We start from the raw sequence: 72,089 nt of genomic DNA on the forward strand, positions 1-72,089 counted from the left end.
CAAAGTCAGTGGAGATACTAGACAATAATTCGGTAAAATCATCGAAAAAATTTGCTGAGTATTTAGGTGGCCTGTAAATAATTAACAGAAGAATTTTGGGAGAGCATTTCAACACAGCACACAGGTATTCGAATGATGTAAAATCACCAAGTGACATCTGTTTCCCCTGAAATATGTTTTTAAATATAGCAGCAACCCCTCCCCCCCTTTTCCCAGATCTACATACATCAATAAAGTTATAGTTGGGGGGTGATGTCTCGATCAGAATGCTTGCACTGTTATATTGCTCCAGCCATGTTTCAGTTAAAAACATAAAATCAAGTTTGGAAGTAGTAATAAAATCGTTGACTAAAAATGATTTGTTATTCAGAGACCTAACATTGAGCAGACCCATCCTGATGGTGTTATTGACAGGCTTCGATGTTGACTTTGATTTGGAGAGGATAGGAATGAGATTGTTCAGGTTAGCAGTGTGTCTACGTTTCCCAATGTTCACTCTCTCTGTCGTCACAACAGGAATGCAGAAGGTGCCAAGCTTTGACGTAGGCAGCCTTGGGCCCAGCTGATAATGTGGTCTACTGCTGAACCCTGTTTTGTATCAATAATATTCAGGACTGCTGTCAGGGCGGGGCGGGGGTGGCCATGAGGGGGGGGAGGAGGAGTGGGCAGCGTCAGAGCTGGAATGAACTACTGGAAGTGGACGTTGAGGGAGTAGAGGGGGTTTACGTAAGAGGGGCGGAGTAGGGCTGAGGGTTTGTGAAGCACACTTTCGTGGAGGGGGGGGAGGAGGTGGGAGGGAGGTGCCACTGAGATAACGCTGAGGGGGGGATCGCTGAGGTCGGTCAAGGGGAGTAAAAATAGGAGTAGGGCGGGGAGTGGGTGGGGGTAGCTCCCGGAACTCCAAAGGGGATAAGGGGGGAGAAAGGCTTACTTGAGGAAGGGAGAAGGATGGAGACCTGGATTTAGGCTTGGGGGGTGTGGGGGAGGGATCTTCACGCCCATTTGAAATGAGAGGGGAGGTAGAGGGGGATGGACACGTCTCCTCTTTGCTCCGGTGTCTCTCATGGTCAGCGCTCTCCTTTTGCAATGGCGGTCCTCCTTCGACGTTCATGATAAGCTGTGTTGTGTCTGTCTTTTCCGTTGGTTCCTCTTGTCTCTTGTCCTTGGAAGTGATGATAGATGGATGACGCAGGAAGTAAGACATGTTGGTCATAAAAAGCTTTACTCCCAGCTTATTTAGACAAAGTCCGTCTGCCTTAAAAAGATGCCTGCGGTCCCAGAAAAAGCTAAAATTGTCAATAAAATGCATCGAACTAGCAAGAAAAACGCTGGAGAGCCACTCATTCAGCGAGTAAAGTCGACTGAATCTCTCAGCTCCTCTCCTGATCGGAGGTAGAGGACCACTGATAAACACCTCAGCATTCACAGCGCTGACTGTTTCAAAGAGTTTATTGAAGTGCTCTCTCAGCTCACTTGATTGTTGTTTTTCAATGTCATTAAAACCAATGTGCAGAATGATATTTTTCACATTTGGGTGTGCAGCCACAATATCCAGGATTCTTTTTTCCAAGTCAGACACCGTATCCTTCGGAAAGCAGAGTACTTTGGTGTTATTATTGCTTTTCATATCTTTTACAGAAAAGTCACCCACAATCAGATTTTCAGGCCCACTTGTTAGCTTTCTCGGTGGTTTTAAGTTAGCAGGTCTTACCCTTCTGCGTGGTGATGGTGGGTTATTCAGGCAATCAGAGGGGGATCCATTGTCCGACAACAGTGGAGCAAACCTGTTCTTTAGTTGAACACTTGCTTGCTGGGGAAGTTTCTTGGTACTTTTCCTCTTCTCAGCTGTCCGCTGCTGTGTCCTCCGTGGCAGGGGAGTTGATGAAGCGCTATGCCTGGATAGAGATGGTAGCGCGGGCCAACCGGTCAGATCAGAGATATCGGGGCGCTGGGTCCTCCCGGTTATCCGTTCTCCCTTGTCGCAGGGAGGTGGTCTTCTCTTTGGCTTTGCCCCAAGTGTGTTCCAGGGAGGATTATCGCTGGTAGATTTATTACCCTGTACAGGGACCTCCCGTTTCCTCGTAGCTTCATCGTTGCTAGTTAGCTGGGCTCTGGCCTGCCCCTGTCCACTGTTTTCAGTCAGTGCTAGGGTGGTATTGTTGTCACAATATCCATTCACTTCTATAAATACTTCTAACCGATTGATTTTTGTTTCCAGCAGCAAAATCTTCTGTAGTAGTTTGTGGTAATCTTCCATAGAGAAGGGAGGCATCTTCTGGTGATTACCTTTAGCACTGTAGCACAGGCTCAGGCTTATCTTGAATGGTAGGCCTCCCTGCCTAGTGTTGAGGAAGTCGTAAAAATATTGAAAAATGCCTCTGTTATCTAAAAGAAATATAATCCCACTGGTTTTGTAAGTATCCAGGAGCTGTTGCTCTTTGTTTCTTATTGAGGAGAAGCAAATAGTAGCAGATAGTAGCAAAAAATGCAAGCAAAGGCGAGAGCAAGCAGAAAAGCGTCCGCACTGTAGCAAAGCAGGAAGCAGTCTTCTTTAAGGGCGCACTCACACTGTCCTTCCGCACCGGGCCTAACCGTTTTTTCAGCTAAAGCCTAGTGCGTTTGACCAGTGTGAGTGCAACCGCTCCGCGCATAACTGCGGCCAGCGGGCCGTCCACAGCCCGCCTGAGAGAGGTGGGCTTTTGTAGAGCACATTTGCACATGTACGAGCGCGCGTACGAGTACGAGCACGAGCACGAGCACGAGCATGATGCCTACGGCGGTTCTGCCGTCATTTATGTGCGCCTGTTCGGACATAGAAAATAGAAGGACGGACAATGCGCGGACATTTAACAACAACAACAATGGCGGCGAAAGGTTCCCGTTGGTGTGATGCGGAGGTGGAGTGTTTACTGCAGATTCCACGGTGCGGAAGGGCAGTGTGAGTGCGCCCTAAGTAACAACTGCAGGTGTGGGGTTTGGCAGAAGTGGGAAATTAAGGAGGGGATAGGGGTCTAATGGAATAAATTACCACATTTCATTATGGTTTTTGGAGCTTGGGCTATACTAGGAACTATAAGTCACGATATCTTAACATTTGCTGCTTTGATTATGTCCTTTATTTTATTAGCCTTTATCTTGCAACGCCCCACATTTTATCAAAATGCATTACCAAATCACTGGAGAACCTGTTTAACTAAGATCTTGCTTTTGGGCTTTGAAAAGTCACTCTAGTGACATAAGAATTGCACCATAAATTCTCCCTCCTACTTTCCTTTGGACCAGTTCTAAAAAGATGGTTTGCCTGAAAGTAGATGTTAAAAAATTTAAAAAAGAGTTGCATTTACTCTCCATTCATTCTCAGTATATTTTACTGCAGTATTTTCAGATTTGTGAACAACTTTTCCAAATGTTCACTTCATGATGACCTTGTACACATCATAACAATGGTCGTCATAGCATGGAGTGTTTATGCCACATAAGGAGGTGTTTTTTTCATTTGGTGCGGTGAAATAGTAGCATGGGAGCTTTATTTATGGGAGCCATATTTGAAGTAATGGCTAGGCCTTTATAATCACATTTTCTCTATACGTGTGAATGAAATGAAATATGATGCATATGAAAGACCACTGCAAATTTCATCATTCTCAGTTATGTATTTACTTGTAAAAAAAAACCAAATGTGGCTGAAAAACAGATTTTTTTCCAAGCAAACAGACACAGCATATTTTTTTTCTCTGGTAATCCCTGCACTATAAACCCTGGAAAATTATCACGAGGGGGGATTTGACTGTGAAATTTTCATGATAGTGTCATTTAAGTTAATGAAAGCAAATGTATTGTCTGCTGAGCACTTCCATAAGTAAGTGTTCACAGATTGAGTGAGCTCTCATCAAATTGGCTGGGGCAGGAGCATCTTTTTGTTTTGTTTTTTTGTACCAATCATCATCCAGCACTTACTACACACCACCTCACTCCCCAGGAGTGTCACTGTACATTAGTGAGAATTTAGTGAGAACCAGTGATGGACGTTTCCTCTAAACTAAAATCAATTGCTGGGGGTTATAAGTTAAATTATGGAGTAAATTGATTTGGTCACTTGAGTACAAAACATATTAATTTGGGCAATACTGCAGCTGTACTGAGCACACTAGAAAGTAGAAAAAAATAAAGAGTAATTTTTGCTGGCGGCTTACTTAGGTAAAAAAACGAATGGTTCATCTAATGCAACAAAGAAAGATTCACTTACTGGAGAGCATTGTAGCAAGCAACTAAGGTTTAAAATGACTATGCAAGAGAGTATCCATTATTACTATGGACGCCTACAGACACCTGGAGAAATTGCTATTCCTGAAAAAAAATAAAATACTGCAGGGTCTGAAGAACAGTGCTACAAAAGTACCTGCAATTTATTGAATTGGCCTAAATTCAACCTCCATTTTTTAGACTCAGAGCTCAGGTGCATAATGAAATACTAACAAGGAAAAAAAAGGCAAAGAGGATTTTCTGAATAACCTTTGAGTAAAAAAAGAAAAAACCCTTCTTAAACACTGGGCTGGGCTAGTGGTCATAGGGCCAAGATTGTTCAGACAGGTTCATAACAGGTTCAGTCCCTGTAAGAGCCAACATGTGTCCATTAAGAGACATGTGCACTGAGTGTCCTTGAGAAAGGACCTCAACCTTACCCTCTCACCCCATGTTAGTAGGTCTGAGTGAGAGCTTTAGTTGCAGTAAATCTGTGAAATGTATGTAAATGAAACTAAGTCATTATGGAGACTCAACCTTTCAATTCTGCCAACCTTGTGAGTGTAATTATGGAGTCATTTTATGGTCCTTGCAAATACCTCATACTTTTGATTTTGTCATGGACACATTGAACCACAACTTATAATTCCAGCTCAAGATAAGATATTCAGACAGACACACACACAAACACTTAAAGGAATCATGGTTATGTGTTTCTTTTATAACAGCGGTCAATATAACAAACGGGACAACAATTTGAAGTGCACATTGAACTAAATATCGGAACATTTCTATAAAAAACAGAGATATTTTTATCTGCTTTTCAGGTGGTTGACATATTTTCTGTGTGCTGACACGTGTGTGTGTGTGTGTGTGTGTGTGTGTGTGTGTGTGTGTGTGTGTGTATGTGTGTCTGTATGTCTGTATGTGTGTGTGTGCGCGCATGTGTCTGTGTCTGTGTGCGCTGAAATGACATAGGGTTGTGTATAGATAAATAACATAAGGCTATTTAGTTTGTTTAATAAAAGGAGCATAGGATCACAACATTCACGGTTCAGATCATGTTGTGGTTTTTGATTCATGGATCTGATCGACAACAAAACAAAAAGGCAAAGATAACAAGAGAAATATATATATAATTTATTTTGTTATATTATTGTTAACATGAACAGTGAATAAAAATAGCCTATGTCCATCATGAAAGAAAAACTTAATAAAGTGGAAATTGGAAACCACTTTTCTGATCCTCCCTAGGCGTTGGTCCCTTAGTGCTGCTAAATTGATCTCATGTGCAAAGCACCTGATCTGTTGCTGCAGTCCAGTTTCATTCATTGCATTAACTTGGTTTTTAGCATTATCCGTGGTGACTGGGTTGTTGCTTTTGTTCCACTCTGCTACTGCTCCTGCCAGTACCTGCGCCGCACTTGTGCCAGTGTGGCTCTCGTAGAGGGGGCGTGTCTGAAGCCCTGGACTCCTCATCTCCCACTCCACTGTGATGTAGTGAGAAGTCATGGTCACATAGCTTTTAGTGGCTCTGGAGGTCTGCCCATCTGTGGTGAGGGCAACGGAGAGTGCCTTGGATAATTCCTTTTTTAACATTTATTTTACATAAAGTTCTGCTAAGAGGATGTGCAAGGGTAATTCGTACCGTGGCTCAAGTACCTTTACCAAAAATAACATTAAATAAAACCGTTGTTATCCACAACAGAGTATGGCCTATATGCAGGTATTGGCTGCTTAAATGACCCGGGGAGAAGTTGTTGCGAGGCTTCTTTCCTTCCGCTCCTGTCACTGACACACCTGGGTGATGCCTCTTTATGTAGAGGGCCGTGCTTGATGTGTTATCGTAATGTGGGAATTTCTGGTGCCACGCTGCTGACACACCATGACAGTTTTGTCCACCACCCTTCCTCCATTATCATTGTGGTGAAAATAAACTGTATATAATAGAGATTAAACATGCAACGTTTATGTGAACACACAACAGGCTTTTATTCCCGTACATCGGCGGTTAGCAAGTGTGCCAAACCGTGATCGTCTGTGATCCATTGCACCACTAGTATAGTCATATTCTATAGGAAAGGTATCCTTCAATGACTTCTGTTTCGATCTGGTCGCTATAGAGAAAATCTAAATTAATTTGACCTTCAAGAGCCCCCTAATATAATGGACCTACCAGAGGTTTGCGCCTTGGCACCACCGACTGCTTCTGTCTGAACAAGCAGACACAGGATATGGCATGAGAGAAAACATAAATGCAGTAGATGAGCCAGTATTCATGGCTGGTAGGCTAAAGGATGCGTGGAAAGTGTGGAAAGTATGGAAAAGGGTTCATAAATCCCAGAAATTAACATTTAGCTCCTGTTTATCAGTCATGGAGTGGCTTCTTCATCCATGTCTGCTCCATGGGCCTACAGATTAAACCATTGGCAATGTTTGTCCATGACGTTTTGCAGATATTGATGTGTCGGGGTCTAAAAGTCGGACAGAAAAGACAAACCAAAGACTAAATAAAATAAAATGTGTCAATATTGGCAAAGCGTCATGGACAAACGTTGCTAATTGTTTAACCTTTTGCTAATGGTAGCCAAAAGCATACGGCTGTGGCTAATTCAAGTCAAAGTTTATGTAGAGTTTGAAATCACAGTATGACATAAAAAGAGTTGCTATATAACAGTATCAGGATGGAATGAATGACAAGTAGTCATACAGGTTGCTGTATGAGGCCCATGCTCCTGTTGTGGGAGGGGCTCAGTACAGAGAGGGGAGAGGGAGAGCTGCAGGAGGATGTCTCCCTCTACATCCAATAATGGATTTATTATTCTGCCTTTGCAGATTTAGAGGAAAGACAGTGACTTATGTAAAAAAAACAAGAAAACATTGTATTTCTGAAAGGAAAATATAGCCCGCTGTAAACATCCTTCAACCTACACATTTTGCTAGTTTGTGAGAGATTTTCATGTGGCCGCTAAAAGCCGCATGGAGACAGGGTTTGAGTTTTCACTGCTCAGTTCATGTGGTCTGGTCATTGCCATACATTTGTGTCAGCAGTTGTGGCAAACAGTGGGTAGACATCAACACTTGAGCGTTCCTTTGGGAAAGTAAGGGAAATCAGAGAACTAATCAGCGGCAGCTAGGACTGTGGAGGTGAATGCAAGTGCAACACGAAAGTGATGCTGATGGGAGCTGACACTGAAAATTGGGAGAGGATCAGGAGACACCCTTACTTAAAGAAGCTGTTTCCTCAGCCTGGAAAACTTTGATTTAATGCTATAGAGTCCTCATCCGGAAGAGAAGAAAAAAAACTAAAGGAATCTTGAAATTGTCTCCACGGAGGAAGTGGGAAATAAAGATGAAAAGATTGGAATTTTTGTGTGTAAAGTATTAGAGAACTTTGGCCCCGGAAACATGTTTCTATATTTTCTGAAACAGTTGTTCGTGTTTCCTTGATGTTTGCAAAGAGTTGTTTGGGTTGCGTAACAACAGCGTTATTAACATCCCAGGGGATTAGATAGCAGGTAAATTAATACTAATTCTATGCAGAGGTGTACAAATTAGCCTGCTTTTTTCCCAGTGGCTTGTTAGTGAGGTACACCGCACACAAACACACGCATACACACACACACGCACACACACACACACACACCCACACACACACACACATTTGCATCCATCCCGTACACACAGGGGTATAAGTAAACATGACAAATCTTCCCTCCCCCAGTCATACGTACAAACAGTACACAGGCCAACATATGCACACATGAACAAATACAAACACACACCTACTTCTTAATCTCGCAGCACCATAAACACAACGAGGGAGTGAATTATGAAGTGTGAGGACTTGGCTTGGTATCAGAGGGAGGCTACCTCGCCGCTTGTTCGGATGTTAATTAGTTTGGCCTGTTTGCATTTTTATTTATCTGGTGCAGAGAGCTTGAGCTGATAATCTATTCACACTGATATCAGGAGATAAAACTTGAGCTCAGATGAGGTTGGCCAGTGAAACTGCTGCTTTTCTTAAATTATTCATCAACAGTGGAGCTCTGAGTGGCATCCCATGCATTTCAAAGTCACTTCAACCAACCGTTTATCTGCTCAAGGTACATGTTGGGGACAGATATCGGCATCTAGTAACGTATTGCTCCTCGTGCCTCTTCGTCACTCTCTCCTTAGTATCAAACACCTCCGTGATATATTATCCACCACTCCATTCCCTTCAGTTGAATTAAAATGCTATATCACCCACAATAGGCACATAGTATATGGAGACATATTGATATGCATCCAACATGGAGCACGTAATGAGAAGAGATGACAGAGTGCCTGGACTGCATGTGCACCTGCCACACGCTACAGGCCAAGTCAGCGGGACGAAAGATGAAGATGAACATAGAAACCCCCCTCCCGTCCTTTTCTCCACTCTGTGTGGCTGATTTACAAGTTATGGCCTTTTTCTCCTTCATCCCACTGTCATTGAAAGAAGATTAGATGGGGCAGATTGCTTTAGACATCAAACATCTTACGGTCGATTCGTCATAGCAGTCTCTTTCAGTGCAGCCTCTTATGTAGAGAGCTTTCTGGATGCATTCACAGTGCAAAAAAAGAAAAGAAAAGAGAGAAAACACTCTTTACCTTCCCAGTGTCCAACCTCGTCTCCAGCCTCTAACCCCCCCACCCCCACCCCCCACCCCCTTCTCCATTCCACAGTCAACTGATGTTCACTGGGATGTAAGGGCACCATTTTTTCCCTCACCCTGCCCCCTCCTTTTTGCCTCCCTTTGCTTTTCTTCCAGTTTTCTCTCTCCCCTTTTCTTTATCGCTAACTTGTGAATGGCAACCAATCAGGGGCAGAGTCGCCTCGGCTTCAGCCTCAGTGACATCCACCGCTGGAAGTGATGCACTGCTAGAGAAAGAGAGAGGAGGGGATAGCGAGAGAGCGAGGGGAGGGGGAAGAGGAGATGGGGGAGGGAGAGAGAGAGAAAGAGAGAGATGATAGAAAGAAAGTGTAGAGGAGGAAAGGGAGAAAAGCCAGAGAGCGGGGAGGAGAAATGGAGCGAGGGAGGGCAGAGAGAAAGATAGAAGCATAGAGCACGGGAGAGAGCAGGCAGGAAACTCTCTCTCTCTCTCTCTCTCTTGCACACACATACACACACTCTCCCATACACATTCGCACCAGCTGTGCTGTTGTCAGTCTTGGAATGTAAGCACTGCCGTGAGGAGTCAGATCCTCCGCCGCTAAGCACTGCTAAGGAGTAGGAACACAGTACTGAGCACTCAGTGACACAGATGGATGCTATGCTGTGAAAATCAAAAAGGTAAGGGCTTTTTGTTTTTGGATAAATGTTTAAGGATATATTTATATTTTGTCTGCCTCCAGACTCATGGGGATGATGTGTTTCTTGCACTGTGACAAAGCCAGACTAATGCAGCAGTGTGGGTATCTCATGCAAAGAAGTATTGCAACTTCAAAGAGGTTGATAACAGCTAAATCGACTGAACCAGTGGATGATTTGATTTGCTGTTCACAACTCTAATCTTGAATTTGTCTTCAGAATTTATTTGTGTAAAAGGTGTGCTTGCAAATGAAAAAAACTGTACATGGCAATAACACCATATAATTTTTTTGGGACAAATGGGAACTTAAAGCGTATTATTGATGCCTGATAAAACAAACATAAATATGAGTACAAGTAAGTATTTTTTGTGCATATGTTCATCCCCTTTAAACTAAATTCAAATTCAGGCCATGACACCTGTCACACAGTGAATGACACTGCATAATAACTTTAAGGTACATATATTGTGTGCCATATTGTCTAAAGATTAGCATTAACTTTGTCACCCAATGTGCTTTGATATGTGAACATATGCAATTTTGTCAGTAGTAAGTAATGTAGTGTGTTTGCATCTGCATTTGTCTGTGCACCTGTGCAAGTGTCCGTGCTAAGCTCTAAGCGTGTGTGTGTGTGTGTGTGTGTGTGTGTGTGTGTGTGTGTGTGTGTAGACATATTTCTCTGTCTGCTGAGATGCAGTGAGGGCGAATCATACTTGTGATGTGCTCTCGGCAGATTTGATGGAGAGGCACTGTACCATTCATATCTCTAAAAACGCATGGAGGTGTTTATCACGGTGTTGGAGCGGCGCAACTAGAGCAACCGACAGTGTTGCTGAGTATGTACATGTGCATATCCTCCACAGCACAAACTTAATCCACCCCTTACTCTGCTTTGCTCTCTCTAACCGCCTAGTCTTCGGGTGTGAGCTGCCTTACGCGCCGACAGCTATATAGTAACCAAAGTGCTATATTAGGGTACGGCATGTGCACAGGGTCATCCATGTATTGCCATTAGTGTTTAATGCAAATTAGCCACTTAAATGCAACCTTAATTATTGTCAGATATGGAGTGACCCATTCAGTTTTGAGATGGGGAAAAAGGCTGGAAATACATTCTCCCACACTTGCCCAGATGCTCTCATGAGCATTCACACAGCTGTTTTTTAAGGATCAAAAATGAATATTTATTTGGAAAACACTGTTTGAGAGGAAGCAGGGAGGGGGGAATCAGGCTATTCTCTCAACAAAACAATGGAATAATAATTTTAGTCTGTTTTAATTCAATCTCAGCATTTTTATATCTTTGCGACAAGAGTGTATTTTCCTTTTGGTTTGGCTAACCAGGTTCTCTTTCCTACATATAGACTTTATATAATATATCCAATATCAGCATTTTTTGTGAATACAATGAAGTGGATTTAATGTTACATTTTCACTCTCAATATACCCTCTCCAAAAAGGAAGGCCCTCCCTTTTAAAGTAGCTTTTCAACAAGAACGTGTGCACTATATCACAAATTGCTTAGAGGATTTCAAAAAATGAGTAAAGCTTGCTGAGGTTTGCCAAAGACTGCAGCCAGTGGAGGCAGACTTAGGAAGGTCTAGGGCTCCACCAAGTGGAGGTTTGCACAGGTGCTGTGTCTTGGTCCATCAACGCCCCTCATGCTAGATTTACACTCTTGTCTGTTCTGCTCTGTCAATACCAGCAAGCAATCACTGGAGCTACTCAACCTGCCAATCACAAAACCCTAGTTTTTTGCACCCAACTCACATATATGCTTAGTATTTGTCCACCAAAATGCAGCATTTAGCAGCCGTAAATAGTTCTTACAGTAGTCGATGAAGGGTGCAGATAGAAATGATTGAGACTAATCGTGGCACCAGTTTTGTGACCTTGCCACCGTCCTTTGCCATCTCTCCATGTGTGTCTTTCCCTTCTCCCAATTAATAAACCTCTGCCTCTATTTATTCATGATTCTCATATTTCATAGCCACTTGATGAAGTCCTCAAAAGACCGACATAAGACTACAATCAAAATGGTGTTTGAATGCCAGCAGTTTCTTATGCGGTTGATATTTGTGTAATGGGTGGGAGGCTTTCGATGGTAGACGTATAATTATGTTGCCCCACCCTTATGCAACTCTGCATTAATGTGTTGCTTGGTTCTAGGTGTGCTTCTACGATAATGTGCAGTAAACCTAAGAAGTGATGATGATTTGATTTTCCTCATTTGAATATGTCTAAAGCAAGTCCACCAAGTATGCGCCTTATGCGTTAAACAGCGAAATCTTTCATATTCAGGAGCTTCTGGGTGAACGTACAGCGTTTCATTAAAAACGCAAAAACAGTATGATAAAATAATCTCTGTGCCAAAGGTTGAAGCAACATAGAGAACAGATGGTCAATTTAGGTGTTTATATTATCCCATGTATGGAGGATTATCAATTTATTATGCAAGCAAGACCTCTTGAAAAGCTTTGCCAACCAGACTTCTGCTGCACATAATTATTGTCCTACTAAAGTGAGAGAAGCCATAAAAGTGCTTAGTTGCAGTGCTCAGTTTAATGTTCGTGGGTAAGCCTGCATGTTCAATTTTGGGATGCATGTGCACACAAATTTACACAGACTAATATGCAATGCTGTGCTTTTCTAGGAAGAATATCCAGATGAACAGCTAGTTTATATCTGATCAAAGATATTCTTATTCAGCAAAACAAGAATGTATAATTTTGTAGATTATAGAAATGGAGCACAGCGGAGCTCTTGCCAGAATGTGTCTGAGCCAAGATTAAGGATAACAACCCAAGACAACACTTTAAAAGCATATTTAACAATTTTGTCCCTTCATATTCCCGTTTTTAATGCCAAGCCATATACGCTGTCTACAATTTAATCTCATCATAAACAACTTTTTTATTAAACCCCACTATTTAATAGGCTGAAAGAGTTGAGATAATTTAGCTCGTGTCCATAGGATCTGGCATTGATTCAGCATGCTCACTCATCCTGTAATGGAGTGTTTGGAAGAATTCTGAAAAAGACACATTGGCCTAATGCTTAATAGGCACACCACATCAAAGATTAATATCCAGAATGCTATTAAAACTCAAGGACAGGCTGGAATGATAATTAGAAAATGCAATCACAAGCATCAGACTAGATTAATTGCAAGGCGGTGTTTCCGGAACGCACGATTCACACGCTCATGCCACGTTATGGGCATGCACAAAAAAATAACGTAAAGAATGAGGCAGTGATCAGCAATTTACAACACTTTATATTTTATCCATTCTCCCACTGAAGCAGTACTCTGACAGAATGAAAATATCTGCCCTGGCATCAAAGAAAGACAAACTGTTGTAATTCATATTTACATTATCTGGTTCAACATGTTTATAGATTATTAAAAGGTCAGTTCTTCCATGCTGCTGTAGCTGGTACCAAGAGATAGCCCATTTTGTTGTGCTTTTTTTGAAGCCCAAATGGTCATCCAGAGCCAACTTTGATCAACTCATTCAAAAAGTTTTCAGAAGACTTGAAAACCATTGCTGATTAAACAGATTCAATTGTGTCAAATTGTCTCAGCTCTCTTCAACTGAGAGAGTAGAATGAGCAATGATTTAGGTTGCAATCTCATTAGCTAATTTATTTCCTATTCAAAGGATTACATTAATTTATATTCTGTACTTCAATTCCATCAATGAGACCGCAATAGTCATTTGTTTATAGAAAGTAACAGGCCCCTTTGTTCCTGTAAATACTTCCCCTGACAAAGTTCTTATTTAAGCCCTTCAAACAAAAGCAGAGGAATTGATAAACTAGCCTGTGCCTTTACATAGCATTCCCAGAGGTGCAGAGTGAATCTCTAACCCTCGTACGGGAACCCTACTAAATGGGCTACTTAAGAAAGAGAGGCAAGATTTATTAGGAATAACTTCCATAAGACCATAAATTATGCATGCAGACCCAAATTACCTATCAGGACAAGTCCTGATTGGGACACAGCCTAAGGGAAGGTTTAGGAGAAAACTACCAATAACACAAAGTACCTTATCGCAGCCACAAAGCCTGACAGACACCTATGGGTCATTTTGGTGGTTCCTCACATCTATGTGGATTTATCTAAATTATGAGTAATTTCAACTATCAGTTGGAGCTGCAACTAACAGTTATTCTAAAGATTATTTTCATGCTTGCTTAATCTACCAATTATTTTCTCAATTCATCTTTTGGTCTGAAAATAAGTCAAAAACATGAATCTCTTCGCCAAAGGTGATGTCCTCAATTGGTGTGTTTACATGCAGAGGAGTAAATCTACCTCCGGTACAGTAGGTGGCAACGCCTTTCTACAACCGGTCGGAATATGGCTTTTTCTTCCAGTTGACCTTTGTAAAAATCACAATGACTTTGAAAGCAAGGAGAACACAGGCGACTGTTCTACAAAATTACGACAGAAATAGGTCTTCATGGTAATATCGTGACTTGCCATGGCAAAGTCCTCAGACCATGTAAAGGTAAAGCTCAAGTTCATACTGTTGTTTTTTGCGCTGTTGCCTCCTGATCTTTTCTATTTCCAGGTCAAAAACCACTGCAGCGTAGTAGGGAGGGGCAGTTATAACCTGTGGCTTATGCGCAGCCACATAACCCAATCTTACCCCAGTTAAAGTATATACATGCACAAATACTCCAGTTACTAAAGGAGTAATCTAGGTCTGTTAACCGGTGTTTGAGAAACTGAGGTATTGCCTAAACCCAAATATGCTGCATGTAAACACATTAAATGTCTTGTTTTGTCAAGTTCAAAACACAAATATATTCAGTGAGTGATTAAACAGAGAAAAGCAGCATTTTCTGCCATTTGTGTATGAAAAATCCCTTTAACAAATAATCGATTATCAAAATAGTTGGCTGTTATTTTCTCTCAGCTAAGTGCTTCAGCTCTCATCATAACATATTGGGGGATATGCACATTTATGGAATACACCATCATAAGTAATGCTTGCAGAGGCAGATTGGAGTTATAACCTTGGAGGAATTAGGTAAAAAAGTGAGTAATAAAGTGAGCTCCAGTCCATTATTTTACAGTCGTGACTTCCTTCTTCTAGAGTTGCCCATATTCTGTTATATACTCACCAGCTGTGAAGCACTGTTTGTGTATAATCAGCATTGCAACTTATAATTAGTGAAGTTCTGCTCGATCTTTTAATGCCCAAATGCAAGGGAACAAAAAGGCATGCCAGGGAGTTGTAGCTGCAGTGAATAAAACTTAATTTGACAAATACACTTTGATAACTGCAGGCCTTGATGATACATTTACGTTGCAGTAAGGATGTCGCAAATATCAATAGTTAAATACTTATCAATACCACTTGTTTCAAAAATGACACAATATCCACAAAGGCACATCACAATCAGATTTCAACCCAAGGCTGCACAAATAAAACAACAGGGAAGGGAATCAAGTGGGTTGGTATGTGTTCAGTGACTATTTCTGGACCAGCACTGTCTGCAGGATTCTACTTAAATAAAAAGGAAAAAAAAAATCCTATTTTGTGTGCCAAGGACTTTTTCCTTTGCCGTGGTATCAAAAGAGTGTTGTTGATTTTTTATACTAGTATCGTATCAAAGTCTATAATTCAAGTGTTGTGACATCCATAGACTGCAGTGGATTTTTATTTCTTTCAATCATGAATCACTCCCTTAGAAGTTTGTCTAATGGCACATATTGCATTAGTGTTGCATACTTTCTCATTATTAGATTATTTAAATTTTTATGAAATAACAATTTGACCCAAATAGGTTTCTAAATTGGTTTTCTAATAGTTTTAGAATGTTGTTCATGAATGTGTATTATTAATTTAACAACCACTACATTTTAATGCATATTTGAGTTTACTGATCTTGGACAATTTCAATCACTGAATTAGGACGTCTAAGCTCTCCTTCACTTGCACAATGCAAATTTGCTGATTGCATAATTAGCTGCTGCCCTCGTAAAGCACAAATTAAAAGACAAACGACATACAGAGTTTTTGTGTACGTAAGTGTTGCTATTGTAGTCTGCAATCTGCCTCAGTGGTTCTTCCCTCGCTAGCATTTAAAGCCTATTGTAATGGAGATACGTAAGTGTCCTCAAAGTGCTTTTGACTAAAATTTCCTCTTTTCACAGGGATCTTAAGGACATCAAAGAGAGGAATACAATGTCTGTTCTGTTGACACTGCCTTCCAGTGTTCAGCCTATCAGAAGCTTATTACCATAATTCAGACGTCATCCAGAACATTTCCCAGCTGATTGGATACCATGATAACCAACCAGGTTCTTCTCCTCCTGATGCTCTCTATCCTGTGGCCCAGTAGTGCCCTGCCTTTCTCACCTGGGAATATTGGGAATCTGTTTGGGATGCCAGAGAGTGATGGGAGGATTCTTCAGCGGTCCAAACGTGGATGGATGTGGAATCAATTCTTTCTGCTCGAGGAATACGCAGGAAATGACCATCAATATGTCGGCAAGGTAACATGTCCAAACACATTGTCTGCAGACTAATTATAGAAGGTTTAGCTTGTTGAAGTTGTGTTAGATGTAATTGGCTGAAGACGAATGGGCTGCCAGAAATCTGGCTGTTACAGGCACAGTTAACTGGAGGTATCAGTAGTTTATGTGCTCTCACTGTGTATCTCCCTTATCTTCCAGACTTCCACAGTTCAGTACAGTACTTACTATCACATTGTTTGCTCAGTGAAAAACATATTATTATATATGCCTTTTATGTTAAAAAAGAATGTCAGTGATACCAAGAAATAACAATATGTAGGGTTTTTAAAATAAATATGAAGTACTTTTCCTCATACTCACCACTTAAATGTGTCAATAATGCCAAGGGTACATGAGTCATCACCCAATTGAGCTGAAACTCCCTTTTGGTAAGCCCTATTCAACTCCAGGGCTATACACGAAATAGACAAAAAAAGTGAGCACTTGAGAAGTTATATGTACATTGTGTTGACACATGACAAAAAGAAACACGACTAAAATAAGTAGACATCTATTGCTCAGTAATTAAGGGCTGTTGTCAACCAAAGGAAATCTTGGTCGACTGAAATTATACCAACTGTTCTTATTCACTGTCTATACATAACAGAAATAAATGCATCATAATTTGTATGTACTCCACATATTTATTGCTGTAGAAATTATGTCTGGAGCAAAGAGATAAATGAGGTATTGCAGTATAAGAGCGCTTAAAGGACAGGTCCCAAAACACAGGACTTTCAACCACGGTGCCCATGTCCCAGAACTACTAAGCCACACCTTGACCTTTTCTCTGGTGCTAACCACATCATTTAGGTGTTTAAACCTTTGTTTGCCTAAACTTGATCTCTAAACAGATTTTGCATATAGAGTATGTAGGCAACGGGACAAGATTTGGGTAGCGTGAGCAATCTGGTTTCTGTTTGTAGGCCAAGAAGTATTTACGAATTGCATTTGGAGACCTAAAAAGGTGATTGTATTGGCTGTCATGCTTTCATGACCATAAACAACGACTGCTATTTGGAAAAGGAAGTCTCGCCCCTGGCTACACCAGAAATGTCGAAACATTAGCCAATGCCACCAGAGGCTGAATCATCGTCAGACAAACAGCTGATTGGTTCTGAGATCGACCTTTACTTAACTGGTCACATGACAGTATTTTTAGTGTCTAAACCTATCATTTCTTGTTGCCTAAACTTAAGTACTTTAAATAGAATATCATATTCCGTAAGATATCATACTTACCCATTTATTAAGATATCATATACAGTTGTGTGCGTAACTTTTGGTAAGATATCAATTGAACCTGTTGGTCAGAATACTCTGAAGCAATTGATTGGTAGATGGGATAAAAAAAATTTAAAAACCCATCCCATTACTACCCCTAGATTCAATAAATCAGCCAGAGTGCACTGAGTGCATATCACCAATGAAAATTTAGTCAGAAAAGAGCACATCAACTTATGTTATATGTTGTTTGGTTGGTAATTGTGACCATGTCTGACACGGGTTGTTAGGATTCGTGTTGTTTTGGGTTTTTTTGGTTTTGTCTCTGTTCTTTTTCACTTTAAAACAGACAAACTGTACGGCTGTAATGCTTTTTCTTGTGTACTTGTGTGCAAAACTTAATAAAAGAAAAAGAAAAAAAAGAAAAGAAAAGATCACATCAAATAACCAATTGACAAACCAACCAGAAGGCGTCAGTCAAATTAAAATCAGACTCTGAAACTCGACATACTTTCACAAAGTGTTCACAACTGTAACATGTTTCTTAGGGCAAAACATGCATTTAATTAAATGTATTTGCAGGAGATCTTTTCTACTGTGTATAGAAGTTTGAAGAAGACTGTAATTCTATGGCTGATTTAAAAAACACAAATACAGATATGGCATGAATGTAATAATCAATATCAGGTCAAGGCCCAGACAAATCTGACTGCAAGACTCTTTTTGGGACAATGCTCCTCCTCCCCTCCCGCCAAGATCAGAAAGGTTCCTGTCAGCTCACCCATGCTAGCACTATAAAGACAGGTGTGATGGGGAACGCTACAGTTATCAACTCGTGGGAGGGAAATGAGGTGACTGTCGACAGCCAATTTTCTCAGAGAAAGCTCGCTTTCATCACACACCTCATTCTCCAGAGTAAACAAGTGTCTTCTGCAAGGTTGAGTGGGGGGATATGACAACTTCTTGTGCAGAAATCATCATCCTGATGTGGTGAAGAGAAAGGAACAGCAAAAATAAATGGAATATTGAGTGAAGGAGGAGGAAGAAGAAAACATATCAATCAAAAAGGCCAATGAAATTCACCTTGTTGTTTTATGTGATGAAGCAGCAAAGCGAATACTAACTATAAATCGGGCCATCCCTTGATGTCAGTTACTAAGGCAACTTGACGCTCATCTCGACTCTTTGATGCTCTCTGGCACCCAACTTCTGTGGCATGACAGCAATCGAATTCACCAGTTCCCCACTCTTTCTGTGTCCAATATCATTCACTATTAAAAAGTCACAAAAACATGCGGCTGTAATAAATTACTGAAATGGAAAAATGAGGCAGACGCATACTGCCATTCTGCTTTGCAGAAGGAGCTGCGGCGATCCGTATCACTAATTCAATCAGTTTAACTTTGGAGTTTTAGATAGAAACAGACTGTGATGGTGACTGAGATGATATTGAGAACATGTTTAGGATAGATGGAAGAGAGAGGAAAAGGTTATAAAACGGACAGTTAGAAAATACACAGAGCTGTAAAAATATAGTCCATCAAGCGATTTTTCAATCAACAGCAAATTAATTGGTGCTTATTTTGATAATTCATGGATGATTTTGAGTAAAAATGCCAAAGTAAATTTTGAGTAAAAACAGTCTCTTTATCCAGCTTCTCATTTTATGTCTTTCTCTGTCACATGACAGTTAACGGAATGTCTTAAAGTTTAGACTATTAGACAGACAAAAGAAGAAGAGAAACTGTGAATGTCATTGTTTCACTATTTCTTTCACATTTCACATTAATAAAACTAACTGTTAGTTGCAGCGCTAAAAACAAGTTATAAGATGGAATAATAGATTAATAAAATGAAAGCAATAATTAGTCATTGAATCAATAAGTAAATCCACATATTTTGACATTTGATATCCGCTATATTGACAACAGATTAGTAATTTTTTCAACCAAAAAAGGCCAAACTTTTTCTGGTTCCTGCTTAAATAATATAAAGATATGCTGCCTGCTATCGGTTTATATCATTATTAATTGAGTGCCTTGGGATGTGGACTGTTGGCTAGAAAAAAAGGTAATTTAAATACATCACTTTAGGTTCTGGGAAATTATTATGGGCATTTTGTGAAATTTTGTAGACAATACAAGTTATTGAAAGTTGCAGCAAAAAAAAAAAGAACAATGGTTAGAAAATGACAGATAATGGCAGATAGAGGAACAAATGATATAAAGATAAAAGTTGAGAGAGAGAGAGATGAATAACCAAGAGCAAATCTAGAAACCACTTTCATGCCCAGTACAAAGCCATCAAAGCCTTGATGGTCTTCCTCATAAAGATCATTTAATGGTCTTTGCAGTGCACTGTGGGAGATCATGTTTATTTCACATTCAATCAAACCTCTCCAATCAACCCACACCCACTCACTAACTGTCACATAAGGTTGATTTCTTGATTTTGCTAATCCCATCTGATGTAAAGAACAGCCTTGCTCTTGTATAGATCGCTTTTTAACTGAAAAGGAAGCAGTGCACCACCGCAGCTGCCACCACATAATAAATGCAGCTCATATTGCTTATCAAGGTGTTCGGAATGCATGCTGCTTTCGAAGCTTATGTACTGAGAGGTGCTGATGGGTACCTCAGCGAATGGTAAGAAATATAACTGCATTAGCTAAAGTTACATTTTGAGCACTCATTCAGAAGCTATTGTCAACACTGAAAACAAGAGCATAGACTATTTTATAATAGTAAATATACTATGGAGTGGCTTTGCACATATCAAGCGTAAAACCCTCAAATCTCATTTTAACTGACTTTCACGGGGCCATTAATGAGTGTGAGCACTCACTGTGTGCAGCTGTGGTGCCCTACTTCTTAAGCAGGGCTGTGAAGTGTGAACACTTGCGATGCTGAGCAATACAACCACAAACTTTGGATTCTGGAGCATTTGAGTGGCGTGTTTGAAGTGAACTAAATCCTATTAAATTCCTGGTACACTGTATTGTCTTGTGCTTTGTAAAGAAAATGTGCAGCTCTAAATTAGAATATCCAAGGTAGTTTACTTTGTTGTGTTAATATTTTGCCAATAAGGATCCGTGAGATTTTGCAAGGCTTTGTTCAATACATTTCTGCATTAATTTTGCCGAACTTGTATGAGCTATGAAAACTACAAAGCACACTAGAGATACTGTAGGCTTTAAAGTGAACCTGCATAATATACATTATAGTACGGTGTTACCATAGTAAAGAATTCGCCTATGTCTTAAGAGACGGAAGGAAAGAGGGAGGAAGAGTAATTCTTTATCCATTCTGCACTCTATTTTGCTATCTCCTCTTTGCAGCACCGAGCAATGCTTACCAGAGACCTGACAAGAATTGCCAATGATTTTGCCGCTTTACTGACAATTCCTCAGTGTTTGTGCAAGGCGATTTAACTCATCAAGGCTCTCTTCTGTGCTTCTGTTGTAAGGCCTTGAAAAAGGCTGTGTTTGTGCTGCAAGGCCTTGAAAGGATAGCCACTAAATCTTAGCAAATATAGTGTGTGGTAGTGCTAACATTTGATTTCGTTAAGGCTGTGTGAAAAAACACTTTGTGCCACACTTTGTCAAGGGTATCAATGCCAATTTCCACCCTAGTCGCAGTAGATGTAATATGTACAATACATGTTAGATGCAGAGTTTAGTGCAAAAACAAAAAAGTCTCTAGTGTATGTAAAAGAAAAAAATCAAGTTAGCTTGGTTTTTACACTTTAACTCAGTACACTGAATACATTATATAATTTCCATTTCTATAGGACCTCCCTGCAGTCCTACAATGAATACATTATACTGCGCTGTATTATATTATTGCCAGGTGACACAGCAAAATAAATATATGTTCATTGGAGCATTATAGTGTTCAGACTCTATTTCTCTGTCTTTTAAATGTTTTTCTGTAAAGACCCTATTTATATAGTGCATTTCATACCAAGGCAACTCCATGTGCTTTACATAAAGACAAAACATTTTTTAAAAACAGCATACAAAAAGGACCACTATTATTTTTAGATGGCATGGCATGCCATAACAACTCAACATTGCTTACTCCTTATTTGCACTTCCATTCTGCAAGGCATCTACAGTATGGCCATGGGAAGAATTTCTGTTTACCCATATAATTAGGAAGCTGACATTATCTAGACATCCAATAGTCAGAAAAAGTAAATGAGGTAAGAATGTGAATGTCCCCACATACAGTTGAAATATGTAAAATGCATAAGAATAGGTTCAACAAAGACTGTAAAATTCCCATTATCCTGTATACCGATTGGCTGCAAAGGCTGCTTTGATGGCTTGTTGTTTGTTGATTTTACTTCTCAGGATCCATTAGGATTAACAACCAAATCTGGGAATATGGTAATAATCAGATGAAAACTACTGAGGAATAAAAATCAAAAGATTTGGAAAAACGCTATTCATGTGGTGTGACTCGGTCAGAAATGGTATTGGCCTAATTATGACACTGAGGTGTGTGTTTGAATGGTAACAGTTCTGAATATAAGTAATGACATATGTTCTTATGTTCAGTATTGCCTAGTGAGCATGAACTAATGTCTCCTGCAGCCAATATACAGTATCACATCATACACAATGAAGTTCAAAGTCAACAAAAGATGACTGTGGTGCCTTGATTGCCTGATTCCCAAGAGTAAATGTGCCTACCACAGATATAAACCCATTTGAATGAAAAAAGAAATCATAGAAACACTCCTTCTCCTTTATAGTCAATAGCAGTTGCAGCATTCACATCCATAATACGTCATAAATCCTTGGTTCTCTGGTGTACAGCTCAGGAGAGAAATCATATTCACAAACAATGAAAGGTCCCAGAACACAAATGTATGTGGAAATTCAAGCTGGTTGATATCCCTCTTTAATAGGCTTTGGATAATGGAATTCATCTGCATTAAAATATTTTCAAACACAACACCAACTACTGTGCATATTGTTCATTAGAACCTGACAGCGTCTTGTTTTTTTTTGGTTTTGTTTGTTTTTTAATTCTACCGGAGAACATAGCTAGCAATACATTTATGATTTCTATTCAAAGTTGTACTGTTGACATCACTCTTCCAACTGCAGTGAAAAATAATTAGTTTCCTCACAGCATGTAGATATAAATATTAATAAGTTTCTGACGTACATTCTGTGTCCCTAACTACTTGTCATTTAAAATGTGAACCCATGAGATAGTGCTCTAAATATATCTGCTGACAGATCCAGTACAGTAATGAGCTTGAATCAAGTGTCTATCACACCATTGTTACTCCTTCATGACACTTGGAGCCACTTCAAGGTGATGGATAGGTCAGAGGTGACTAATTTTAGCAATTGTTGGTGTAGGTCAGGTTGTTTGTCATTTTTCAAAGGCACAATTTGGAAGAAAAATCTCAGACTAATTTGATCTGGACTAATAGAGTATGTCACATTTGACACTGTGGGTGCAAAAGCAATGTTCTGCTTGAGAGTGAAAAAGATAGACCCCCAGAGGGTTTACACCATTAGTTCAGTGTTAACAAGTGTGCCAAAGTTTCATACATCTAGACCAGGGGTAGCTAACCCTCCTCCTGGAGAGCTACTGCCCTGCACGGTTTAGGTTTCTCCCTGCCCCAACACACCCGATTCTAATGATTATCAAACCTTTGGCAAGTTTCACCTGCTTGATAACGAGCAGAGCATTAGAATCAGGTGTATTGGAGCGGGGAGAAACCTAAAACATGCAGGGCAGTAGTGCTCCAGGAGTGGGGTTGGCTACCCCTGATCTAGACTATGGCGTTAATGGAGTTGAGTTCCTATTCGCCAAATAGTATATTTAATGTTTTCATTCTCAAGGAGCATGTAGCATGTAGTGTTTGTTCATTCCTATAGAAGCTGATCAGGGGAAGCCAAACAGGTTCCACTGCGACATCTAAAAATACCTGGATGATCAGCACTGCTTCCACATCATGTGACCTAGAGAGAAAGTGCACTAGAGAATTTGGTTGACCAGGCCAGCTACTTCTGGTCTAGCGCTCACGCTAACTTGACTGCTTAGCTTTTACGGCATTCTAGACCTTCAAATGTTATCGGACCGAATGGATCTGATTCTGATATTAACACAACTTTCGTCACTTTCATGGTGGTTGTGATGCTCAAAAAAATGTATCCCCAGATTTACAGATGTCTCTTTCCCGTAGACTGTTTAAAAAATTGAATGTAGCCTCTCCGTCGGGGCCATTCGCTCTACTTGATCCATTCATATTCGCCTCTGGGAGCCACCATCTTGTCAGACTTTGACTCCTCCTTGTTTCCTCTTACCAAAAAAGGGCATTGAAATGACATTGGGGGGAGGGAGATCGGTCAGTCTGGGTGTCGTTTACAGAATTAGCCACATTAGCTCCACCGCCGGGGAGCTAGGCTAACAGAACACCTTACTAGATAAACGGGATTGGGTGTCCCGTGTCTAAGGCTGAGACTACACCGGCTCCGGGAGTGAAGTGCAGCCAGCATTTATGATCTATGATTGACTGATGTGGAACACAGTACCATGCCCATAGCATGTAAAACACTGACTCTCACGGCCAGTCCTCCCTGCGCTCCAGATTAGCATCTAGTGTATGTGCCATTGATAGCAGGCTGTACTGTAAGTCATGGTACAAGTGTGGCTATTTAATTAGCATAACAGAGCTAATGTTAACACGGTGTGTTCCTAAACCATCTTGTTTGTACAGTTGGTTGAAGAGCAAAGCATCGTGTCACTTATGGTAACACCACCACAGGAATGACCGCAGTCCAGGTCGAGACAACGGAGTTAGCATGCTAACCCTGACAGCTAGCCTCCGAGGCAAAATGAGGGCCAGAGGCTAGTCGTCACTCAAGAGGCCGCACCCCCAATTATTCATAAACTTTAGCCTCCAATAAAATAAAAACTAGCCTGTTACAAAAATATTCCCCCTCCTCAGTGTTGTCATGGAGATATGACCTAAACATACAGACGAGAATTTGTTTTTGTAAAGAAGTCCTAAGTAGGTTTAATTATGCTGTGAAAATGGCCTGTTTAACATTGGGGTCAATGAGAAACTGCTCTAGTGTGCAAATGGCTCCTACTGGACACTAGGAGAAGTGCAGTTTTTGGCTTTTTTGTATTGGATCAACCAGTCGCTTTGGTGGGGGCTTGCTCTTTCCCAATGTTGGTCAATGGGATAATTTTTTGGACCTGATTTTTGTAATTCCACCGATTGGCCATTCAAATTGGCTTCAAAGCCCAGTGCACTTTCTGGGGACCTGGGCTAAACTGGCAAACATAAGTGGGCTGTGTAGACAGTGGGAAGTAAAAATAAAAATAGTAAAGATTTGACCTGAAACTGCTAAAATTGGAAATACGTGGAGAAAGCCCATGTTTTCTCAGTAATGCCTAAAGACAAAAGACCCTTGGGAATACTCCTAAATTGGGAAACACATAACCGGACATTTTTTTATTTAATTTATAGCATGTTTACATTTTCAGCCACAGTCAAAAAAACTCCTAGTATTGCCAATACACTTGATGTTAGTAAAATGGGAGGCAAATATGTGTCTTAGGACTTATTAATACTCTGGAGCAGTTTTTTCCCCAGTAAAATGTATCTTTAAACAGCTATGCACAGTTGCACAAAATGGCAAGTGTGTTTTCTTGTCTTGAATCACTCAACAACAAGTTTGTGTCTGTATATTATAAATGTGTCTCTCATTTTCAGCTGCACTCCAACATGGACAAAGGTGATGGAAATGTGAAGTACGTTCTGACGGGAGACGGGGCAGGTACCCTGTTCCTGATTGATGAGAAGTCTGGGGATATTCATGCCACCAAGAGGCTGGACAGGGAAGAGAAAGCTATGTACACACTCAATGCAAAGGTCCTGGATAGAAACACTAATTCAGAGCTGGAGCCTGACACTGAATTTAACATAAAAATTCATGACATCAATGACAACGAGCCAAAGTTTGCCAAGGACATCTACTTCGCCAGTGTCCCTGAAATGTCTGAAGTTGGTAAGTTAAAATGTTTTTTGATTTTAGAGATGGATGGGTTTTCCGTTAGGTAAAGCTGCTTTTCTGTTTTATATTGTAAACTGTTGATTAGACTTTTATTTGGACAAAATATGCAATTTGAAGAAGTCATGCTGGACTGGAAAATATATTGGACATTGTTTCACTTTTTGTTCCTGTTATTTCAATTGATTAAATAATAATATAAACAGCAGCTAACCCTATCAATTAAAATATGGTTTCAGCCATACTATATTTATTTATAAAACAAATATATGAGGTTATTTAATTAATTGAATGTTGCCAGGAGCACAATTCAAGCAATATGGGAAAAACACTAAACAGAGTTGTTCATCAGTCAGTTTAACTGCCCTATTGTGACGCTGTATTCACTTATTCAGTTTTTTACTCTTTTTGTGATTGTTTTTTGTTTGTTCAGGCTCATTGGGCATTCATAACAAGTAATGTCATTTGACATTTTTAATAGGCAGTAGAAATATTGAAAGTTTAGATTGTCACAGCCTTTCCAATTAGGGATTTGCTTCATTGCATTTAACTTCATTCTATTCAAGTCATATAAATAAACCAATTGGCATAAATATAAAAAAAGCTGATGAAAGTAATGCATGCAGCTTGAAATCAACCCTAAATTATGAAACCACAAATTAATACACAGGAGCAATCAAGGGTAAATCAAAACCCAATTGTCTCCACGACAAATAGCAATGCCCTATTTGAAATTCCTAATGCACTGTGCTTAGATTTCTCAGCTGCATGGATACTGTCCAAAGGTGGTCAGGTCACCACTACTCGTCTCCGGACTGATAAACAGCCTTATAAGTTCAGACGGAACACACTGGATAATCAAGTCAGCCAGCCATGAAAAATCAGCAGCTCCCTTTTATGCTATCAGTGCTGGGACTAAGTGGGACAGATGTTCAAGGGTTCATTAGTATGCACCAAGACAGACAGACCCAAACAGGACACGGCAGAGGTCTCTTGAATGCCAAGGACAGTATTCACAATGTGGCGTTACTGCAACGCCTGGGTGGATTATCCAGGACTAAATAAGGATGTGACTCAATGACAGAATATCTGGGAGGAACTGAGCCCTTAAAGAATACCTATTTATTTAGTGCTCAAACGACACATATTCAAGCACCTATCAATTGGTTGTGGAGGCTTGTGTTTAATGTGTGTATAGGGTCTCTGTGGTTGAGTTTGGTTGATATGATAGAGTAAGTAATATTGTTTCATTTTACCAAATGACACTTTCAATACCAGGGGCTGGCTGTAATACCAGCAGAAATATGAAAGGCAAAGTCCCTGAGCACATGCATACAAATACAGTGTCCCAGAGCATAGGAATTCCATTCCAGCTCCTCAGTAGGAGCTTGTCACTACGTGTCTAATGTTACCACACCTTTGGCTCGAACAGCAGAGTTCAGAAAGAAATGCTCAGTAATATGACCTTGCTAGGCTAAAAACAGCACTGGCAGTATGAGTTTGAAAATGTTAAAATTAGCAACAGCTCTTTTTTTGTTTGTTTTACTTTTTGTACAGGATTGTGCACAGATAGATGCCTTACAACTTTAATTTCACATTTACTATTTAAAAAAAATGAGCTGATGACACACTTTTCAGCTTTGTTGTGCAACAAACATGTAATTCTTTGTTGAGAGTCTATGTTTATTTTATCTTAAAACTTTTATTTCATTTCATTTAAGTTTGATTCATAAGACTCGTCAAAGCCCTGTGATACATTATCGAAGGAGAGAGAAACCTTCATTTTGAATCTTGATGACGTAAAACCTTTCAGTCCCTCTGACATTTAAGAGGTCCATCTACGTGGACACAGGAGTTTAATGAAAGCTAAAATTTTCACTGAGGTGCAAAGACCCTGAAGACCCAGCTGTCACCATCTGCAGCAACTACTTTGCTCTTTCTATAAAAAAAAAAAGTAGGCAATGACTAACAATGTTCCTTATTTATTTTACTAAGACATCACCTTTTTGTAGTTAAATTTACTCCAGAGCCCTGTTATTTGAGATTCAATTTTGAGTATTACTGACTGACTGAGTTTAGTCAGCATTAAAATGGTGTTCTTATGAACAGAAAGTAAGTAATATGTTGTCAGTTACTTGATCATGTTGAGGAATGTTACGGATTTGGCATTAAAATTAACTTTGCATGTTCTTTTTTTGCAGGTACATCTGTTGCCACAGTAACTGCCAATGATGCTGATGATCAAACATATGGGAACAGTGCCAAGCTTGTATATAGCATTCTACAGGGACAACCATATTTCTCTGTTGATTCTGAAAATGGTAAGCCAAACCCAGCAGGAACTTTTGGATGTTGTTAATAATGTTATGCAAGTTTGTAAACAGATCTCGTGCACTGGAGGTGTGTCTGAGATTTAAAAACAGACAGAATAAGGATGAAGTTGCTCAGTAAGTGCTGCTGATTTCACTCCAATAAACTTGTAAATTACCCTTTACTGAGAAACACATTACTGAGATTACTAACTAAATACAATCAGCTGAAATGTGAAATTCTCTAAAAAAAAGTCTGGTAACATTACTAGGATTCACAGTTACTACTAGATAGGTTCAAACTAACATGGTATTACACTGGGTTGCACCAGTCAACCATAAGTGATGGCTTAGCTCGTAGAGACTTCTGTAATGTTTGAAATTAAGCATCATGTTTTAGCAAAACATCCATCTCAATACTTTTGATGATTTTTAGTTAAAGGTAAGTGTTGTCATGTTTAGCTTACACAAATAGGATACATTTATCGATAAAGTAATTCCAAAGAAATAAGGGAAGTTTGAGTGGTGAAGAAGTAAAGCAGTAACCTAAAAAGTCAGGCTACAGATGACTTCCCCTAGTAAACACACTTTCCAGCTGAAGGTAGTCCCAAACCAGAGGTGGAACCTCATCCATCATTGGTCCTGGATATGATCAGCGAGGCATCACTTGTAGTTGAGTTTCAAGTTCAAAGTGGATTGCACGCCCAGTAATCATGCTCAGAACACCTTGACCTAACCAACTGTCAGACAGTCTGTCAATCAACTAGTGTGTCTGTAATCCAGTCATATGAATAGTCAAGAGCCAGCCCACAAGATAATCCTTCTGCGGGTGAGCAGGCTTATACAAGCACCTTCACAGACCTCAAATATCTGCTGTTCCTTAGGCAGTCACATGTCTTATGAAGAGAGCAGCCTTAATAGGGGACACAGATCCTGAAGTGCAAGCTTTACAAGGCAAAGTCAGAGCAATAGCAAGTTTAACAAGAGACTCTGAAATTACAGGCTAAAAAGATAGAAATTAAGTTTGGAAAATTGAAACCCAACCTCAAAATCATGAAGATACAGAAGGAACTGAAGCCTCAAAAATATATACACTGGAGATCAAAATTAGAGAACAAATGATTGATTCTTGATTTATTCTGAAATAGTGTTATTTTTTAAAGTCCAAAATTTGATAGCCTGTCTGTTGTGGCTATACCACTGAGAGAGGTTGGGCGTTCTAAGTCTGTGAGTTCAAGAATATTGAAACTTTACAAGGACATAGATTCATTTAAGTCCCTCAAAAGGGCCGGTCATGTAAAACATGTGCACGAGAGGACAGGATTATGTAATGACTCTCAATGGGGAATCAGTTCAACACTGCGCCTGGAGTCTGTCACCAGTACAATGCTGAAACAGGCAAGGATCTGTCTCTGCACACAGTGTCTCTTCATTTAAAACAATTTACCTGAAAGCCCACTCTGCAGTGACCAAACCTCTCATCAGCAGAAAGAACAAAAATGAGAGACTTGCCTTTGCTGAGGACCATGTTGTGTGGACAAAGGAGAACTGGTCCGGAGTGACTTCCGTGATGAGAAGACCTTCAATTTATTTGGGTCTGATGGGAAACATTATGTTGGGCGTAATGACTGGGAAAAGACTGAAGCCAAAGTGTGTAAAGAAGTCAGTTAAATCTGGAGGACGTGCCATGGTTGGGGGATGTTTTCTGCAGCAGGAGTTGGGCCTCTTGTACAGCTACATGACAAGGTCAACGCAAATGTTTAAGTGAACCTCCTTCTACAACATGCAATACCTTCACTGCAACTGTCTCCCAATCAGCTGCAATTTGCATGCAAGACAATGCCCCCTGTCATACTGCAAAACAGGTGAAGCAGTTACTTGAAGCTAAGAATATTGAAACAATGAAATACCCAGAGTCCAGATCTAAATCCCAAAGAGAAAATGTCTAATGTCTAAGAAACCCATTACAGTTACTGAACTGTGGAACAAACTGCAAGAAGAACGGACCAAGATCAAATCAGAGCAGTGTGAGAAACTAATTATGTCCTGTGGGCGCAGATGTTCTGAAGTCATTCAAAGCTGTGGCCTCTACACTTCCTGTTCATTTTTGAATCAAATAGAAGAAAACATTGTTGAAATCTTCTCTTCTGACACAATGGTTACTGTTCTCTAATATTGGTCACTGTTTATTTTCCACAAAATAAAGTTTTTTTGTTGAAGTGCCTTTGTTATTTAGAAAAAACAACAATCATGCTAGTACAGCAGTGGTATAGCCACAGCTGATATTCTATCAATTTTGGAACAATAAAATCACAATATTTCAGAAACAAATCAAGTATTTATTATTTGTTCTCTAATTTTGATCTCCAGTGTATAATATTATAAATAAAAAAATATTACAACATATTTTTATTTATATTCATAATATACTGTAAATTACATGTTTTAACATTCTTTATTAATCGGTCTGATTTATTACGTCTTTCTGCTGTGTTTATATGCCTGAATTGTTGCTGCATTGAGCTACATTTGTACTCGAAAATGCATCGTAACGAATCATTTGATGTTCAAGGTCATCTGACAGGAAGTCTGTAATCCTCATTAACAGTTCACGCCAAAATCGATAACATGCATAAATATCCACATCATGAAGATCAAGTGGGTGAAAACAGCTGAAGCAGAGGTTAACGGTTGGCTAGGTGCACCTTTCACACCTATCCCCCTTTCTGAGCATGAAGTCAGGAGTGCTTTCAAGCATGTAAACACCAAGAAAGCAGCAGGACCAGACAGAATCAGTGGGTGGATCCTCAACCTATCCCTCCTCTTCACTCCCTCCCTAAAGGAACTACACGTCTTGAATATCAACGGTCCCTTGGTAGAAAGGGGGGACATATTCAAGTACGTTGGTGCCCACATCACCAAGGGCCTGACTGGGGCTCTGCAAACTGACTCGGCGGTGAGAAAGGCGAGGCAGAACTGTTTCACCTTACACACGAGGAAATTCCAGGCTCAAATACTGAGCAATTTCTACCCCTGCCCAATCAAGAGTGTCCCGACAGTGAACATCCCTGCCTGGTATGGAAACAGCATAAAACAGTACAGAGGTACTACCATATGTGGTGCTCAACCCTGCCAAAGGGTCATGTACACCAGGCTAGGAGAATCATTGAAGATCCTAACCTCCCTCTTGAGGTTGGAAAGAAGATACCGGATATACGAGGTCAGAGGAAGAGCTTCTGCCCTCAGGCCACTAGGATCCTTAATGAGGACACACTACCCGAGATTGTACCTGCACCCACATTATACATATTATACATATTATTATTATTATTATAATTATTAGTGTTATTATTAATAATAATAATAATAATTACAATATTATTACACTGTTTAAATTGATTGATTGATTATGTAGCCTGCTATATAATACTCATTTACAGTTAATATGCAGATAGTTTAACTTGCCTAGTTTCTCCAAGGAGGCCACATCAATGAAGTATTTCTGCACTCTGTAATAATAACATATGAACAAACATTTTTCTGTGTTCTTCTCATATAAGAAACCACTTACCAATTAATTATTTACTTGTCTGTGACATAAAAGCTTAAAAGGCAAAGCAAGTTAAAGCCATTATTCAGATGTATTTGCTACATGTCTAAAATAAGATGCAAGAAATGTCTGAAAAGTGTGCTTACAGTACTTACTGATGATCCGAGATGTAGATGGGATGATCATTGTCAGTTCAATCTCCATCCAGAGTACAAAGCTTGGTGACATTGTGAGCTAGAAGCCGATGGAAACTGCAAACTGTCTTATACACAGGTTTGATGTGTTGATTTAAAGCGGATAAAAGATGAAGAACAATGTCAATAAACCGCATAGGCAGTGAATCTGACTAAAAACAGCTGGGATCCATTTACATGCAGCACCATGGAAATCATCATTTACTGAAATGCCTTTGTTTTTTGACATCCTGAGTCCTGCGCTCTGTAGGCACATCCACCTTCTAATACTTGTATACTGTACATAAACTTGTGACGTTAGAAAGGTATTGCCAAGGAACATAATCCAGACAGCAATAACATTTCCCCTCAAAATGTAATTGGCAAACTAAATTAGTAGTACATAAATGCAATTTTCTAGGAACCATGGCTGGGCAAAAGGATGGAATTGATCTTAATCTTATCTCATTTTCAGTAAAGGAGCAAATACATTTTCAAAATAAAGTTTTCCATTAATTTGGCAAAAGTGATGGAAAGACTGTTATTTTTTCCAGGCACCATCAAGACAGCCTTGCCTGGCATGGACAGAGAAGTCAAGGAAAAATACCAGGTTGTGATCCAGGCTAAAGACATGGCTGGACAGATGGGTGGGCTATCAGGGACCACTACAGTCAGCATCACCCTCTCCGATGTGAATGACAGTCCGCCACGCTTTGCTAACCGTAAGAGCGAGTCCTTTTCTGCCGGTGTTTTAATGATTTGTTCTAGACCTCTAAACATCAGTGAACTTTAGTCGCAAAGCAAAGACAGATCTAGTTCACACACTAATGACACAAGCACACACAAACATACAAACTGTAATGGAAGTTAAATTCACTGTCGTGCATAGATTCCTTCCGGGTGACTGCTGTGGAGTCTACAGAGATTGGTGGTTCTATTGGACGTATTAAGGCTGATGATCCAGATGTTGGCCGTAATGCTGAGATGGAGTACAGTATTGTCGGGGGTCATGATTTATTCAACATTATCACTGACCAAACCACACAGGAGGGAGTCATCATAATCAAAAAGGTAACTCATACTGTATTTATTTCCCCTTGGATGTTCTTCATAGTCTTTTTTTATGCAGTTGCATGTTTTGTAGGGCAGCCACCCTGAGCAGTCATTACTTTTGATTGATAATCGCTGTGCAAACAGACAAAACTGTTCTTATCACAAGTGAGATTTTTATTCTGCTGCAATGAATAGCCTTTACATATGCTGAAGTGTTCAAAGGAAATTAAAGGCATTCAACTAATACATTAAGTAATATCACCTAAAAGGAACATATGCCTTTAAAACTCAAAATATAATGGACTGTAGCGCTAGTCTGAGTACTTAACAATTGGTGTTGGCATTCACCCATTCATGACACATTCATACACTGGTGGTAAACTACCACACAAAGTGCCATCTGCTAAACATTCAAACGCAACATTTACACTGATGGCTCAGCCACCGGGAGTAATATTCAATGTCTTGCAGAAGGACACTTCAGCATGTAGAGAAAGCCTTTTCTTCTTTTTTTATTAAGTTACATGCTTCTTTTAGAATCAAATACAAGTCAATGCCCCTATTTTATAAACCTACCATCATGTCTTCTTGCGAAGTTTTCTTTAACCTTTAGAAGTTCCTCTTCACTATTCCATGTGTTTTAATTTGAACTAAATTTAAGCTGTCTTTTTTATCCAGTCTCATTATATTTGTTTAACTACTATGTAAAGAATAGTACAGCTTCAGATTTAAAACCAATTCCTGTGATAAGATTAATTTATGTGAAAAAGACATGACAGAACTTATTTCTGAACTGCAGAGTAAAATCAGATACCCTAAGCCTTTGAAATGAATAATATAAAGTCGTCTTTTGCTAGAACTCTTTAGTTTCCCCCTCGAGATCTCCCAAGATCAGTATTCCTCTCTTGGATTTGTAACTTAGTATATTAGAGTATGAATAAGATAAAGGCAGACAAATGGAATGCAATAAATTGTCTATCAGAATCCTGGAGGATGAGTGTTTTACGGAAAAGTCTAGAGCTTGACTTCTGATTCTCTTTCATCTCCAGGCACTGGATTATGAAAGTAAGAGGGACTATGAGTTCAGAGTCGAGGTGAGAAACACCTACTTAGATGCAAGGTTCATCCACGGTTTGCAATTCAAAGACTACGCCACGGTCAAGGTAACCGTAGAGGATATGGATGAGCCTCCGGTCTTCACCAGGAACCCTTACATCATCGAGGTGCATGAGGACACAGCTGCTGGCAGCTTCGTTGGTGTGGTGTCGGCCAGGGACCCTGACGCTGACAACAAGCCAGTCAAGTATGCTACAAGACACAGCAAGAAATGTTTAGACTTTAAGCAGGGCCAGACTTTCAAAGCCACATGCCAAATCCCTCACCTGCCTTTTCACAACAAATGAATTCTCCTTGGAAATGTATTTTTCACTATTTAGTAAATTCAGATATCAATGACCTGTTATATTTATAATATTTCCTCACCAACTGAGTGGAGGTCCATTGAGGTAATGGGATTGTTTCAAAACTCATTGTTCCAGCTTTAATTAAACCAGTATAAAATCAATAAGAAAACAAGCAACACATGGTTGAAATACAAAGTCTCTTCTTATCAGTTTTTTTGTAGCAGGAGAAAGAAATTGTGCCCACTTGGCTAAATCTAATCCATCAGCCTAATCATGTGTCAGAGCGGAGAGGGGAGAGAAGGATATTATTCATGGGTCCCTCCTGGTTATTTCCCAGTGGAAGATGGTGGTGGCCCTGTGAAGTGAATACAGACAGTGTTTATTTCCCAGAATTATGTAAGTCTTATGTGGTGCTGCACAAAGTCAAAGTGAAAGAGCCTAATTTGCTGTATCGATTCACAGCGCAGTACCGCCATTGCACACATATGGAGCCTGCCTGTCTCCGACAAAGAGATACGCCACTCTCAGCCCCGCACCACATGGCGTATTGTGTTGCATATTCAAATTTCAGTAGGATTTGAAAGTTGACTATGACAAATGAGCAGGCATGTGGGAAGATGGATCATGTCTTGACCATGGAGAGTGTGAAATGATGCACTGTGTAAAACATTTTTATAAAGTAAAGAGGCACTTTAGTGTTTGTCTTGTTAAGACAGATCAGTACAAACAGAAAAGATTGTAATATAACAGGGATGCAAATGTGGTAGAGAAACACTGTGCTGCATATTCACCAGTCAACAAATGTTGTTTGTAGGGTATTAACAATAACATGTTTGTGTGTTATCCTTTCAGATACTCCATTGATCGGCATACAGATCTAGAGAGGCTGTTCAACATTGATTCTGTGAATGGCACCATCACGACCCTGAAAGCACTGGACAGAGAAATGTCCAAATGGCACAACATCTCTGTGGTGGCCACAGAAATAAGTAATAGTTTAAATTGTTCAAATAGTTTTGTATTTCATGCTGTAATTCCTTATATATGACCTTTACAGGCTTCTGTCAAGATTCTTTTGTTCTATTTTTTTTCAAAAGCATGCTGATGTTTCTTTTTTTAAATCTCTTTCTTTCAGATAACCCGCGTCAGACAACTCGAGTGCCCGTGTTCATCAAGGTGTTAGATGTCAATGACAACGCCCCCGAGTTTGCAATGTCCTATGACACATTTGTCTGTGAGAATGTTAAAGCAGGACAGGTGCTTAAAATGTATGATCTTATATATGACATACAGGATGTGTTTAGCTATTGATATCATCTTAGTATAGGTTCAGGTTTATTAAAAGCTGTATCAAGGTAAAACACATATTTTTATATATTTACTTACCATTTCCTATGTTAGGAAAAAGATTCAAGAGTTATTGGGCAAAGAGGCAAACAGAAGTTGGCAGTGATCATCAATCAGTCACTTCCTGACATTTACAGAGGGAGTGTCTGCATCCACAATGCTTACTCCTTGTGCATGGTGCATACTGACCTATCTCTTCACACTGCAGCCACATGTGTTTTATAGTTTGGGAGTTTCAAGAGACAGCAAATCCCTTAATTATCTAAACACTCCTGGCTAATTGCATATTTGTCTTCAATATGTGATTGGCCCCAGTTTACTCTCACTGAATGATATTTTTATAGCACAGTCTTGGCAATAAACTATAATGCATAACAATTTAAATTCTGAATGTAATCATACATTAGAGAGAGAATAAAACACTCTGAGTCACATTTTAGATGCTTTAAGATTCCCCCACTTAGAAGAAGAAATACAAGCTTTCATGGGTTTCTCATACTTTGTTCTATTCTTTGCAGCTCATTCAGACAATAAGTGCTGTTGACACAGACGAACCCCTTGTCGGACACAAGTTTGTGTTTAGCATAAGTGCCACCAATCCAAACTTCACAATTGTTGACAGGGAAGGTAAGATATACATGTTTGCATTTTTATCTAAACAAATGCTTCTCTACGTATGTTCAAATAAAACATTAACATCGTAGGTTATTATATTTCAGTCTGGGTTGATTTGTCGAACAGGGAAATGGGGTTTGATACAGTGAAAATATTAAGGGCCATAGTTTATATGGTGCAAATAATCCAAATTAGAACATAATTTATTTCCCACAAATATATACTACATTTCCATTGTGTGATTGTAGTCTTTTTCTTGGCTCCAGCATGTTGGTGCCTTTTCTTGAAAAGCTTTTAATGTCCAGAGTGGTTTGGCACAATTGAGTTTACAGAAGCATCATTGGGACAATCAGCCTTTGGACAGTCATGCATCCTGTATTGTGTCACCCACTTGGGGCATTATCACCCCATTAAATGTCTGTAATCAGTGGTTATCAGCCACCTAGATATGAATTAGAAGGTGGCTGCTACACCTACCAGTTGGTTCAGAAGTCTGTTATCTATTCACATGGAAACGGTCGCCGTTGGTTGGTTCCGTTTAGTCAATAAAACAAGGTGGTGAGGTTCAGGAGAAGATTGGGTATAGGTTAAAATACTACAGAACGTAATGTAAGAAAGCTTACTTGAAAAGTCACACATAATGCAAACTCAGGCCAAAGTATTGTGTGTGTGTCTGACCCATCCATCACCCCAACCTTCCTCCTAACACAGAATTATTGGTCTTTTAATACTTCCAGTTAAGTGGTGAGAGTGACACAGATAGGTAATCAAGTTTACCATAATAATAGATGATAATTGTCTTAAAAATACTAGGAGGTATAGTAAAGCCATAGCGCCTCATATCTATGGTAGTAATAAGCGACTGATAACGCCAATTGTGTGACAACGGTTGAATCAGCTGATTGTGCTACGGACAGATTTCAGTTTCTCTTTTGTTCAATAAAAATGTGAAAGTGTGGTAATACTCACAACCCTGCGTAGAGAGAGAGAAATGTAGAGGTTGTTTAGTAAGCTTGCAGGAACAGATTTCACAACTTCAAATGTTGGATCTGTTGATTCCCTTTCTATTTAGTATAACTGCTTCAGTGTGCCTAGTCATGGCTTTAGAATCAATTCAGAGTAAAAGAGACTGGAAAATCAACACTATTTGGAATTTTACAAACAAACTTTTTAAATTATTTTTGTAAGTGTTGCCTTGTGTAACCACTATGTGTATGCCCTTTTGGAATTAAGACTACTATAGGATTACTTATTATGATGCATTTGCTCAAAAGTGTTGTCTTTGAAAATAAATTCAAATAACACAGATTGTTACTAACATAATGGATTGGATTCATATAGCGCCTTTCTCAGTACTCAAGGCGCTTTACAGAGTCCAGGTTCCATTCATTCACACAGACATACATGGTGGTGCTAAACTACGATAGTAGTCACAGCTGCCTTTGGGCAGACTGACAGAAGCGTTGCTGCTAATCTGCACCTACGGCCCCTCCGACTACCTCTTTAAAAATACAGCAGTCTTACACATTCAAACAAGGCAAGGTGGGTGAAGTGTCTTGCCCAAGGACACAACAACCATGACACAAGTAGGGCAGGGCGGGGATCGAACCACCGACCCTTTGGATATTGGGACGTTTAGAATACTATTTAGACATCTTTACCCAAGATGCCAATAATTCTAAATGGCTGTAACATGATACAAAGAAAAGTAAAGAAAAAAGATTGCAATTATTTTGTTTACAATCCCTTAGGTAAGGGAAACATCTCATTACTGACAAGCGTTACCCATTTGCATCTTTCCATAGATAACACTGCCAATATCCTGACACGGAGGGGAGGTTTCAGTCGGCGTGAGATGAGCATGTACTTCCTGCCTGTAGTAATCTCGGACAATGACTACCCCATTCAAAGTAGCACCAGTACACTGATCGTGCGCGTGTGTGCTTGTGACAGCCGTGGAAACATGCAGTCCTGTAACCCTGAGGTCCTGCCCTTCTCTGATGGTCTCACAACTGGAGCTCTGGTGGCCATACTGCTCTGTGTCATTATTCTCCTCAGTAAGTAATTTTGTGTATAAGCATGTGTATGTGTGTGTGTGTGTGTGTGTGTGTGTGTGTGTGTGTGTGTGTGTGTGTGTGTGTGTACGTGTGTGTGTGTGCGACATGTGTATTTGAACCCTCTTGTCTGTCTTGTGATGTTTTTTCTTTTTCAGCTGTGGCTGCAATTTCTGCTTGTAGCAACAGACTGTTGCAACAGACTGTTGCTACAAGTTGTTCTATTCAAGTCAATTTCATCAATATTTCCCAGAATCAAAAATTGCAAATTGGCCTCAAAGGGCTTTGAAATCTGTACAAGATACAACTTTATCCATAGACTCTCAAATCACCAAAACTGTAGAGCACCATGTAGAAGACACGGAAATATGGAGCAGCCTTGTTCTTGTATGGTAGCTACTCATCTCTGGTATAATGTAACAATATTACAAACAAAACTATAGAAACTACACTATTTTACCTTTCAAATAAAGATTTACCAAATAGACTCGACTGGAGATTCACTGTTCAGGCAGGGGGTTTCACAGACAGTTAATTAACTCCAAAGATGATGTGGTGTCAAACATATCATTTTCTTTGTGATGTGATTTTTCTAAACATCTGCCTGACCTTGAAGTCACATTGATGTCTGTGGCATGTCAGCACTATGAAAGTATATATCTGCAGTCCATATCGACCTCTGTTGCTACAATGACTGTCCTCAGAACCAGTTGTCCTTTTAGCATCACAGCTCCTGAGCTCTTGGTAGGACAAAAGCCAGACAAATGATCTTAATAACCTTGCCACAGAAGACAGCGCTTTGCTGTTGATGTTCTTTTGTACTGCTGCTATTTTTTTGTTTTGTGTATGGCTTGCACATGTGACACACAGACAGAATGTAAAATATGCACTAAAGGCAGTCCTTACTTTCATGCTGCAACCAGTTCAGGGTGCTAAAGTCAGTAAAATGGCCCAGAGGGAGTTGCTTTGCTCAAGTACATGCTGCTGAGTGCCCACACGAGAAGAAATTGTGAATATCTCTACTATAAGAAGGTCTATCATTACAAACATCGATTGAAAGCTGTCCCAACTCACTGCAATCAATAAAATGTTACTGTAAATATGCACTTCTGCCAGCAGTCTGCACTCTGGTGTGCACCGCCTGAGCATCTTAATGTGTTAACCGTTATTGTGACATAATACTTGGCCTGGACCTGAAAATTCAACTATTTGGGTATTAGTTTGTTGGGTGGGTATTAGGTTTTCATTTTTGGTAACAGCTGTATACTACTAACCCTGTCTGGATGTGATTGCTATCATTGTTCCCAGGTCCAACCCTTTGTAGAACAAATACAGAGAATGAAAGCAAGGAAACTTTCTTTTATTATCTAGTTCGATGCAAAAAGGACATAAATAAACTACTTTAAAGTTGATATTTCTGGGGGGCTAATTTACGTTGTATTGGATCAGTGCAAAGACTCGCCAATACTGATACCAGCATTTTTGGAGATATCAGAGGCATTTCTGATATCACATATAAAGTTTTCTGATTTCTGGTATCGGAAAAACTTTAGGCGCTATAAACAACATAATAACAAACGGGCACATACACATGACACACACATACAATACTTTCCCCTTTGTTTCTAATAGAGAATATAGTATATGTATATATACATAAATGTGTTGATTAGTCAACTTGTCACTCTTAATGACGACCACAGGTCAATCAAGAAAATCCTTGGTCAGGGGCAGCCCTACTAACAACCAATGCTATTGGTGTCAGTAACAGTATCATTTTGTCACCTGCTTCAAAGAGTCACAGGAGGTTTTGTAAGGTTTAGGAACTAAAGCAGATAAAATCAAATGCATTGCATTTCTGTTATACAGGGCAGTTCTCTCTGTGAAAATAGTACTGTGTTGTTGTAAAACTCCATTCATTAGAAAATAAATCTTCATAACAAAATCGTCTATGTATTTCCCTGGTAGGTTGCATGTTACTTCCTAACATCCCAAAACACCACTTCAGCCCTCCTCATGATCAAAAACAATGTCTAACAGCACACAGGGCACAACAGCAGCATTGTTTTACCCAGCAAAAAGCAGAAATGTATGTGATAATGATCAAAGGCATATCAATAAGTAATGGGTTTCATTGAACTTTACCTGGCTAAGCGTAATGCTTAATAGGAGCATTTATGTCATTGCTGCAGAACTCATTGCATATTGGTGAACTGTTGGATAAACACGTTCTCATTAAATGTGTGCATGCATGTGTGTATTCTGTTCTGTATGTACTTCTAACCATTTCCATGTGTTGAGTTTGAACCCCCTTCCTCCTCTTTGCCATTTGATCTGCACCCTGACTAAACTAGTCATCAAGCATAATAATAAATTTAATTCTGTGCTCGGTGGGCAAATCTTCTCTCACATATCTATGAAGGTTACACCCCGTGCTCTCCTCTTGAGCAAAATATCATGACATCTGCTCATTATCTGACGCTTTTCGCGCTTGAACCCCCCTGACAGACTGTCTCATTCACCTCTGCTTGACTCTGACAGGCAGGCGCTGAGCTGTAACGGCTCTCCCTATCTGGTCCTCCTCAATTCAACCCTCTCCTTTGTCTAAAATTGTGGCACTGGTCAGTCGCAAATGTTGTTAAAGAACCTTACAAACGGTCACCTCCAACCCCCATGCAAACCATGTTGAAGGCATTGTAATTAACACCCAGGTGGGAGGCAACTACAGCACCTGGTGGTAGGACAAAAAAGAGAAAGGGTGGAGAAGGAAAGAGCACAGGTGAAGTAGGATGGGTTCTTGTCCCAAATGAGACATTGCTTCTTCTATTTTCTGAAGAAATATGGGTTTATTTAAAAACTTGCTATGACGCAGTGCCATTCTCTGGAAACATGCTCACTCTGCAATCTCTGAATGTCTTTTACTGCTGAAAAAGAATGAAGGTGATAAGATATGAGGCTGTGAGCTGGAGAGAGAAAAAAGGCTCACCTAACCCCTGTGCATTTTATACAGTGAATGTGTCGTTCTAGGGAAAAAGAAAAGAAAAAGCTTTTTCACTGAATCTTTAATAATAGGAGGTGAATGCCTGAGGCAGTTTTGGGGATTTATCACTGGTAGCAAATATGTCTCCCCTCTGCGCTCCTGCTCCCCTGTGCTCTTTAATGCATGACACATGTTAGGAGGCACACATCTTATGCTGAGCTTTCTCTCTCTGTATTTCTCACTGTTTTTGTGTAGTGATTGTGGTGCTGTTTGCTGCCCTGAGGAGACAGAGGAAGAAGGAGCCTCTGATCATCTCCAAAGAGGATGTCAGAGACAACGTTGTCAGTTACAACGATGAAGGGGGCGGAGAGGAGGACACTCAGGCCTTTGATATTGGCACACTGCGCAACCCAGAGGTGATGGATGCTAACAAGCTACGCAGGGACATCATACCTGAAATGCTGTTTCCCTTTCGGAGGACATCACCTATAAAGGATAACACGGACGTCAGAGACTTCATTAACGGGAGGCTTCAGGAGAACGATTCAGATCCAACAGCGCCCCCCTATGACTCCCTGGCCACGTATGCATATGAAGGCAGTGGGTCACTGGCAGAATCTCTCAGTTCACTGGAGTCTGCTGCCACGGAGGGGGACCACGATTATGATTACCTCGGCAACTGGGGACCACAATTCAAGAAGTTAGCAGAGATGTACATAGGGAAGAGCCCTGAAAGAGAGACCTAGACAGAGCCATGATGGTCTCTCTTTACAAACCCATTTTTTTTCTGTTTATCTAGCTAGCTGGCCAGATAGCTGTTTGTCTCGTTAGTTAGCCAGCTAGTTGACTGTCTGTCTACCTATCTATCCAGCTATCTATCTGTTTATCTGTCTAGTTTGCTAGCTAGCTCGCTGGTTAACTAGTAGTATATTTGATTCTCACACACACTCACACATGAATGAAAATTCCTGTAGTCCACTTGTGGATGCTGAAAAGGAAATTAAGACTTGAACTGAGTTGAACTTTCTCATTAATGGAGATAGAGTATAATTCTCAAAGTTTTACTGTTTTTGATCATAATCAGTAAAGATGCCTTTGAATTTTAGGATTTTTTGTGAACAATGGTGTGGACAATGTGTTTTGTAATTGAACTGAGCGATAGTAGTATTGTATACTATCAATGTTTAATGGCACTGGATTGGGTTTGGGTTGGGGTAGGGAAGGAGTCAAGTGGTTTTTCCAGCCACCTCCATTAAATACTGTAAATGTACAAAGTGTTTTTAATGATGGACATCCTATATACTATTTGCTATCTTTGTTTGACAAGCAATGTTCATGTGAGTGGTTGGTGCAGTTTATTTGTCAAACTGTGAATTCATTTCATCATATAGGTGTAATATGTAATGGAAAGTGTATGTTGTAGGAAAACTGTCGTACACTGACAATTCATGCTGTTTGAATGCTGAGTCATATTGTTTTATATTTATATTTTTATACTTATTTTCTTAATAAAATTATTTGAAAAAAGAAGCAAAAATGGTTTTGGTCCACTGCTTGCCTTTGTGGTTACTGACAGGATGTTGTTGTAGAGCCTTACAGGTTTATTAAGGGAATGCACACTGGTACTTCCCTGAAGAAATTAAAGTATCTACATGTCATGCAGTTTGCATGTTGGGTTCCAACCACTATACAAATCAATAGAGATGTGGTTCATTAAAACACCAATATAACTGTCAGCAAAGGAGCTACTACAGGCCATTTTGAGATGCATTACATCTTGTATCCCCATGTCAGTGTACTTGGTACATACTAGCACTGCTTTTCAGTTGTTTCCTTTTCAATCTTGGTTTGCATTGTTATATCAGACAAACTGTTTATTTGTATTATCTATTTCATATCAAACTGCAATAATTAATTTCACTTACACTACCACAAAACCTCAGCAATTCTTTTGAAAATCTAGCTGCCTTGTTGGCATAGCCATGCTGCTCCGAAATTCAGCAGATATGTAAGAGGTGGAAACATGGGTTGTGATAAAAGAATATCACAGACTAAGGCAAAAGTAATGTGATATTACTGTACTACGTAGTTGAACTATATATGGGGTGAAAAAGGTCCCTTATTTTAGGTTGCACAATTTCACAGGGCTGTGATTAATATCAAGGTGACAACTAATTTTATACAGTGAGCTAATATTTAAAAGAATAAATAAATAAATGAAACTTTTATTACAATGAAATGGTTACTATGGGGACTAACATGGTCACACATTAATACAACTGGGCTCATTGAATCAACAAGAATCTCACTTTCCAGTCAGACCATATAATTTATGCAATTCCAAGACTGCTTAGGGAACCCAGCCTGCATAAATATGCAAATACACCAATAGGCGACAAAAGCATTTGTACAGTGCACAAAAAAACAAAAGTGCATGGATTTATCATAATGAAGGCACGTCTGTAAATGGAACCTATTTAAGATATTAAAGGTACCCATTTGCCTGTTTTTCACTTGCCAAAATTTTGCCCGGGTTTGGAGCGTTATATAGTCTACAAGACAGCATAACATGTTTGGTACCAACGGATCCCTTAAGTTGTCTAGGTTAGTGGTTCTTAGCTTTTTTTCGTTTCATGGATCCCCAAATGATATACATAAGGTCACTGACCCATTTGAAAAGATTATGCTTCAGGGACCTCCATCTGAAAACATTTGGTTAAGATATGATTAAAACCAGGATTATTTAGTTGCCAACTACAGTTGAAGAGATAATTGTGAAGAAAGTGCAGCATATGATGAGAATAGTCACTATTATGACTCTCATATTGAGCTCACTTCTTAAATGAAAAAAAAAAAAATCCTCCACACAAGTCCTGGTTGAGAACCACTGATCAAAGTTAATAAAATATATTATATATTCACTCTAGCTTTAAAACTGAGCCTAACAGCCCTTTTAAAGACAGCAATGTTAAACATTTCTCAACTCATCTACATGAATCACGAAGGTGACCTACGCAAGACGCAAAATTGATTTTCACTGAAAGGTGACACATTTCCATGCCTGTATATGCAGATCCAGATTAATCTATTCTATATTTCTAGAAACATTTAAGGCCCAGACATGGTGCATTGTCCTCTACATTCCATTTTGACTCTGAACTAAATTATGAAGAAAAAACGAGTTGTGCTCTTAAAGGGTTTTTGATTTGGATTAAGTGTTGAGTGCAGATTATCATTTCTTCTTTTAAACTAACTTTAAGAAGAAGGGTTTCTTGTTTACTACATCCTTTCAGACATCACAAATTATTCTTCAAGAGCAAGAGCCACATGGGGGTACAGCAATGATTGAATCTCTCTTTAATTGTGTTGGGTTAAATTTGTACCAGACAACCTCGCACACCATTCAGCATATCAAACAAACCAAAGCCAAACAAAACTAGTAACTAAAAGCAGAACATCTCCCAACTGAAAGTAGGCCCTATACTGAACTCCATGTGGTTAATTACACACTTGTGTGCAAATGTTATGTTATTCAACACAGTACTTGCTGATTAGTGGGCAGCTGTGGAGATAAGAATACCTCCAATCAATGTTCTTCTCACTTGGTTTCACTTGGTTTCAAATCTTAACAGCTGCCGGCGCACCGTTGCAGTACTACACACGTAGCTGCTGTCCTCCTTTTGAATGAAGAAGTACTTCTAATACGTGTACCGTACCCAAAGGAATTGCTTGCAAAGTTAAAATGGTCTGTTGTTTAATGTCTCCTCAGAAAAGATTATTTTATTTACCGACATCATATTAACTTTCAGTTAAGCTAGTAAAGATTTTTATAGCATCATTCATCACTACGATAGTTGTCACTTTAAACAGAATAACAGAGCTCATGTTCTATTGCTGAATAAGGCATACAGAATAAACCACACTTTCTTTTTAAGATTACAAAGCAGCTCAAAGTGGTATATATATACTCTGAAAGAATGCTCAACCGACAGAGAAATGCACAGAGCTCTTATTCAGAAAGGTGAGATCACAACTATACTATAGATAGGTAGAAAGTGACGCTATAGTGTTGTTAGTCTTTCCCCGGCTGCAACAATGACAGACAGAGGGTGATTACAGGTATATTCAGGCAGTATGATATATATAATGTATTATGGGTTTTTAACTAGAAAATATTGACATGCTTTAAAGTAATTTAAAAAAAAACACAAGTATGACCGTGGGATGAGCATTATATGGCACCTTTACTATCAAGACAAAGATTGTTTTGACTTTTGCAAAACCTAATGGCATGTCTGTTTCTATAGTTTGTCCATCTCCTTCTGTGCAAGTAAAACATCATTGTTAAAAAGAAACTCTTTATTCATACATTACATACATTTATATAGTTAAGTGGTGATTAGATACGCCCATGCAATCTAATGCCAACCATTATAGAAGCCAAGCAATGAATCCCAGAGAGCTTTTGACTCTGTTGTACATTTCGGGGCCTTTGTGTTGCACTGGATTTCCCTACATGGATATGTGTTTCTATTGTTTTGTCCACCCCTGCTAGAATCACCTGTCTAAAAATGCGGTCCAGTACAATAACAGTCACTAAGGCCTAAAAAACACCTCTTTGATATGGTGTTTACAAATTATAAGACTCACAAAGATTTGTAGATTTGTATAGAAACGTAATATTGCCAGGCCTCCATTATCGAATTGTATTTAATGTGCATGCAGGAGGAGCACCATCAGGAGGGAGTGGTGGCCCTTTGCCCATGGTAGTGATTATTCTGAATGTGAGAGCCGCCAGGAAAGGCTGGATATTGACTATCCTGCTTTCTGTCACCTGCCACCGTTTGCAGATTCCACAGAGTGCACCTGCTGAACTCAGGGGGGATTATTGTGTTTGCCATATTGATCATCGTTCTGCTACTAATGAAGTAGAGTTATCAAAATATTTCAACATTCTCAGCTAGCTAGTGAATAAAAAGTTGTTTTTTTTGGTTTGGATTGTTTCCTCACATTTAGTCTATTGTTGAGCACCTGGTTAGCTAGCAAAGTTGCATCAGCATACCCTTCTTACAAATGAATAATTTAAACGTGTGTGTTGTGTATCCTGGTGTTGTTTTGGCTGATGTAACACATGCATTCCCAGCCACACAAATTAGCTGCAGATCTATTTTCTATTGTGGATAGCATCAGGTTGTTCTCATTCACTGTTCGTAGATATAACTATGAAAAGTAATGCACAGGAATTCGTATGAAGCAAAGAAGGAAATTAGGGGATGTAGTGTTAGAGCACTAAACTCCAAGTAGGTAGGCTGGTTGGGTCTCAAAACACAGGACTTTAACCGGAGGAGACGGTGTTCACGTAATGGAAGTTTTTGGTTCCTAAACCTTTTGTTGCCTAGACTTAATGGTCACAGTCCACCTCTAGTCACTGTTAAATAGAATGTCATATTTTGTGTGATATCATACAAGTACATTTCCATCATATTTCATAGGGTATTAAAAAAAACTTTTGATGAGAATACACGTGATGTGACGTTTGCGAACTAAATGGTTCTTTTGAACGGCTCTTTGGCATAACTGAGTCTGACATGAGAGTCTAAATTTCACTGCCAGCAACTCTTACACTGACAACACACCAAACACGCTTTTGACATTTTTATTCAACATGTGTGACAGGCTGGAGTGCAAAATAGCTGATCAATGTTCACAAATAAATATTAACCGCCGCCCACTTTTTGAATATCCATCTTGGGTATCCATCTTTAGTGAACAATAAATTGAAGAATGGATATTGTGACTTGTACAAAAACATGGAGATTGTGTTCAATATACTTGAATTATAATGAATCAGTTAAGATTAAAAGTGCATAGAGTTTGACCAATAAATGTGCATGATGAATTGAAGGAAATTAGGTTTTGAAACTTGCAAATATTATTCCTTTATTGCTAACTGTGTGTAAGACTCTTTTGAAAATGTATTCATGGATATGAAACAGTACTGTGAAATAATTTTGCTTGTCATAAAATACTTTGGTTTTCTGTCCAGCGGGATGAATCAAAGGAAATGTTCTAGATTTGACCTGCTGTGTGGGGACACAAAGGCCCAGCGAGAAGAGATTATTATTCCATCATTTCATTAATGGTGTATCCCCATTATGTTTCATGTCTTGCCACTAATTTGACCACAGTGACCGGCTTTGAGCACGGCCTCTGTTCTCTTTAAGGTCTCTATTGGCTTTCTAGGCAGAAAGAGTTCATTCTCTCTGTTCACCCTACTCACATGACTGCATGATAAGAGCTTATGTAGAACATATCCCGTTTGATGTAAGAAAGGCATTTGCATGTCACATGGAATAATACATGATGGATAGCCCCTGATGGTAAAGCAACTTTGGGCTACTGCAGCTTTATTAGTTCAAGTGTGGCTCATAAAAGTGCTGATATTTTTCTCTGATGGACAAACTGCAGGATGTGACTGAAGCCAAGCATATGGGGTGTATATTGCTGGTTGCTCTTTCCACTGACTTTTCTGAAAGGGCACATCCATGACAGGCAGTTCAGCTCCAGTCTACAAAAAAAGACTCACTACCACGGATTGTTTGTTCACAGCTGTTCTAATATTATCACAGACAGACTTCAGACAGAAGGTTGATGCCACAACTTCAAGACTTTCATTTTTAGGTTGTTTATGTGACCCCTGCCACGCTTGTGACAAACAGACCTCTTGTCAGGATTCATAATGCATGATGTTTTGTATGGGTCTACTGTAGCTGGGGAAGACTAAAAGATGCAAAGTATCGCAATCAATAATGCAGGTGAAATATTGGTATGCAGACAAGATGTGACAGCAAAGTCGGGCCACCTGAGGCGTTGTTTCTTGTCCGGTGCCTGGACTTTTTTAAAATACTCCTTTCTAGGACAACATTTCCCCAAAACAAGTAACAAGCTGATACCGACGATACCCAGTTTTCCAACATGCCCTGCACATCATCTTAATGTGGCTAAAATGTAGCTGAAAGACCGTTATTTTTAACACATATTGATTACATAACTGTCCATTTGGCTACTTGTAAAGCCTCAGCTACCCAGCTTGAGTGCAAAATTGATTTTTCTATTAACTGACCTTTAGAAACTGAAACCCCCATTTGCCAATGGGTAGACTTCAGAAATGTGCAGTAAAATAAAATCTGATAAAAGAAACCATGGAGAACTTTGCTATTTAAAGCTTCTACTGGAAACCTACAGCTATAGTTAAGCTATAGATGTGTGATTTTTCACATTTTTCCAGGTCATTGTTATTCCCAAAGCAATTTAAGTCAAAAGCGACTGGACTTAGTTGTTTTTCTTGGAAGACGTTTCCCCTCATCCAAGAGGCTTCATTAGTTAATCTGGTCAGTTGCGTAAATTAACTGATGAAGCCTCTTGGATGAGAGGTGAAACGCCTTCCTAGACAAACAACCAAGTCCAGTTGCTTTTGACTGAAATTGCTTTGGGGACATGCTTATATTAACCCAGTCCCATGTCCAAATGTAACATAAATATTGGCCAACAGCAGAAAACATCGGTTTCACAATATGACTCTGTGCCTCTCTTTGGAATCAAAAGTACATGTTTAATTGTTGGTTAGAAATGCAATATTTTGAGATAGATTTAGCATTAAAATGCATTTTGATAAGATTTCTAGACAGAAATGTGCATTTCATTCTTATCAGAAAATCATTCCAATACAATGGTTCTATCAAAACAAATTTTAATATTGAAACTATCTTATAATTTTGAATTTTCCACTGACAATAAAACTAAAAATATCTGCCATTCTTTTTGATAATATTTGTAGCGAGATTATTTCTGAATTAGCGAGGGCACTTTGGTGTTGCTGTATTGAGAAATGTGACCACACACACAATACAATAGTTTAAACAACACACTGGCTACACAGGGTAAGCACAGCGTCCTTAGCAACCCATTATAGAAACATCCGTGCAACGATCTTCTGCTGTTACCTGAAATAATCGACATGATAACTTACATACTAAATATCTTATACATTCACTGAACGAAAAGTATGAAAATAAATTGCACATTTCCCATTAGAAATGTTATCATTATTAGAAATGAAACTATCTTAGCATATTGCATTACCACTGACACTAAAACAAATGTCTGCCATGTTTTTTTTGTTTTACAAAAGAGACACAGGGCAGTCATGTGACGTGGATGCAGGCCTAGAAAAGAATAGGAATCACAAACAATAATATCTCACAATTTTTTGTTTTCCCTTGTGGCCCAACAGACAGTAGTTATGCTACATGTGTATATATATATATATTTTTTTATCTTTATATATATATATATATATATATATATATATATATATATATGTATATTTATTTTTTTTATTTTTTTTATCTTGTAAAATATTCTGATCATGGTGTGTCTGGGGTAAGTATGGCCCGGCCAGTTTTAGCCAGGCTGTACACCTTAGGACATATTGTCACAGGTTTGTGAGCCAGACGGGTCACAGCATGGCCAGGCAAGAACCAGTGAAGAGAACACAAGACTATGAAGCTTAGTTGAATCCCGGAGTCTTGACATGTGGTGACACCTGCTTTGTCCCACACACTTTCGATGAGTCTTGTGCTTGTGACAATAGACAAATTACAAACCATGTATTTTTCAGAATATAAACGCATTATACATGATAACAGGTATCCCCAAAGCAATTTCAGTTAAAAGCAAATGGACTTGGTTATTTGTCCAGGAAGACGTTTCACCTCTCATCCAAGAGGCTTCATCAGTTCATGTACGCATCTGACCAGGCTGGGACTGGTCCAGAACTTGCTTTGGGGATAACAATGACCTGGACAAATGAGAACATTCACATGCTCATGATAACAGGGTTCACACTCTTTTCTAGAGATCATTCTCCAGGACTTTTGTGCCAATGTGTTCCTCTCTGTGCAAGTCTAATTTTGGCTATAGTTGTTTCCGTTGAATACCAGCATTAAATATACCTCATATACTGGTTAAAAATGCTGGGGTATGCAAATGTATATACTGATCCGCTACCAAGTATTTTAGCTTGTAAAAAAAATTTACTTTACTAAAATATTTTTACTTGGATAAAATGGCTATATTCCGGAAAATCTATTATTCTCTGTCGCTCTACAACAGTAGCCTACACAGCAAATGTCATAATATAACAGCCAGACACACAAAAAAAGAAGGAGAAGGACTCAATTGACCATGTCAGTTCCTAACATTGCAACTGATGACAAACTGAAACCTTATTTATAAAACATCCTTCAAGAAGAAAAAATGTAGTAAAATGTAGCCAAAGACATGGGAGAACACTCAAAACTGAAACTATAAGTGAAACAATGATATGTTTGGCAGTTTGGGTTCACACCAGTGGTGGCTGCTGTTTTTTCAAGGAGGGGAAGCTAATTTTTCCGGCCTACATCATAAATGTGTTTGTTTATTTCTATGTAAATTCTACCCTTCGCTTAAACTGCCTTGGCCCAGCTGGAGCTGGTGCGCCAGGCTACTGGAGTGACGGGGGGAGAAGCTCCGCAGCTGCCGCTGCTCGGTGGGGAAAGAAACTGCAGAGTGACAGAACAGATTTGCCAAACACAACGCTAGTTGTTTTTAACAAAGACAAAGTTGCTGGGGATCGGTTAAGTCTCCGGATCAGTTTGGAATGAAAAACTTGGAACATGTTTTGTTGGATGTTTATTCTTCAAGATCGCTGATTCGCTCATTAAGTTGTCAATCAAAAAAGGATTCTGCCTCAGACAGCTCATCCAATCATCATGCAGAAGCCAAGCATCTGGGCCAGCCCACTGTCCCATAGACCCCCGGAGACGCTGAGCGCCCGATGGGCGGGACAAAGCCCAGCATTTATCCAATGACCGTCTAGTTTCTCTGCAATGGAACAACCCGCTCTAAGCTTCCCCATTGAAGTCAGTAGAAGCTGAGCGTCCGACTGTGTAAAGCACTGTGGGGATGAGTGAGAAGGAAGTTGCTCCGGTTACCTGTGATAAGTAGCGGTTTCTGAACAAAAGATGAAGGCTTTCTAGCGCATATTTAGTCAATGAAATGTACACACAGCAGTACATATTTCACCACTTTTATTTTTTGCTGACATTTTAGCTGAAGCTGAACTTCTCTTGCAGTCTTAGAGCAGTCGCCACTGGTTCACATCAAAATCCTACTACTCAGAAATAATCTATTTCAAAAGTCAACCTCTTGAGATTTTCCTTCATATTTTCAATTTGTACACACATATATAGAGAATTATTTTATTTAAGATTATAAAAACCCAAACATAAATCTTACCAAAATAAAGCATCTCTCAAGCAATATTTTGCAGTGCATAGACTAATGACAAAAGTGCAATACCGCATACAGTATATGTGCTCATAAAAAAGTACATGCTTGATAGGCAAGATTGTATTCAACACACAAACTGGATTTTAATACTTAAGAATGACAATTTAAAAGCAACATCTCATTTAAAATGAGTATTCTCATCATCTCTTTGATGGCGTAGCAATTTCCACCATTCCTTTACCTAAAAGACGTTCCACTTTTCACAAAATGATTACACTTCATTTGTGATGGCAATCAAAACTCCACAGGGAATTTCCTAACACAAATCCTGCTTTGACCATTTTTCATAGCAGTGGCAATTTCCGAGCCACTCTTCCAGGTTTAGAGCGATTTCAGTGCTCGACTGGCTAGTAGTTATGGACGTGGGTTGAACATTAAAAAACACAAGGCAGCTTTTTTCCCTTAGGAAAAGAAAATTGCTTCCGAGCACAAAGGGAATGCATCAGTGGCATGGCATACTGCCTAGTTTGTTATAATTACAAGCAAAAGCAGTTCTGAATAGGCATCTTAATGACCAAACAAATTGTTGCATATTTCAAACCCATCTGGATAATTTTCTTAGGGGAAATGTAATTGCTGTTCAGAAATGACGAATGCTATCTTTGTTGTGGAGAGTGTATGCACACACAAACAGCACCTGAGATGATGCATAATGCCACTTCCGTTGCTGCTGATGAATTGTTAGTATTTTATTTAAAGTTTTTTTGGGCAGTTTTCAAGCCTTATTAGATAGGACAGACTGGAAATGGGGCGAGAGAGGGCGAGACATGCAGCAAGGGGCCGCAAGTCGGAGTCAAACCCGCGGCTGCTGCCTTGAGGACCTTCAGCCTCTTTACATGGGGCGACTGCTCTAACCACTGTGCCAACGGTTGTCCCACTGAATTGTTATCCTGTCATGTTTGTTATAATACAGGTGCTCCTGTCTGTAATGTTGAAGCTAAAAATTGTTGCTGCACAATCTTTAAGTCAAGAAAATCATTGACACTAGGCGACTTATTTAAATTAACTCAACAGATGGACTCTATTGGCTTCCCAGGATCTTGCTGTCAAAAAAGCCCGGAGATCACTTTACATTCTGGCTTTATAGACCTGCACAAACATTATTTCTGTACAAAATATCATTCATCTTGGGAGGGAAATTCAAGTGAGTAGTTATCATACGACCCATTTAGCATCTCTGCCAACCCCTGGGACATTTCCTGATCTGGTTATCTTTACCCATAGTTACAATGTCACAGTGACCATGATGTGGCTACATGATCGAATAACCTGGACATCTTGTTGTGCAACATTGTGTTTCACAACCAAAACTTTAATGGTATATAATATGTTAATCAGTTCTTGGCTACTGGTGCGATTGGTGTTCTGGTACTTTCTGTGGACTTTGTAGCTTTGTCAACTGTCTACTTCCAATGTAGTACTGTCCTACTTCAACTGTGGATTTATTTACTTAGTATTTGGCTCCATCTCCTGGAAGATTAATATCACAACATGTAGATGCTGCCATACTTTTAACCCTAATCCTATGCAATCCTTCTCAAGGATCATTAAAAAACAACAACAACAATAATTAAATAACTCATTTCTGGATGATAGAAAAATAAAGAAATGGAAATAATATAGAAAGATGGACTCTTTGTTGGATTTAGTTTGACTAAAAAACTAAATGAAAAACATACGTACAGCAGTTTAATTTGCAGGAAACCCTGTTCTGGATAGTATTATAAACTACTACTTTGTTAGTAGGCATGATATAAGTATACAGTATAAAAGCGTCTATTTCACACATAGTGTTTTACATAGACACACTGTATAGTACAGTATATGGGCTGTTTGATGTCCTCGGATGGCCATCAACAGAGGGCAGCAGAGATCTTTGAACAGGTAGTTGGAAGCTGTACCAAATGTTTTTGCTGCAACACTCCCATGCCCCTCACTACAGCCCCACCAAAGATTTAAATGATGTTTTATTAGATTGCATTCGTCATCCAAATTTTGCACTCCCAAAAATGTACTGGCAGCTGATGAATCATTCACACCCTGAATCATTACCACTCAGTTGGTAATGATGTAAAATATTTTTTAATATGCAACACTTAATCATCTGGCTTTGGTTTAAAAGGTGAAAAAACATCACAGATTCTGGCTTTAAGCTTCTCCGGTGGCAGTTACATTGCACAAGCAATATTATAACATTAATTCACCTTAAAGGATTGCATACCTATCAAATATTAATTGAAAAATAAATACTCTTAATATTATTGGGGTCTTTGCCTGGAGCATTTATCTGGCATCCAGCAGTGAATTTTTACTTTTATACTTTGTTTTTTATACAGATTAAACAGATGAGGTATAACATGTTAATCAGCAAGCTTTAGATGTGGGGTTAAGCAGATTTCATTACATTTGGGCCAAGCCAGACTGCCTGATTCTCAATGTTTCTTAATGTTTCCAGTCTTTATGCTAAGGTAACTGTTTTCTGGTTAAAGCTACATGTTGATTTCATGTTGAAGTTCATATCTAAGTTGGCAAAAGTCTATTTCCTTGAGTGGATGACAGCTGTTTGTCAGCTTCAGGTACGTTATGCACACGAATACAAGTAGACCAAAAAGTGATTTTGTGTTGTTGAGAATAGGGCCATCCATATGACCATAACGTGCAGTGATCTAACCGTTCAATAAATTCAGACTCCATTAAGGGAATGCTTCAGCTACCAAACAGTGATTTAAAAGAAATCTCCATGCAACAAAAGGTGTTAAAATGACTGCCATGGTTCTGGATGCCTTTTCATTAGGTGTGATATAGGATTGCACCATCCAGTGTTTATGGTCATGATCATTCTATTTTCACCCTTTGTGCGGCTGATTACATTTGCTGATTTCGCCTTGTCCTTGCCTGGTTACAATGAAAATCCTCTGAAGACAATGAGTGCCCACTGTAATCAAAACATACAGTATGTGCATGAAACCTTTAAGATATGGTAAATCTAACCTCTCCTAATCTGCATAGAAACCAATCCTGACTGCCACATATTTAACGTCTTACAAAATAATTAAATGAGCTCACGTGGGATTCTCCCATCCTTCCCATTCCCGAAACTTGAACTAGAACAAGGCATATGAGGTATGGCCGTTGGGTTTTTTGTTGTGCCAGCTTTTGACAGATTACAAAATGTTCATACCACCCCCTTTAGATAATCTCTGTGACTGCAGCCTCTAGCATTTGTGTATGGTGTGCGTTCCAGAGGTCAGCCATGATCTCATCTTCTATTTTCCGCGTTCGTTAAGCTCCATTCTGCTAAGCGTGTCCAAATAGGGTAATTCTGTGTTCAATTAAGCAGGGCAGACACAGGACATTCAACACAATGTCAATGAGATGCCACTATGAGTGAGCTATCAATTTGATAGACAGTCAGAGAGGATGGATAATAAGCTGTTGTATGTCCCCTGATTCTGCACCACCCAAGGCCATGCCTACAATTGAATTACACCGGTGCATTGGTAAGTCACAGCTGATAGAGCCTCATGCATTGCAAAAAGCCACCTTGCAGTGACTGGCTGACTGTGTTGTATAATTGTGCGGTTGTCAGTAGCTATCATGGCACTGTCTTCCTACCAGCCATGAAGCCTGTATAAAGAGACCCACTAGGCCACACAAAGCACTGCAGTTGTCCTTAGGCAAGTGGCCAGTGAGAGAGAGTGAAAGAGAGAGAGAAGGAGAGAGAAAGAAGGGGCGAGAAGTAAAGTAGGGAATTAGGGGGATGGGGTGATTCTGCTATGCACAGCGGGCCAAATATCCCTGGGATACAAGCCAAGTAGCCAGTCACAAGGATGGCGTGCCAAGAGAATGCCATCCGGCCAGGTTGCACAGCGAGATAAAAAGCTCCGCGGGTTGCCCGTAGCTCAACACAGACATCCCATAATACAGCAGTCTCTTCTCTTTTCACTAACTAGCATCTTGTCATAGTACAGTTCACAGCAATACATATGTGCTGCAATCACTGAAAAGAAAGCCCAACTGAGAACAGAACATGGTTATGATCTAGAGATAACTCTGTCCAGGTGTGAAAACAGGAGTTTATTCCAGGGTTGGCAAAAAGAGAGACAAGACTTAAAGCTTTGATATTGTTTAGTCACAAAGCCTGCAGCCGATGCACAGACATTTCTTTTGTTGGGCTTAGCTGGTAAGCCTCTAAACAAAAGTTCCTTGGGGTGTTCGGTATCTACCTACTGTATCTCAAACGATATATTAGAGAGACTGATAAAATACTTTGGGAAAACTTCTAATAGTGCTTAAGGTTCATACTCGATGGGCTGACAGCTAACATCCAACATAATGCTAGTCAAAGTAACACGTCTTTATTTTCAGGTTTATTTTCATCATCCACTACTCCAGCAATAATTTTGTTGATTATTATCACCACCATCTCCATCTGGAAAGAGATCATGTGTTTGGCTGATAATGAATGATCAACGCCCTGTCGTGGTTGCTGTGCTTCATATTTTTTGACATTTTATACCGGCGCTGAGTGCTGACTCCTCACTCCTCTTAACCAGGAGCTGCAAGTGATCAACAAGAACAGGGCACTGTGGTAGTTTTAGCTCATCATAGACTATTTGATATACAAAGTATAAAAATAATATTAACATCTAGAACTTTACATTGGAGTCAGTTGAAAGCCCAGCCCAGTGCATGGCTAAGGGACGTAAAAAAGTGCTGAAAACATGTTTGTGGTTTGCAGAAACGTACAATGCCAAAAAAAATATTCTGGCAATCAGGCTGCCTTTGAACCCTCAGGAAATTGACATCAAAGGTCATATTGTCCTGACCCTGAAGGATCTAATCCCTGGCCCGCTGAGTACTGAGTACTCCTCACTGGCCAAGTGTGTATGCATGGCCAGGATGTTTGGCAGCGGAATTCAGAAATCCTCCGCAGGGCTCTAGGGAGGTCACGAGGAGATGAACTAAAAAAAACCTAGTTAAAAAAAGGGAACCACCTATATTTCCCTAAACACAAGGGGACATCTTCAAATTACTCGTTTTGTCCAAACGACAGTCCCAAAGTTATTAGTAAACCTATTTCTTCTTTCCAGTTAAATAATGAACTACATCCAAACTAGTAGATTGTGCAGCATTCCATAGGTCAAACTAATGCATCTAATTGGTCAATTTTTACACAGTAGTAGGAATCCATAAGTACAGAAAATAATGTGTGTATACTCAATTGAAGCTCTGTATGCAGCAGGCATCAATCTTTTAATACAATTACATTTACATTACAGAGTAAGCAATGAGACAGCAGGTTACACAGTTAAATTAATAAACTAAATACATTAAAACTAAATATAATAAGATGTAAACAAACAACTGTGAAGATGACCAGGTTTTTGTTGCATAAAAATAATTGCCAACCTCTCACATACATGTAGCAATTGGGGAGGAGAGAACACATCTCTCGTCTTTTTTACTAATTCTAAGTTAGCAAGAGCAAGTCAGTCCGTCATTGTCACCAGTAATGGTCAACAAATTGAACTTGTATCTTCTTTTAAATATCTTGGGTTCTTAATTGATGACCACTTGTCTTTTAAAGCACACATTCAGTACACTGTAAAGAAGCTGAAGCTTTTACTTGGATTTTATTTTAGAAATAAGTCTTGCTTTCCCTTTAGGGTGAAACAGAAACTGGTGGAGTCATCCTTTCTTCCGATTATTGATTACGGTGATGTGTTATATATGAATGCTTCCGTTCAATGCCTCCACATGCTGGATAGTGTGTATCATGGTGCTCTTAGGTTCATTACAAACTGTGGAGCTCTAACTCATCATTGTGTCTTATACAGTAAAGTAAATTGGCCATCGTTATATGTACGCAGGCTCGGTCATTGGTATGTGCTGATTTACAAGGCTATTCTTGAGATGATTCCATCTTATTTATCTTCACTACTAATCTTAACTAACAGGTCCGACAGTCTCCGCTCTCAGGAGTTTTATCATTTTGCTGTTCCCAAGGTGAGAACAGAAATGGGGAAGAAAGCTTTTAGATTTTCTGCTCCAAGTACATGGAACATTTTGCAGTCAGAGCTTAAACTCCAAAGTCTGGTATCTCTGAATGTATTCAAGTCCAAGATAAACTCCATTACATCCAGGCTTCAGGAGTGCAAATTTTTTATTTGAGTGCAAATGTTTAAATTAATCTTGTAAATTCTAAACTAATTTTTTCTTTTTTTGAAAATTCAATTGTTATTGTATTCTAATTGTTTTTTTTTTGTCTTTGATTAATGTGTCCTTGTGTTGAAAATTCATGTGCTGTCATTCTTGGCCAGGTCTCCCTTGCAAAAGAGATCTTGGATCTCAATGGGACAAACCTGGTTAAATAAAGGTTAATTAATTAATTAATTAATTAAATAAATAAGAAATTAATGACAGAATATAAGGGAGTGTGTTTTAGTTATTTGGTGAGAACATCACCACAGTAATTCATTAATTCATAAAAGGTTAGCAGTAAATAATTTCAATATGTATTAATAACTCATTTTACCAAAAATAAAATGGCCTAGCACTAGTATTACTCTGTATAACAGTGAATGGGTTCCTGGTTCGAATCCCAGCTAGGGCCCTTCTGTGTGGGGTTCACATGTCCTCCCATGTCTCTGTGGGTTTTCCTCCCACAGTCCAAAGACATGCAGGTGTTAGGTTATGTGCCATGTGCTCTGTGATAGACTGTTGTCCTGTACAGGGGTACCCTGCCTCACGCCCAATGTCAGCTGGGATTGTCTCCAGCCCCCTGCCACCCTGATAGGGACAAGCGGTTGAAGATGAGTGAGAGGGATCACTGATAAAAGCTATTTTGACTTTAGCCAGGATATTTGGTCGGGTATTTCCTAAAGTACATTTTCTTTGTGTTGGTTTTCTGCATCCTGAGGTTGACAGGGGGGGAGCAGGAGATATTTTGACTTTAGCCAGGATATTTTGTCAGGTATTTCCTAAAGTACATTTTCTTTTTGTTGTTTTTCTGCATTCTGAGGTTGACAGGGGAGCAGCAGGAGAGTTTAATGACAAAATTGTGAATGACAGAAAAGTGACCAAAGCGAGACAGCAGGGTGTCAGAACTGGGAAAAAACCAGAGGAACTCACATCTTTTTTTCCCCCAAAGTACAAAAGCAGTATCTAATGCTCATGAGACTTGTCTTATAGGTCATGGTACCTGTACTGTAGGAAGTGTGGGAACAACACATTGTCTCACTCGGATAGGATTATGCAAAGGAGATATGACTTAAAACAGGTTAAAGCTGGATTGAGTACCACTATGGAAAGTAAGCAGATAGATGTCTGCAGCAGCCAGTTCAATTCCTGACTCATACCTGCCGTGAATTAAATCTTTTTAATGATTCATGCAGAGTGTATAATTTTGACACTTGCAGATATCTTGTATGTCATGTGCATGTTACCTCACACAGCAGAATTATCACAACAGCACAAGATCACACAAGAACAGGTTCACGTCACACGAAAGTCCATCTTGTCATGCTCCAAGTAATGTGTTTGTATTCCAAGCAAAACAACAACTCATTCAAAACAACAATGGTGACTCCAAAAGAGGTTAGCGCTGCAATAGCATCAGTTTGATCAGAAGTGGAGGGTTTCTCCACTGAAAGAAGAGAAGAGCACTGAAGGCTTTTTCAAGTGGATAAGTTGTCACCTGACTGAGTTTGATTGACAGATGTTCCATCCAAACAATAGCCATGTATGTTTTAAAAGAGTTGGCCCTTTTTCAGTTTCGATGACGGTTCTGTGAAACAAACCATCTGACATGTCAGATTAGTATGTAGTTAACCACTCAAACCAAATACAAATGGGGTTGTCTAACTCCTTAAGCCAGCAAATACAGTAAGTATGACTGGGTAGCGTGTAGAGGAACGTGTTGCAGGCATCAAATTCAAAATGAGTGAATATTTGAAAAAAACCAAAATAATAATAAAGTTGATCAGTTTTAACATTAAATATCTTGTCTTTGTAATGTATCAATTCGATTATTGGTTGAAAAGGTTTGCAAATATTTGTATTATTTTTTTATTTATGTTTTACACTATGTTCCAACTTCATGTGAATTGGGGTTTTAGTACTTCCACTTGAAATGTCACTGGAACATGTCTAACAAAATGTGTGTTGCTGATCTTTTTCTGACATGGTGCTCTTTAAATTATTGCGTCATACATACATACTCGTCTCCAGCTAGTGACTTCTTCTCCAAGGCTGCAGTATATGCTAGTTCCGACCGAATCTGACCACAAAAAAAACCCCACACATCTGTCACTGGCAATCAACAAGGCGAATATCGGAAAAAGATGTTGCTGATAAATCGGTGGTGGTCAAAATTGTTGTGTGAAGAAATATGCCAGAAGATCCTGTAGAACCTGTTATATAATTAACTAAATGCCACTAATTTAAAATAAACAAAGTTTCTAATCCAGAAAACAAAAATGTTGTTGGTCCAAACTCAAATGTGGTGAATGCTTTTGTTTGTTGTTTAACCATTTGTCTTCTATAGCCTGATTATGTGTCAGTACCAGATTGAGAATTTCCCCTCCAACTCCACTGAAAGAGTTCAAATAGCATGCTGCCTTGGCTTGATGTTGAACTCCCTGCTCTAAAATTCCAGTCTGAGTCAAGAGGTGGATTCATTCTGGTAACCCTGGCAGTAGAAACATTAATTCCTCAATTATGTACTAAATTCAATAAGCAAATGTTGGATTCTTCAGAATTTCTTAAATAATCTAGACCCTTGTTTAAGATTATTTGTTAATCTACAACACGGAAAATGTTTGATGTCTGGCAGTTTTCTTTCAGGGGTTACATGCACTGAGCTCTGTAACTGGAGTTGGTTTGTGGACCATTAATCTGGTTTTACTTGTACCCCCATGAGTAAAGCAACTGTGACTGGTCAGGGATCATCTGGGCTGAATGAAATCATCGATCCAAGTAACAATTATCTCTTGGTGGTAGCTCAAATATAATGGCAGCACTTAAAATTAAAATAAACAACCTAACAAAATATACTTTCTCGATTAAAAAATGTTGATGAAATGTCATATTTTTTTTTCTTTTCTTATTTATGCCTAATAGTCAGGATAAGACACAAATAATAGACTACATTAGGCTGGTGCTGTTGTTTACGACATTACATTTACATATGGGTCAAATCCAGACTATCCATATATAGTATTGCTGAGGGCTATCTGCGATGGCCATTATGGAGAGAGCATATAAAGCCCATCACTCAATATGCCCAGAATATTCTGAGGTTGTTTCTTGTTTTATTTTTTGTTGAATCGAAAAGAAAGACAAATAAGCCAATCCTTTTTACAGTAATTAAAGTTTGCAAAAGCCCAAAAGCCATCAGCAGATTTCACCTTCACAAAATGTTTGTACAAATGTGACCTCCAGAGGTCAAATAAAGGGCAGAGACGGGAAAGGACACTGGAAGCTCTCCTGCTGATGACGGGTGCCAGCTTGGCTAGGCCCTGTCAATACAACTCATATGTTTCATATTTATAACCTCCTATCCTTTTTACCCTAAGAGCCCATGATGCATTATTTATGCTGCCAAGACAATATATTGGATTTTGCTCTGACACTTCAATACGATATAGTCTGTCTACCTTAAGAGGGCTATGGTGAATTGGAATATCTGATTAGGAACATAAAACCTTTGGTTTAGTTTTAATTGCAGAAAAGTGTGTTACACTAATAAACCTCCATTCTGACATTGACAAACTGACAGGTTTGTTCCGTTAAATGTCTTTATAATAGTTTCCAACACACATGGCCAAAAACTGTATTGACTCATTGTCCTTTGCCATGTTTAACATTAAAGGTCTATGAATTTTTAATCATCAACATGGTAACAGTTGGGCTTCTGTACTGGCCAAGTGCTATCTTTAGCGCTGAGTTCAGTCAGGAAGGCAGAAGGGTTGGAGGGAAGTAATATGACCTTAATGTGTCAGACCCAAAGACCTCGTCTGGCTCAGCGCCTGCCAATATTACATCAGGATCAGCACTTTTGAAACAGCATAGAGCCTCCCGACCTGAATCTCTGCAGCAGGAGGTGGAGAAATGTCCTTGTTCACAGTTTACAAGCACTTGGGTGTATTTGCCACTGATGCAGCTCATCGCAGGTGTGTCTTTCAAGAATAGTATGTGTTTCAGGTTGGACACGATAAGACATCAATGTCTATATAAGATTTATTGGAAACAGGATATAAAAAGTGGTGCAGAAAATAAGCCAGATGATGCAACTTGGCACCTGCTATACATCATGTCCCAGCCTTTGCAAGATGGCGCCGCTCGTGTGGCAGCCAGTAGCAGTAGCTCCGTTCGTCCTTCTGTGTTTTGTTGTGTTTTTGTCCGTTTTTCGTGTCTTTTTTGCCGCTAGTCTAGGTCGGAGGGGTACTCCTATGGATGTACTTCTTCTAAGACTATGCATTTTTCTTTTTATTGGTTTTGGACTGTTTAACCCGGCTTCAGCGGACCTGTACAACCAGGGCTCCATTACCATCAGCAGGGAGCAGCTGTTAGCATGGCGCTTCACGCAGGTACTCCCCGATGAAAGACCGGAGATCCCCGCGGAATTAAAGAGGAGGAGACGGGGGTGCAGAGCCGGACTGAAGCGCCGACAGAGGAAGAGACGGTACAAACCTTCTGTTCCGTCAATCATCATGGGGAACGTTAGATCTCTCCCCAACAAGATGGAGGAGCTTTCGGCGCTTACCAGGCTGCAGCGGGAGTATCGGGAGTGTAGCATCATGTGCCTAACAGAGACTTGGCTGAACGATCTCACGCCGGACACGCACGTTGCGCTGGACGGATTTCAGCTTGTGAGGGCGGACAGGAAAGCGAAGGAGACTGGTAAGAGGAAGGGAGGGGGCATTGCGATGTTTGTAAACGATAGGTGGTGTAACCCGGGTCACATCAGGGTGAAGGAGCGGTACTGCAGTAGGGACATTGAGCTGCTAGCTGTTAGCATCCGGCCATATTACCTGCCGAGGGAATTCTCACATGTTATCGCGATGACTGTGTACATTCCCCCGTCTGCCGATGCTGTAACAGCCTGTGAGCTCTTGCATACTGTAGTATCGCGGTACCAGACATCGCACCCTCAGTCCCTCTTGCTAATCTCTGGTGACTTCAACCATGCTTCCCTGTCCTCCACTCTTCCCACCTTCACACAGTATGTGAAATGTCACACCAGAGACAATAGAACATTGGACCTATTGTATGGCAACACAAAGGATGCATACAGCTCATCACCTCTCCCCCCGCTAGGTCGTTCCGACCACAACCTGGTCCACTTGTCCCCTGCATACATTCCTATGGTGAACAAACAACGACCCACCATTAGGCGTGTGAAGAACTGGTCTGAGGAGTCTAGTATGGCACTGAGGGACTGTTTTGACACCACGGACTGGGATGTGTTGTGTGAACCTCACGGGGAGGACATTGACAGTCTCACAACCTGCATCACTGACTATCTAAATTTTTGCGTGGAGAACACCGTGCCTACTAGGAGGGTACGGTGTTTTCCCAACAACAAACCCTGGGTGACCCCAGATCTGAAGGACCTACTCAACAAGAAGAAGATGGTCTTCAAATCTGGGGACAAGGACGAGCTGAGGAGAGTGCAGAAGGAGCTGAAAAAGGCGATCAGGAGAGGAAAAGACAGCTATAAGAGGAAGCTGGAGGAGCGGCTAAAGGGGAGCAACGCCAGGGAGGTCTGGAGAGGCCTGAAAACCATCTCTGGCCACTCCAAGGACAGTGGGAGGGGCCCTGTATCAGGTGATCAGGTCTGGGCGAATGAGCTGAACCAGTTCTTCACCAGATTCGATGGCGACACGTTTCCCTCCCCCTCATGCTCCCCCTCGCCCCCTTCTCCACAGCAGCTGTCCTGGTCGGCTCCCCCATTCCATCCCACTGCCTCTCCAACAGCAACAACTACACCACCCTCACTCCAAGTCTCCCACCTCCTCCCCCCTTACCCATCCCTCAGCCCCTCCCCTAGCCTCGTCATAACAACAGACCAGGTGAGGAGGGAGCTGAGGAAAACCAAGGCGAGGAAGGCTACTGGCCCTGACGGCATCAACTCCAGACTGCTTAAGGACTGTGCAGATCAGCTCAGCGGTGTGCTCCTGCACATCTTCAACCTGAGCCTCAGTCTGGAGAGAGTTCCACTCCTGTGGAAAACATCGTGCGTGGTTCCGGTTCCAAAGACTGTTCACCCCAGGGAGCCGAACCACTTCAGGCCAGTAGCCCTCACCTCCCACCTGATGAAGACCATGGAGAGGATCGTACTCTCCCACCTGCGTCACCTTGTGGACAGTGAGATGGACCCCCTGAAGTTCGCGTACCGGCCCGGCATCGGTGTGGATGACGCTGTCATCTACCTGCTGCACAGGTCCCTGACACATCTGGAGAGTGCCGGAAGCTCTGTGAGAGTCATGTTCTTCGACTTCTCCAGTGCTTTCAACACAATCCAGCCAGCGCTGCTCAGGGGGAAGCTGGAAGGGGCGGGAGTCGACCGTCACCTGGCTGCATGGACCATCGACTACCTCACCAACAGACCGCAGTACGTGAGGCTTCGAGACTGTGTGTCTGATGTGGTAGTCTGCAGCACAGGGGCTCCGCAGGGTACGGTGCTCGCTCCCTTCCTTTTCACACTGTACACCTCAGACTTCAGCCACAACACCAACAGCTGCCACCTCCAGAAGTTCTCCGACGACACAGCCATCGTTGGACGGGTGTCCGAGGGGGACGACCTGGAGTATCGAGACGTCATCGCCAACTTCGTCGCCTGGTGTGAGGCAAACCATCTGCTCATCAACGCCAGCAAGACGAAGGAGGTGGTGATAGACTTCAGCAGGAAGGCTCCCACAACAGCACCGGTGAACATCCAGGGTTTGGACATTGAGAAGGTGGAGCAGTACAAATACCTGGGTGTTCACCTCAATAATAAACTGGACTGGTCCCACAACACCGACGCCCTGTACAAGAAGGGCCAGAGTCGCCTCCATCTACTGAGGCGACTGAGGTCTTTTGGAGTGTGCAGGGCACTTCTGAGGACCTTCTATGACTCTGTGGTAGCGTCTGCTATCTTTTATGCGGTGGTCTGCTGGGGCTGTGGAAGCTCAGAGAGGGACAGGAAGAGACTAAACAGACTGATCAGAAGAGCTGGCTCAGTCCTAGACTGTTCCCTGGATTCCATTGAGGAGGTGGGTGAGAGGAGGATGTTATCCAAACTAACATCGATCATGGACAACACCTCTCACCCCCTCCATGACACTGTGGGAGCCTTAAGCAGCTCCTTCAGCCACAGACTGCTGCATCCGAGATGCAAAAAAGAACGCTTCCGCAGGTCGTTCATCCCGACCGCAGTCAGACTGCACAATAATAATTTGTAATGATTGTTATGTTTATTTTGTCAATTCACCCATGTACAATTCACTTCCACATCATCACAAGTCACTTTTGTAATGCATATTTGTAACATCTGTACTTAGTACTTTCCATCCACTGTAGTTTTTCCACTTCATATTTATGACACATAGTGTAAATTGCTGTATATTGTATATAGTATATTTTCTATTCTTATTCTTTATTTTTATCTTCTATTTTATTTTTAATTATCTTTGTTTACCTTATGTAAACTAAGGGTCTGTGTTGTCTGTGTCTGTGTTGTAAGCTACTGCTCACGTGAATTTCCCCGCTGTGGGATCAATAAAGTCTATTCTATTCTATTCTATTATCTTTAACCATGTCCCATTGCTTGTTTGATATTAAACTGCAAGTTCACATATTGGACCTGTTTTGTGGTACATATTTAAGGTGTGACCTTGGTTAAATTTCAGGTTTGTTCCTTTAATGCATATGTTATCTCCTAAAGTAATCAGAACAGGAGTGATCTGGTCACCTTTACATGTGAGAATATGAGATGTACCCTGGGACAGTGTATTCATTTGAACACAAAGTGACACACATGGACAGATTATGAATGCTAATGGATTTATAGCCATGGCCTCAGTAATGTACTATGTGTTCTTGTGCTCCTATCAAACTAATAATATCTTGTTTTTAGGATGCACAGAATGCCCGAGATGAAAATCTAATCTAAGAATATTGATGTGCACCCAACATGTTTAAAGATGTATACAGAATCTACTACAATACTGAAAGATAAAGATACTCTTGGTTTTAGTGCTCCTTGACTAACTGAAAAGACAAAAATTTCGAAACTCCTAAAAAATATATATCTAAAGACATGTTGCATGTGTTCCTAACATGAGAATTGAATATATACATAAATAAAATATATATTAATTATGTCACACACACCTAGATACATTGTGGACTGGCTCACATTTAACTTATTGTGCCGTGTTCAGACCAGACGAGAAGCGACTATTAGGCTTGCTTTATTCATGCAAGTTTGATCAGGGGATCATATAGGATCAAGTTTTCACTTGCATAATTTGTACTGATACAGAGCTGTGGGTACTAACAGTGTTTCTCTCATCAACCATGGCCAAGATTACCACTATAGCTGCCTGGTATCTGTTGTGGAATTCCAAAATATGTTATATCTCTGCCTTCTCCAGGAAGTAATTTATTGATGACTACCAGTTCTAGTGTTGAGGTACAGATTCTGTTGTGATTTAATAGCGATTAATGGATAAAAAATGATGAAGAAATCATTTAGAAAAAGTCTTTCCCCAACAAAACAAGCAAACAACTTGTTCGATTTCCTAATGTAATTTGGATCGATCAGTGCTTTGCTAACATTGTAGCTGTTGACACATTGTTTTCGGAACCCACCAGGTAGTCTAACTTCTTGCTTATTTCTCTCCAAGAAAGTATTTTCACACAAGTAAGGTACTATAAAGCTCTTGACTTTGTATGTGTGCAACTCGCACAAAAGAACAAAGTGTTGTGTGCTACGTGCCATTCAGAATAAAATATAGTGACTATCGCCTCAGAGGAGGTTAATTCAATAAATATGTGTTTACTTATGTATTGCAAACCAATCCAAACAATTTAAAACAGAGTATGTGACCTATAAGAGACTTGTCCATGTAAAAAAATACTGTATTTCAACACTGTACCTCAGAAACTTATTTGTTTATCAAGAAGGTTTATTAATAGAGATATAAAGGTTGTGCTGGAGTAAAAAGAGCCTGATGCAAAGATGCCTGCAGCAGCAACACCCCCCTCCCCACTAAGTATTAAAACAAATAACAGCTGCTTCAGTTAACACCACCTCCACTGCAGCTGTGTTGATTCCTCATAATCCCCAAAGAATATTAAACCCACTACGGTAATGCCTCCTCAACTGTCAGAACGGTTTCATCAACACAAAGAGCATTTATTTACCCTCAGCCATTTTGTTTTTATTACAAATGGCATCAGACAGGCTTTATAGTCTGCAATGTGGCAACAGGTTACATGCCATTTACCAATCGTGCAATGTTGTGAAAATATTTTCCGTGCTGCTGTTTTCCAAGACAACTAACGGTCATGAGAATGGCAGACTAAAGTCTAGTTTGTACTGAAACTGTAGACACTGAAGCATTTACGTCCTGATACATGCTGGAGAGACGTTGTTGCTGATGTCAAGCAAACACATGTGTGTCAGTTTTTGATAGTTTATAAAGCATAACTGATCAAATTTGTCGAACATATATGAAAGAATACTGGAATATGCAATGTAAAAAGTTACTTTTCAAAAATAGCAAGGTGCTCTGAGAGTGATATGTGACTCATATACTGATGGCCAAGAATATTAATAGAATAAACAAAAGTAACATACACATTTATGTCGATTCAATGAGCATTATATAGGGAGAGAATGACAATAAATCATACCTGAAATTGCAAGCAACCAGCAGTACATTTAGTAATGAACAAAAAAGCATGCGATCGGAGTAGGGGTAAATATTATTAAATATACTTTTGAATGTATGAATCAAGCGTAAACTACTGCTGAGATAAGGAGAATGTTGCTTGCATTGTTTAATATCTGAGGATGGGAATCTTCGATAGAAATAACTTTCATTGTTATTCTAAAGACAATAAAGTGTGAACGGCATTTGACACAATAAAGACTAGACCTTCTGTTTTCATGGCAGTAACATCACGAACAATTACACAGTCACACATAATTGTGCTGAAATTTACAAACTAAAGAAGTAATTTTTTGTATTGTTCATGTCTTTAGGAGACCAACATCTGATTTAGAAGCAATTATATTGAAACCATACAGCAGGTTTGCATGTATTTCATGCTTATCTTGAAAGGTCAAATTGTACCAACTGTAATGTGTGACAGTATACATTTGGTGTCTACTGCTGTAAGTAGATCACACAAAGGAAGTACACACAGTACAAATGTTATCAGACTGCATCAGGACAAGCTCAGTCGTTTTTAAACCAAATCCTGGTTCAGTTACCTCATCCGCCAAGGTTACATGACTCTGACCTCCATTTCTACAATCTCTAAATCTTTTGCCACTGCCACCAGCTGGCCAAAACAGGTTTCTTTGGAATCCACTGTCATCCATGCTCAAGCCTGAAATAATTTAATGTGCAGCAATCCCAGCAAAACTAATCTCTGGCAAACTCACCTTTTCCATTCTGCCCTGTTAAGTGTAAAATATACTGAACATCAGATATGATATCATGTACCGGCATTCTGCAACATCCAACCTCAGAATACCATGAAGCCATATTTAAAAGAGCAGGGTCGAAATATCACTGTGTGCTGTTATACTCATTGCTGACTGCACCTCACTGATTATTCACCTCATATTTGTGATGCACTTCTGTGCAACAAGCAGTGAGATCCCAGAGCACTCTGTAAATTGGACAATCAGTAATGGTATTTGATGGCATTAAGAGTGGAGATGAAAGGAAGGACACTTCAGTTATCAACAGGATAATGGGGCTGCTGCCTTGCACTGTGTGCCCAATGAAATGGGACTCAGTTAATTATCCTTGCCATTAATTAGGCCATCCTATCAAGGAGAAAGGGGTAACTCTTCATTGACAATATGCCATATTATATTGAATTATTCGCCTCAAGAAATAGGCTTGTTTTTTCATTTAAATATGAGTGCAGGGACCAAAGGAGTGGCCACACAAATAAAACCAAATAATTACCTGTTTCTAAAGTGTTTATGTATGTCAGCTGATACAACTTTCTGCAATACTAGGACAGCAACTGATTAGATTTTATTGATAAAAATATTGCTATTACTTGTACTTGTTGGTCTGAATCTCCATCGATTCCCTTTGATTCCTGACTGATTTTCAGTGTAGAAAAAACTTGAAATACACATGTTTTCATGACCAATGCAGCCGTTTTATTATCTCTGAGTCAGAACACAGTGTAGGTCTAGAATAAATGAGAGCATATTGGTCCAGCATTTGTTTTCATTTAGGTTTTCATAGTCAAATAAAATATCTGCTTAGCCTGCCTGTGTGGCACTCATGTTGGAATATAGGTATTTACCATCGCTAACGGATGTGCTGCTCGGTTGGAAAGAATGTCAAATACATGACATTCCTGGAATATATGCACATGTTACAGAGAAAGATGTTATAGGATACAGGATATTGCAGGTCTTCCCATCCTTACTTAATATGATCATTTTACAGACATTTATTCATGAAATGAAGCCAAGAATTGGACCATTTCTTCCACTTTGCCATGACTCCTTCTCGAAGATTCCAGCACATGGGCTTCATGTAGTTGTTTTGAAATGCGCAACTATCTGTAAAAACGTGTCAGCACTGATTAAAAAATGTATATATATATATGGTTGGAGGCATATGTATTCCAATGAATGAAACAATTTGGGACCAGTTCTCAGTACTGAAACTGGTTCTTGAGTCCCATTCCTATGTACCACTGAAAAAAATGTTCTGTGGTTGGCATGTGGTGCACTAAAGGTGGGCACAGTGGATTGCCGATAGCCAATTTGCAATAAAAAAAACTTTTTTTGCCTTAACAAACAGCCTTGCAATGGCTCTCTTGCTCCTCTTGACAGTCATACTCAGATCACAGAACTTACAACACTAAAACAACATTAAAAATGCCATTAAACCTTTCAACATCTTATCAGGACATCATGTTGATTTGGAATAGGCCCTAATATGAAGGGAATTACATATGCATCTGTGTCCTCAAGACTTTTTCACACATATTGTCACAAGTTGTCACCTAGGTTTAATAATGTGCTGTAGATCTAGGCTGTAAGTGCATCAGGGTATTACAAGTAAAGTCACAAGTACATTAACTTAAAGAAATAATAATAAAATATGAATTACAAATTATCTGCTGTCTTCAGTTAAACCAACATGTGCTACACTATAGCTGGAAGTTACATTTAAGTTGAGTGAATTTACAGCACAATGCAACATGCACTTCAACTTGAAACGTGTATATTTCCCATGTTCAGCCTCATTTAGTTGTACAAGAGATAATGTTCATGTGGGAGTGCCTATGTGATAGACAGACATGGAAATTATAATAATGAATGGCTCTTAGAGGACTTCCACTCCGCCATTCAGTGTCAACTGACTTGCAGATACGTAGTCCCAAGTGAGCTGCCAAACATGGGAGAATAATTCGTTTTTATTATCAGCTACCAAAGGGGGGTACTAAAGGTGTGTGCTTCAAAGACTCCCTTTATGTCTTTATTTTATGAGATAACACCACTGGCACACTGGCATACAGCTTAATGAAGAAAAATGCCAATGAAATGAAAGATAAGTACTGAAGTAACTTTAGTCCATGCATTGCAGAATGATGCAAAGGAGTTATTCTAAATTAACACCACAGTTCCTTCAAAGTGTTTCAAATTTAACAGCACTAGGAGTATGCCTATTTAAATAGATGCTTATACCTGCCTCAGGAAACATCCCAGATTGTTTTTTTTAATCTGTTCTGCAACAAGCCATTCTGCCAACCCCAGGTCACATGATATCTTAATTTGGCAGAATCATGGGGAAGATGGGAACAGCTACAGGCAACAACAGGAGACAGATTTGAGATTTCCTATATATGTCAAGTGTATTATCTATTTTGTTAGCTAACAGGATGCCTCACAGGCCATAACATATTCCATCCATGATTGCATTGTATACTTTTTCTTTTCTTTTTACAGCCTACAGTGATGTAATGGTAATGAATGTGGCACTTCTGAAGTACTACAATTAACAAATCATGTGGTCTTTGTCATCAAATGAAAAATGATGACTTAATAAAGATTTATACCTTTATACTTTGACTCCCATATAGTATATACCCTTAGAACCTAAGGATGTGCAAATAATGAAAGTTTGGGAGGAAGTGTTAAAAATGCCGTACAGTATAAATTACCCACTGGATTAGAGAAAGCTATGTATACATCCAAATACAATACTGTAATTGTATATAACAATTAAATTGCACAGATACTATGCACCAATTTGTTTTATGTTAATGTAATTTGTAAAATTTCAGAGCACTTGCCATTAAATAAACACAGGCCCTGTTTTCAGAAAATCGGATCTCTAAAAAAAGGGTCTTTCAAGACATTTTAGAATGTTTACTATGTGTAACATATGGCTCTTAGCCTCGTCAGACCACCCTGACCTCACAAACTCCATTTTACTTGCAGATCAGTCTGATAATGGGCGAGAGAAAACATTTGGAGCCGTTTGTCAAGTGAACGTCCAATCAGCGGATTTGAGAAGTATCTAACTGTGATGCAAAGAGAAGCGACTGTTCAGTGTAAATAACATGGCGGGTTCCGTGGATGAGATGAGTGCAGTTATAGAGCAAGCCGCTCACTAACGCTTTTTTCTCTTGGATCCTTCTGTTGAAATATGGACCGGGCACCTGAAATTTTGCCTTTTATCCATAAATTTGCGTAACACAAACTGCATGTTGTTTACTTTCTGAGCTTTGTCTCGACGCTGTTAGTACGTCATACGCTTTGTTGATCTGATTGGTTGAGTTGGTGATAGACGGATGGTTTATCCAATCAGTAACCAGTATTCGCCCATTCCCAAAAGATCTCCAAACAAGAGTTCCAACATGGATATGCAGAGCAAATAGAAATCATGCATATCAATCCATCTGGTGGAGTCAGGTTATATGGCTCTTGCATGTTACATACATTGAGCTAGTCTATGTATGTCTAGCAAAATCTTGAGTTTGTCACTGCTTTTACCTTTATTTTATATCTGTAAGGTCTACATTATTCTTGTGTTTTTATATTATACGGTCACTAGGTAACAGTATCTAGGGTGACGATGTAGCTATTAAGCCCATCGCTGGAAGTTAAATTCAGTGAGTGTGTATCTGATAAGTGAAAATCTATATTAATGTTTCCTTTGATTGAATTTTTTTTAGAACGGACGTGTATCCTCCAGATCCCAAAGTACTTTTGTTACTTTGTTTAATCCAGCTTCAACTGCCCAAAATAACTGGCATAACACCAAGATAACAATTCCCAGCATTTACTGATTTAGAATTAAATTAACCCATGAAGTCAACGCTTTTCTAACTTTTGGAACTGACAACAAGCAATGAGCATTGCTTGAAACACAGCTATTACCATTCCTCATGATAATAATTAATTAGCCATTTATTTGAAGGTGATCACAGCTCTCAGGCTCCCTAGTTGATCAGCTGCCTTAATTTGTTCCATTGAGAATGCAGTGATATTGGACGATGTGATTTGCCAGTTAATATCACCCACAAAAATAACTTTCTATAAAAATTCCAAATATGTTTT

General features: G+C 39.7%; 1 protein-coding gene across 3 annotated transcripts; it reads left to right on the forward strand.

Moving 5' to 3' along the window:
• Window positions 1–15,884: 15,884 nt before the first annotated feature.
• LOC310963354 (cadherin-10-like) lies at window positions 15,885–41,616 on the forward strand (the record flags this gene model as incomplete). 3 transcript variants are annotated; one of them, XM_083936128.1, is made up of 11 exons in its annotated part: window positions 15,885–16,094; window positions 25,089–25,383; window positions 27,588–27,707; window positions 31,973–32,140; window positions 32,308–32,489; window positions 33,521–33,774; window positions 34,727–34,874; window positions 35,024–35,131; window positions 35,740–35,848; window positions 37,642–37,893; window positions 41,126–41,616. In XM_083936128.1, 11 exons carry the CDS (start codon window positions 15,885–15,887, stop codon window positions 41,614–41,616), a joined length of 2,337 nt encoding a protein of 778 aa, XP_083792254.1. The 3 variants fall into 3 exon arrangements, with proteins under 3 accessions (XP_083792254.1, XP_083792252.1, XP_083792253.1); XM_083936126.1 differs by having other exon boundaries at window positions 34,727–34,869; window positions 34,944–35,131; XM_083936127.1 differs by having other exon boundaries at window positions 34,727–34,863; window positions 35,010–35,131.
• Between the last annotated feature and the right edge of the window lie 30,473 nt (window positions 41,617–72,089).

Source organism: Echiichthys vipera (genome assembly GCF_963691815.1).
Source record: "Echiichthys vipera genome assembly, chromosome: 21".
Classification (NCBI taxonomy): domain Eukaryota; kingdom Metazoa; phylum Chordata; class Actinopteri; order Perciformes; family Trachinidae; genus Echiichthys; species Echiichthys vipera.